Raw genomic sequence first — 69,729 nt, forward strand, 5'->3', positions numbered from 1 at the left:
CTGGCTGGAAGACAAATGGTTACAAATGAGTTAAGTAATAAAATGCACTCTATGTAGAGCTCAAATAGTATAATTCTTTAGAAAGACTAAGTCATAGCCCAACAAAGTAATTACCAGGAAATGAGAATTGAAAAAGGGGAGGGTGTACTCAAGCGGAGGGGTAAAAGAATGAAATGGGGAGGGAGTGAGGAGCGTAGAAATATCTCTATATTTTCTATAAACCCATGTTAGCCATTTGTATTTTTATACTTGTATTTTCTTAACTTGCCTTTTTGCTTCTGTATACTTGCTAAAAACTGCTGTTCTCATGACTAATCTACAACCACACACTCGCCCCCGGGCCCCAGACACTCCCCGATCTGGAGCATGAGTTACAAGGTCGGACTTAGGAGGGCCAGCGAACTAGGCACAAGCCTGTTAGCCTGTCCACCTCTGATCCCTTCTTGGGTCTTTCTCCTCTGACCCCATGTTGGGTCTTTCTCTTCACCCATTAGCCAATCAGTTCAAAGCACGACAGCTTGCTAAACCCACCAATGATTAGTCACGACCCTTTCCCCGCTTTGTATTGCGCCAATCATTTAATGGAATCGTGGTATGAATTTCCCACGTGGTGTATTGATTTGTTGCCAATGCTTGCTGGGACCTGCCCCCTACCGAAGAATGTATTAAAGGTGCTGTAATTTTGTGCTCGGGGCCTCTGGTCTGCACACAATTATCAGTGCGCAGATCGTGTTGGTCAATAAACAACTCATTGCAATTTGCATTGATCTTCGGTCTCTGGTGATCCTTCAGGGGGGCTTCAAGTTTCTGGGCATTACAGGAGAGAATGTAGGCAAGATTGCATTGTATATACCACATAATTGAGAAAGATAAGGGAAGATGTGGGTAGAAGAGGGGGTAAAGATGTTGAAGGGATGACAGAGATGAAGATCGTTGTATAAATGAACTGCTTTTGTTATGGGAATTCAAATAGTAAGATGCAGAGAAGCCAAATGTAATGTACTTCCACAGTCTTTAGAAGTGTGTGTGTGTGTGTGTGTCTGTGTGTCTGTGTGTGTGTCTGTGTCTGTGTGTGTATGCACATGCTACTACTGGGGCTTGAACTTGACCTCACACTATCCCTTGGCTTTTTCAATCAAGACTGGAACAACACCTTCACTTCTGACTTCTTGCTGGTTCATTTAAGACAAGAGTTCTGTTTACTTTTTTTTATCCCCCAAGCTGGTTTTGAACTGGGCTTCTCAAATCTCAGCCTCCAGAGTAGGTAGGATTATAGGCATGAAGCCACCAATGTTAGGCCAGAAGTTCACTGATATAAAAAAGCAAATTCTGGGCCAGGAGCATGGCCTACTGCTTGTCTGAAGTATGCATGAAGCCCTGGGTTCAATTCCTCAGTACCACATTCACAGAAAAAGTCAGAAGTGGTGGCTCAAATGATAAAGCGCTAGCCCTGAGAAAGCACAATGACAGTGCCCAGGCCCTAAGTTCAAGCAAATTAAATAAATAAATAAGAAATTCTGAAATCTCTCAGCATATAAACTTTATTTTCTACAATTGGACTCTACATTCACAGCAAGTCTTGGGATTCCACTCTGGTTACTTATTAAGAAGAGTAGTCCAGGTTGCTGGTAGCTCACACCATAACCCCAGCTACTCAGGAGGCTAAGGTCTGAGGATCACAGTTCAAAGTCAGCAGAAGCAGGAAAGTCCATGAGGCTCTTATCTCCAAATAATCACCAGAAAACTGAACTTGGCACTGTGGCTCAAAGTGGTAGAGTGCTAGCTTTGAGTGAAAGAGCTCAGGGACCCCACCTAGGCTTTGAACTCAGGGCCCCACAACTGACAAAAAGAAAAAAAGAAAAAAATTGAGCAGGGCTGGGAGAGACTCTGTTTTTTGTTGTTCTTGTTTTTGTTTATTTGTTTTGGCATGAGATCTCCTTCAAAGGAAGTAATAATAGCTTATGAATGCAGCCTCTTTCAGAGAAGGCAGAGTCCCTCCCTAACATGCTGTAGTAAATCAGGAATCTGAAATTATGCGGGTTTATTTTCCTTTTTTAGTTTTTCATTGAAATTGAAAATAACCCCTATTATCTACAGTCTTGGAATTCTTAATACTTCTTTTGAATTTAAATGCCAAGGAGAGTCTCAAATATACGAAGTGGGTGTTGTACTACTGAGCTACATTTCTGCCGGTACCTGCCAGCAGCAAACCATGACTCCTGAAATAGGGGGCAGGGACTGGAAAAAATAAAAGAGAGACAAACAGATGGGGTCCTGGAGGTCTGCAGCCCAGGAAAAAACTGCAGCCCTGTTTATTTCCAACTCAAGGCTTATATCCTTTCTTGAAACCAGGGCACTGCCAGGTGTTACGTCCAGATGGTAAATCAGGGAACTGTTGGGGATTATATTCAGATGGTAAATCTCAGATCAGTTAAACAGAACAAGGCCAAAAAACAATAAGACAATAAAGCAATTATCTGATGCAAATCAAAGTACAGTTTGATTCCACTCTGGCTCCCAACACATTTCCAGCCTCCCAATTTCCTCCTCCTCCTCCTCCTCCTCCTCCTTTTCCTCCTCCTCCTCCTTTTTTCAATTTTCAGATATTGGAGATTGACCTCAGGGCCTTGAGTTTGCTAGTGAAGTACTCTGTTCCTTGAGTGATGCCTCAGTCTTTTTTCACTTAGTTTGCTTTTTAGAAAATGTCTGTAAGCCACATACTGGTGGCTCACATCTAAATCCTAACAACTCAGAAGGCAGAGATCTGAGGATCACAGCATTACCCTCTATTTCTATTTACAGTGAGTCACTCACTCATACTCTATAGCCCAGATGTCTATAATCCAGACATCTATAGTCCAGTTAGAGGCACTGATTAAACTCTCCCAACCAAGCCCTAATCACTCCAATGTAGCTTCTGATTGGTTTTTCTAAACCAGTCTTCCATGCTCTCCCCTACCCAGTGGCCGGATATTATTCAATCAGAACTAGTTAAGGAGATGACCCACCAACTCCAGAACTACCTGGAATGCAAGAGTTAGGAACTAGCCATGTCATTCAATTTTTTCTTTTCTGCCCTGGGTAGATAGCTACCCTTCCTTCTGCCATTTGTGGCAAACTCTGCCTCCTGAGACTTGTTTCAGACTTCATCCAAAGACCCATACACACATTCACCCAGGAAGTGTTACTGCAGCCTTCCTGGATCAGGAGACATCTCTGCCTTTTACCCCTAAAACCAACATCCTTTGCCAGCAACAAGTAGCCAGATAGAATCTGCAGCCCTTTATGATTATCAAAAGGCTGGAATGTTAGCTCTGCCTGGAGAACAGCCCCTCTCCCCTTCCTCTTGATGAAGAGCAGCAGGTAGCCTTACCAGAAACCACCTGCCCCAAACAGGTAATCACCTGTACCTGTCAGTGATCTCGCTGTGAGCCAGCAAAGGACAGGGCCTCTGTCATCACTGGCGCATCCTCTGAGATCACTTCCTGAACTGCCCTGCCCAGGCCTCCTTTGCCAGTGAGAGTTTCCCCAGGCTCTGAGATCACGCTCGCATCCGCCGTGGTTACACTTCCTCCATATATAATCTCTCCACCATCTTGTGTGGGCCCACAGCTTTCTCTCCCCCAAATAAACTTTTCTGCCTGAATCATGTGGCAGTCACCTTTCAGCAAAGCTTACAAGAACATTTCAGCTACAATTTCATTCAACTCTAAGCAGCCCACATTCTTGGGCTTATCCTTTCCTCCTGCTCCCCTAATCTTGGGATCTCAAGGTCTTTTCAGTGTCCCTCCCTTCTGCTCCCTTTTTCCCGGGATAGAATGTAGCATGGACAATAGCAGAGTCACAGGAGAAAGAGAGCTCTCTGGCAGAGTGGCTGGGCTGAGAAGACTCCCTGAACTCAGGCCCACTCTGGCCTTAGAAGCCATCCCAAACCTGTTCCAGCCATGCCTTCTTAGGGCACCGCTCCCTTTGCTCCCTGTACACTTGCTCAGGCCTCTCCATTTGCTCCCCTGGAGGCACTGTGCAGATGACACCCTCAGTGTGACTTTCACTGCATTTCCACTGCAGTGCACTGCATTTCTCTGCTCCAGATGTTCCCAATTCTGTTCTCATTCCCACTGCTGAGCCTTTACTCATTCCAGATTTCCTGCCAGGAGCAGTCCAGCCAAGCCTCTTCATGGTAAATCTTCCCCAGATTTAACTCAAATTCATCCCTTAAGAGCCAGGGAAGGTCTGGACTAGGAAAAGGCCCAAGAGAGGGCTCTGGGTGGCAGGGCTCCCTCAGGCCTGAACTAGGAGCAGAGACACCCCCCACACCCAGTTCTGATGCAAAGAAGGCAAATCACTCTTCTCTTTCATTCAGCATCAACTGAAATTATGCCCCAAAGAAGATGAAGACAATGTTCCTGGTGTCAGGAAAAAGAATAAGGAGCCTGGAAAAGAATGTACACACCCAGGGGAAGGGCTTGTGGAGGTGTCTGCAGAGAGCTAGCAATAAAGTTTTGCTGCATTGAGATGAAAATCTGCAAAATGGTTGCCAGGTTTTGCCTAAGAATCTAAATGATAACTAGTCTGGGATAAAGTTTCCGTCTTTGTAGTATAGTATTTATGGCTTGATGTCTAGAAGCTTGTTCATGAGAATTTCCATTGAGCCATCCTGAGAGAAGTTTAGAATCATTTTCTGGATTCTACCACCTGAGATAAGGAGGCTATTCATGCTCTGCTTCTTCATGAGAAAATATCTGTTCAGGAGTCAGGAGTTTGGCCTAGTAGTAGAGTGCTTGCCTTAGCATGACAAAGACTCAGGTTCAATTCCTCAGTACCACATACGTAGAAAAAGCCAGAAATGGTGATGTGGCTCAAGTGGTAGAGTTCTAGTCTTGATCAAGCCCAACGACAGTGCTCAGGTCCTGACTTCAAGTCCCAGGACTGGCAAAAAAATAAGAAAGAAAACATCTGTTCAATCAGGAACATGAACACACTGCATATTTCTTCTTGAAAGGCCTGAGGTACTCAAAAGATCATAGAGAAAACCTGTCAGATAAATGTCTCCTGCAAAAACCCAAAAGGATGTAGTAACATCCACTCCTCCTCCCTCAAAAGAGAGGGAGAGAGAGAGAGGGGCACTTAGTCTTTTCCAAAGGCAAGTCTATAGCCTTCAGGAAGATGAGGGTCCTCAGAGAAAGGCATGGTTTCCAAGGTAAAAGTACCAATGAAAGGGCAGGGTCTCCAAGGAGGCAGTGCCTTTACGAAAGCATCCACAGGACCTTATCACCTCATCATAGCCTTGCTTAAAATGGCTCAGCGGCTATTTCTTAAAGATTGCCTAACTTCCCCTTGGTAAGTTCTCCCTCCCCCTCCCACAGCTCCTCGCCCATCCTCCTTCCAGCCCCACGGTCCACTCAGCACGCTGATTCCTGCCTTCTTTCTGCTGTGAAGACTGCTCTCCTCGTGCTCTCCGCATTCCAGTGTTTTCAGCTGCCAGCACTCCATGCTACCCCACTTCTCAACTCTCCTCACCACTTCCTCCTTCAAGAATCAGACCAGGTCTGGCCCAGATGTCGTCAGTGGGATTAAATACACTCACACCCAAGAAACTTCGCTTGCGTTGTACATGAAACACTTTTGGTTTGTGTGGAGTTAATTGTATTTTAAAATAGCTACAGATGATCATAACAAAGAAAGAAAATTCCCAAGTTTATATATTTTCCTATATTTTAACCCAATTCAGAAGTTGGCTTCGGTTGTACTCACTATGATAATTGTGAGATTTTGTTTTTAGCACTCTTCCTATCAATTACATTAAAAGCTTCTCAGCAGGTGAACTGTAAAATGGTTGTAGCTACAGGTCCCTCAAGCCAAAGATTTGACAGCAGTATTTCTAGCCAGGATCAGCTTCTTAAATCTGGCCAGTTGAACTACATTTGGCGTTTTCTAAGTGAACCAGGAAATAAAAGGAATTGAAGTTTGGCAGGATTCTGGGGTTAGGTGACTCATGGTGTGATGTTGCTAGCTTCAGGACATGTGCTAAATCCTATCCAGTTAGAATGAGAAAAGAAAATCCACTGAAGCTTAGTATTCTTTAGACAACAATGTAATTAAAACAAATTAATCAACTGTATCCTTGTGGTTCACATTTGTAATTCTAGCTACTCAGAAAGCTAGAATGATTCAACCTTTTTCTGGGAGGCAGAAAACTTTGGGAAACTCCATTTTCAATGAAGCATCAAGCTGCTAGACTAAAGGGATGACTACACGGTAAAGGACCAGCAGTGAGCAAGAACCCACAAAATTGAACTAAAAAGCACCCACGCAATAAACAACTACACAGAAACAGTTTGGTCTAAATGCTCTTCATTCACTATTTCAAAATACATTCTGTTGTTGTTAAGCCCAACTTAAATTCAAAAGAAGTTTCGGTCCTACAAGGTATCAATCAATATAGACAGAGAGATACATAGATAGGGAGACAGACAGACAGACAGACAACAGACATTGATATAGCCTATTCAAATGTTTAAAGAGTTGATACTATTTTTTTTTTCAGAAATCAGGATGAAGGGAAGAGGAGGAGGAGGAAGGGGAAAAAAAGGAAGGATACAAGGAGGACGATTAGGTGATTCTGCTAAAAGGTGAGATGGCCAACCATAGCCCAAGCACCCCAAAAGCTGATAGAAGAGGATCTGTCCGCTGGGGTCACTCCAAGTACATACTAATTAATAGAAGACATAGATCTAGATGGCAACACCCTGTTACAGAAAACCAAGCCACAAAAATAAATAAACCAGAGAACACATCCACACCCGGAGCCAAGGCAATGTCGCTCTTTAGAGGGAGGGTGAACCTGGAGAAGCCTGCATGGCTTGGCAGTGAGGACTACAATCACAAAGGGGGAGGGATGGGAGGGGGGAAGGGCACAGAAACCACCATGAGCTGGGGACACTCAGATGGCCACACTGTTTTCCACCAGGCTGGGCCTCGGGTATTCGTAGGGAATGTCCAGGCTGGCATTTCGTGCCTCGATTTCCTTATCCAGCTCAGCCAGCTCCTCCCTGAACTTCTTCAGCACAGCCTTGGCCTCCAGGCTTGAGAAATACTCCTCGGTGTGCTGGCCCAGGGGCACCTGGGGTGGAGAGAGCAAGGCAGCTCAGGGCCACCAGCCTGGCCAGTGTGGTTGGTGGGGCCAGCACCTCCCTTTGCCTCCATCAAGAATCCCAGACATCTGACTCTCACCACAACACACTGGGGTCTTCCCGGGTGCCAAATGATGCTGATCTGGAGACTAGCCTGATAAGGATTAGGCAGCGAATCCATCAGAGTCTCCATGGTGGCATCCTTGGTGGTTGGCGGGGGCATCCTCATGGAGCAGGGGGCATTAGGGACCCACGACAGCCAATCCAGCTACAAGGGCCGGGATTTAAAGTCAACATGGACTGAACATGACAACCCTTAGACCACCTGCTCACAGCCCCTTCCCTCACTCCAACCCCCAATTCCCAGCAGCCTCTGCTGTGAAGTACCTGGCCCAGGTGGATGGAAGAGTGCTGGCCAGTGCAGGTGAAGATGCACATGGTGATAAACTGGCAAGCCTGGGCCCGAGTCTCCAGAGAGGTGGGAAACCCTACAAGAGGAGCTCCAGTTAGGATGCCCACCCGGCCCCCACCCCAGCCAGGGAGCAGAGCCGAGACAGCAGGCACAGACAGGAGGACAGGACTGATGAATCATGCCACTAGCTCCCAGCCACTGGTGGAATTCCACCAGTGGAATGGCTGGGACAGGAAGAGGCAGAGGCCTGCTGCCACACTCCCCAGCAAGAGCCCTGGTGCTGGATCCCCACTCGAGGCTGTGAATTTCTCAGGGGCTTCACCACATCTCATCGGGAGCCACAGAGGAAATACCGACACAGTGGCAATGGGAGATGCTCCACGTGGAGGGGTCTTCTAGACCAAGACCTGAAGCTCTTATGAACAGTGCTCTCTGTCTGTGAGAGAAAGAGCCTTTGAGAGTTCTCGCAGGGGTTGGCCCAGCTTCTGGAAAGTGCCCAGGAAGTAGAGTGGGTCTCAGGAAGGAGGTTTAGAAGCCAGCGCGAGGTCACTGATCACCTCGGTCCTGGGCGCCACGCAGGCCCGTGTCAGTGATCTCCCGACACCAGTGCTGCAGCTCGTGGTCCTCCCTCACAGCCTTGTCCGACGCATAATGGAGATGGAGAATCTGCTCCACGTACCTGCCAGGCAAGGAGCAGACCACGAGAGCTGAAGCCCCGTGCGCCCTCTCGCAGGCCACTTGTGGAAGTGCAGCCTCCCATCCACAAGGGGCCCTGGTCCTCCTGGGCCTTCTTCTTCTCCTTTCCCCAGCCACACCTGCCCTGAGCTCCCTCTTGCCTCACCGGTGGATGACCTCCCACAGCCGCACTGCATCTTGGGCATAGTAGGATGACTTGACATCCAGGAGCCCCCGCTCCTTCAGGTCATCAGGGGGGCAGAAGGAGCTGTAGGTCAGCAGGGCTCCAGCTCTCCTGAGTACATCCCGGTGGCCACTCTCATTGAGATGCAGTCTTACTTCTTGTCGCAGGCATAGGCCTCAAATGTCATCTTTCCAACAAATAACCGTCTTCCACTGTCGCCAGAAGGACATGTGTGAGCCACAGTGCCTATTCCTTTAAGAGGCTGAGAGTTTTCTGTCCAGGCTGCCTTAGAATCACAGGCCTGTCAATCTCAGCCCCCTGCATGGCTAGGACGACACTGCATTCCACTGTTGGCTGCACGGGGTCTTGTGAGCTTGTCTGCCCAAACTGCTCTTGAGCAACCATCTTCCTAATTGCAGCCATCACATAGCTCTGACACACACTCATTTTTTTTTTCTAGTCCAGGAGCTTGAACTCAGGGTTTGGGTACTGCCCCAGAGCTGCTTTGGCTCAAAGAAGCTCTCCACCACTTGAGCCACCAAATCTGCCCTTTTTGGTTCATGTAGTACTGAGGAATTGAACCCAGGGCCTCGTGCATGCCAGGTAAGCACTCTAACACTACGCCACATTCCCAGCCCTGATGCACATTTTTAATAGGCATTAGTTTTGAGTTGGTAGACTATAATCTACTCAAGTGGATCTTCCGGGCCTGAGCCCCTCTCTTCAAAGGCTGTAGGAAAGAAGCTTCTGTGGTATTTTCATGACCATGGTGGATTGTGTCATTTTCTTGTGTCTTTATGTGCTGTATAAATATCTATGTTTTATAAATGAAAGGATTAGAGGTCGAGAGTGTGGCCTAGTGGTACAGTGCTTGCCTTGCATGCACAATACCCTGGGTTCTATTCCTTGGTGCCACATACACAGGAAAAAGCAAAAAATGATAATGTGGCTCAAGTAGTAGAGCACTAGTCTTGAGAAAGCCAAAGGACAGTGCTCAGGTCCTGGGGTCAAGCCTCTGGACTGGCAAAAGAAATAAATAAAAAGAAATAAAAAATGAAAGAAATAGAGTTTTTACTCTTTTCCCTTGGGATGATTCTTACCCCTGTGGGCAGTCGTGTCATCCGCTGGAACTGCAGGCCATCCCCCTCACACTGCCCTGTTCTCTAGCTTCCCCTGACAAACCTGAACCAACTCTCCTGACAGAATGTGGAGGAAGGCTGGGGGAGGCAGAGACTGGGAATAAGTTGGTACCTTGTAGACAGGATGGATGGTTGGAAGACACCTGGTGGTGGCCACTGCAAAGACTTCAGCCATCAAATGACCCCTCAGAAGATGTGACTGCAGCTCATGGAGCTGGAAGTCACAGCTGCGCACCCAGCACTTGGCCAGGAGCCACACGATTGGCGGGTCCGTGGGCAGGAAAATCGGAGGTGGGGAGCCTCCAATTTTGGGCAGCTCAAGCTGGAGCAAGGACAGGAGTGGAAAGAAAGAAGTTGGAGGAGGGCTGAGTGCCACAGGCGCAGCCCTTCCCCTCCCTTGCCCCTGGCCTCTCTCCCCTCCTCCTCCAAATTGCCTGGCTCTCTCCTTTGCACTGCAGCTCCCCAGCCAGCCCCATGTCTCCCCATGCCCTCCTCCCATTCGCTGGGGTGTGCCAGCTCTGTGCAGACCCCAGCGCCTCAGCCTTCGCAGGAAGTGTGCCTCCACCACCTCCTTCAGCCTCTGCTTCCCCTTTCAGTCCCCTCAGTGTGGGCAAAATAACCCTCTGCTTCCTTCATCCCACTCTGCTGTGAAGAAATCTCAGGCTTTCCCTGAGCTTCATCTGACTTCTGCATAAAGAATTGGGTCTCAGGTGATTCCTAGCTTATGAAAAGACTTGAATCCTTCCTCTTACCTGAAAATTGACAGGACAAAACCACATTTTGGCAATCTTGTATCCTGTCTGTTGCATTTGTGGAGTATCGTCTCCACACTCGCCCTTTACCTCTGTTTCAATCCGGGCCACTTAAATCTCCCTCTTTCCTCCCATCCACCTTCTCCATCCTCGTGGTCAGTCCCTAATGGGGCCTGTCTCCTCGACAGCCATCGCATGAGACCCTAGTTCCTGCAGACAGAACTTCAATCCATTCTAAATAGAACTGTGGTCCACAAGAGGTTTTCCAGAGCCTTCCCCACCATTCTGAGCTTGAACCCTTTAGCTAGGCTTTGGCCAGCTCAACTCCCCTCCCATTATTTCTTCCACCCCGTGCATTTAGTCACTGACACTCTCACAACTTCATCTACGTTGTTTTGCCAAACCCATCTTGACCCGCAGAGACTGCCCTGTTTCCCACCTGCCAGACTCAGTTTCAGTGCTCTTTCAAGACCCCTACCATAAAGTGTCTCTTGGAACAATATGCAAGAAATAGACTGATGGACATTGAACAATATAGAGACAGATGATAGATGGATAGATAGATAGACAGACAGACAGACAGATGGATGTGTGTAACTGACACAGCTTAGATCACATAGTGTTCCTCTCCAAAGTGTCTGCACACCCGAGACCCACACTTTCCCCTGTCCCCGTCAACGCCTCCTCCAGTGCCTCAGCCCCACCTGTGCTCACTGAACTGGGATGGGGCACGCTGGCTGAGAAGCCAACCATGGTAGAAGAGAACTCCCGGCCTCTCACCTGGATGGCCATGGGCAAGAGCAGCCCATCAGGCTGCAGTCTCAGCAGGACCAGAGGGGCAGCCAGGTACTGACGCCTAAAATGGATGACATTGGCCTTGATGCCATCCAGCAGGGAGAAGTCCGCTTGGAACAGTGTTCCTCCCTGGACAAGACAGAGGACGAGGGCTGCTGTCAGCATCAGGCACCCCCTTCCCACGCTGATTCCCCACGTGCCTAGGGAGAGGAAGCGCCTGGCTTGTCCCGGACATCTCGTTCCATGGTGGTGTGGACTGGGAGCCTAGCGTCACCTGGCTCTGAACCTATCACCTGAACCAGGCCCCGTTCACACATGATCAGAGAGCTCAGCTACCTCGCCTAAGACACAGAGCTTAGCCCAGCAGAGGCAGGATTCTGATCCAAGGCTGCTCAACCCTCCCTGGCTCTAGCTGTGTCCCAAAATGCCCATGTTCACACCTGGAGCTCCTTCTCCAGCTGGGCCTGCAGCTCCTCCATCCCGGGAGGAAACACCAGGCGAGCAGGAAGGCTGGCACAGCGCCTCAGCAGCATGGGGTTGGCGCCATTGAGAAACTGGTACCCAAAGAATGCGTCCTCCTTCCAGGAGTCTCGAACCCGTCCTGGAGAGGACAAGGACAAGAAAAATACCAAAAAGCCAGAAGTGCTGCTGTGGTTCAAATGATATTGTGCTAGCCTTAAGCGAAAAGAAGCTCAGGGAGAGTGCCCAGGCCCTTAGTTTAAGCTTCAGTACTGGCACTACTGGTGAAGACAAAAGAAGAAAGGAGGGGAAAAAAGAAAAAGAAAAAAAAAAGGAGGAGGAGAGGGAGGGTGAAAGAAGAAAACTAATTCCAGTTACAATTGTTCATCAAAATTTAATGCACTTTCGTCATTGTTCAAATAGTAAAGAACATTTATGTCTCCAAGTTCCATTTACACATTTAATAAATGGAGTATTAAAATATGAATACAGATGGTCTCTTCACGGACAAAAATGAGAATTAAAAACTGGAGGCATGGCTCAAGTAGTAGAGTACCTAACAAGTGTGAGGTCCTGATTTCAACCATGAGGATTCTCCAAAGACTCCACTTCGCTCAGGACTAAGCCTTCCATAAGCCAGTGGGGAACTGAGGCCTCCAGCCAACTGTCTTGTGAGGATGCCATCTTGGAAGCAGACCACCAGTCCTAGCTGTGCCCACGTCTTCATTAAACCTTCCTGGCAGACCTGAAATACCAGCACTTGGCCCTCTAAGCTGTGTGACTGGATACTGCTTATTTTACAACCTTGAGTGTGGTCATGGTAATGTGACAATAGATGATGAATATTGTCCAGGTATTGATTTTTGGGGTCCCGAAATTCATAAGTACACAAAAAATATTGGTGATTAACTGATCACTTACAAAGTTAGTTCTTGTTGGGCCGGGAGTTTGGCCTAGTGGTAGAGTGCTTGCCTAGCAGGCACAAAGACCTGAGTTCAATTCCTCAGTACCACATACGTAGGAAAGCTGGAAGGTGGTGCGTGGCTCAAGTGGAAAAGCACTAGCTTTGAGGAAAGCCCAAGGACAGTGCTCAGGCCCTTAGTTCAGTCCCCAGGACTGGCAAAATAAATAAATAATAAAAACTGAAAGTTAGTTCTTGCTCACAAGTGCTTCTCTATGACCTATCTTGCCTGTTGGATTGGATGTAGTGCAAAATATTGAGTTTTGAAAACGAATACTTCTTCCGGCTCTGATGTACCTCAGTGGCCAGATACACGCATAGGGCTCCATTCCTAACCCCAGAAAAACTAAAGTAAAAGCAAGGAGCTCATGGAAGTGCTATTAAGAGTGATCAGCCTGGTGCTGGTGACGCATGCCTATAACCCTAGCTACTCAGGAGGCTGAGGTCTGAGGATCATGGATCACAGCCAGCCTGAGTGAGAAAGTCTATGCGACTCTTATACCCAATTTTAAAAAGAGCTGGAAATTGTACTGTGGCTCAAATGGTAGAGTGACCTCCTTGAGCAAAAGCAGCTCAGGGACAGAGTCCAGTGTTAAAACCCCAGGACTAGCGAGAGAGAGAGAGAGAGAGAGAGAGAGAGAGAGAGAGAGAGAGAGAGAGAGAGAGAGAGAGAGAGAGAGAGAGAGCACAAGAGTGAGCAGATCAACATCACTGACAGCTTAGATGTGAAAGAAGGACTGACCACTAATTCAGAATGACTGAGAAAATTTTCCGGCAGACACAACAATGAGTGACATACTGGCTTAGACAAACAGGAGAGCTTGTCCACGTCTGCTGGTATCCATTAGCCACTCCTGTTTGCCTTCCTCTCTCCCTGTGTTTCTTGGGCACTGAAAAGATATAGTCAAATGCACATCAGAGGGAACCCTGAACACAAACTCTATTTTTCTCTGAGGCTTCTAATATCCTTGCTGTTTTCACTATAGTCCAGAAGTCAAGGTGAGGATTGAGACTGTGGTCAAAATATTTCACTCAAAGTGAGACCTACATGGAGAAGAAAATCAAGGAGTGAAATTTTACAAGGACCACTGTCAGAAAGTATGAGTGACCTCCGAATTGCCAATGCTGTGGATTCTGCTAATGCCCAACAATTCTCAACATGGCATCCAATAACATCTCTGCAGGAGTTGGATATCAGAGTTGGAATAAGCATATAAACCACAGGAGGAGAAAAGATCCTGCTATCCTTTGCCTCAGCATAAACTGAACCACCAGCTGCTGTGAAGTGTCATGTGGGAAGCTAGTATCAGCTACGGAAAAAAAAAAGTAATTTAGGGAATACCTCCAGTGAGAAAACTCAAGCTCCAGAATAACTTGAAGTCAGTAAGATTCCATCTCGACTAACGCACTCGGTTGTGGTTAAGATGGGGTGTTGTTGACTTTTTCCTGGAATGGCCCTCAAACATGATCGCCTAATCTCTGCCTCCCATGTCGCCTGGATTGTAGGTGTGCCCCCCACACCCAGCCCTTAATGCAGCAATTAATATACTTGGAATCTGGACTACCATTTTACTGTTTTCTGTATGTTTCCTCAGGTTTATGCTCTGTTTTCCCTTTTATTGCCTTGGGTTTTTTTGTTTTTGTTTTTGTTTTTGCTTTTGTTTTTGCCAGTCCTCGGCTTGAGTCCAGGGCCTAAGCACTGTCCTTGGGCTTTCTCAAGGTTCTACCACTTGAACTACAGCACCACTTCTGGCTTTTTTCTATGTATGTGGTACCGAGAAATCGAACCTGGGCCTTCTTGCATGCTAGGCAAGCACTCTACCCATTAGATCAAACTTTTGGCCCTTCTTTTATTATTATTTTTTTTAAACCTTAAAACATTTTTTTTTACTGAAGAGCAGGCAGGGGGCTACAGTTACATAAGTAAGGTAATGAGCACATTTGTTCTTAAACATTGTTACCCCATCCCTCATTTTCTCCAGCTTACCCCTTCCTATTCTCCTTTCCTCCCAGTTGTAAGGTTCATATCCAACATAGTTTCAATTGAGTATCACTGTTGCATTGCTTCATCCTTTGTCCTGCTGTTTCTGTGATTTCCTTTCCCTTTTACATGTCCAATAGTCTCATATTCAAGACACAAGGTACAGAAAACAAAGAGAAACAAGCAAACCCTACATACAAGATATAATAAGAACTTCTTGTTTCCATATCCTGGAGTCCATGCTTCATTATAGGGTCCTATGTACTGAGCAATTAGGTACTGAGATCCCCTGTTAAGAATATCATAGGCGTGGAAGCATGGTCTAGTGGTAGAATGCTTGCCTAGCATCCACAAAGCCCTGGGTTCGAGTCCTCAGAACTACATAAACGAAAAATCCTGAAGTGGCACTGTAGCTCGAATGGTAGTGTGCTAGCCTTGAGCAAAAGAAACTCAGGGACAGTGCTCAGGCCCTGAGTTCAAGCTTCATGACTGACAAGCTTCATGACTGAGCTAGATAGAAAGCCCCCTCCACCTAGCAAGGCACCAGAATGGCTTTGAGAACAAGTCATATTACTTTGACCTAGTATCCTGATTTCACTATTTAAAGATAATAAAAATATTTTTAAACCCTTCAAGAAAAATAAAATAACAATGAAAAATAAGACAACAATAAAAACAAAATAGCTGGGCACGGTGGCTCATGCCTGTAATTGTAGCTACTCAGGAGGCTGAGATCTGAGGATAGCGGTTCAAAGCTACCCTAGGCATTAAAGACTGAGAGACTCTAGTGGTAGAGTGCTAGCCTTGAGAAAGCCCAAGCCCAAGCCTTGAGTTCAAGCCTCAGGACTGGCAGAGAGAAAGAGAGAAATTCTTGCTGAGACCTTGTTTTGTGGGAGACAGTATTTGCAAATCATATATCTTACAGAGGACTTATATCTGAAATAATGTCTGTAAAGTATAAACTCAAGAAGGAGAAAAAAATCTGAATTAAAATGGTAAACCTCCAGGTATTTATTGGTGGCTCATACCTGTAATATTAGCTACTCAGGAGACTGAGTTCTGAACATTATGATTCTAAGCTAGCTCAGGCAGATAAAGTTATGAGACTCTGATATCCAATTGATAAGTGAAAACCTAGAAGTGGAAGACTGTCAATTATGAGTGAAAAAGACAAACAAGAGTAAAAGACCCTGAGTCCAAGCCCCATAAAGAGTATGTACACACATATACTCATACACACGCACACACACACACACACACACACACACACACACACCCCTCCAAAACAGAACTCTGTCTGGCGATTTGTGTAGCAACAAGCCATAGAAGTCCAATTAACTTCTGCAGCACTCAGATGAGCCAGCCAGATTCGGGTTGTTTTTGTTATAGAGGAATTCCATCAGTGAGATACAGAGAAGCCACTTTTTTTTCTTTTTCTTTTCTTTTCTTTTCTTTTCCCGCCAGTCCTGGGACTTGAATTAAGGACCTGGGCTCTGTCCTTGAGCTTTCTCAAGGCTAGTGCTCTACCACTTGAGCCACAGCACCACTTCTGGCTTTTTCTGTGTATGCAGTAAGCAAAGACTTGAACCCAGGGCTTCATGCATGCTAGGTAAGCACTCTACTGTTAGGCCAAACTCCTGGCCAAGAAGCCACGTTTTTGAGAAGCTGAATAAAGTCTTTAATAGAAAGCTGGCGACTTGGAGCAGACTCATGTTCCAAAGAACCTGCAGCCCCGAATACAGTTATTGCAAAGCTTCAAAAGGCAAAATCCACATGATGGGTGTGAAGAGCTAAACGTAACAAAAGCATTCTGAACATAAGCAAAGCAGCTAGGAGGAGCAATAGGGCCAGTTATCTCAGGGGGGAAATCAGGACAAGTATTCTCTGAAGCAAGACTTTCTTGGAGCTTAACGACTCACAACACAGCTGGGTAAAAAGTCCTTATAATCTATTAAGATGTCTGGATGGTGCTGAGGACAAAATGGCAGTACTTAGACTCAGGATCCACATTTCCTTCTGAAGTCTACATTTACCCATTCAAACTTCTCTATAGATTACTATCTTGCTATTTCTGCAAAGGCTGTCTAACAATTGAATTCCTTCTAAGGCACAAGGCAGAATGCCTTTTCTCCTGCCTGTGATGGTATCCTTATCTGATGTCCAGTTCTTAAAGCATTGTGAGCCGGGAGTTTGGCCTAGTGGTAGAGTACTTGCCTAGTATGCACAAAGGCCAGGGTTTTGATTCCTTGGTATCACATACATAGAATAAAAAAAGCTGCAAGTGGTGCCGTGGCTCAAGTGGTCGCATGCTAGTCTTGGGGAAAACGCCCAAGGACAGTGCTCAGGCTCTGAATTCAAGCCCCAGGACTGGCAAAAAAAAAAAAAAAAAAAAAAAAAAAAGCATTGTGATTGGCTGGAAATCCCTTCTTCCTCTTCCTCCTGTTCTTTGTGTACTGGGTATGTGCTTGCTGAGCCAGTGTTCTATCCCTTGAGTCACGCTTGCAGTCCATTGAATGGTCTTTTGAGACTTGTCAGGCAGATGGAAACAGGAGACTCTTTGTGACAGTTGTCCTCATAAAACTCCAGCTCTTGTTGACTGCATGCCATGGCAGAACCAGATTTTATTTCATTCTTTCCTTATTCTTCTTCGCCGGTATGACCTAGGCTGCTAGCTTACCCTGTGTCTGCAGGAGGAATTCTTTGTTGATATTTGGGTTCATTTTTCACAACAGTGGAGTTCAGCAAACATTCCTTGATACCCACAGACCTTGGCACTGACAAAACCTAACTGAATGAGCCCTGAGACAAATGTGGCCACGCCCACAGGAGGACAGAGGCATACAAAGGGGCCAGGTGCCATTTCTGGCAAGGAGGAGTAAAAGTAAGGGCAAAGGAAAGTACTAGGGAGGGAGCTGGATTTTTGATGTGATAGGAGAATTCTCTAGAATTCTACTATCATTGATATTAATGTGAAACAGGAGTGTAATCGGAGATTAGAAGGATGATTAGAATTTTCCATAAAAAAAAAAATTTAAAAGTTCTCTCTTCCAGTGAACATCGTGGTGAGCTTGGAAGAACGGCTGAAACCCCGAAGGGATTTTTTTTTTTTAAATGTCCATCATGGGGCTTGAACTCTGGACCTGGGCGCTGTCCCTGAGCTCTTCAGCTCAAAGCTAATGCTCCACCACATTGAGCCCCAGCGCCTGTTTCTGCTTTTTTTTTTTCTTTTTTTCTGAACTCTTCATCTGCTTCCTCTTCCCAGGGGCTCCCATCAAGATCGGGGCCCGCGGCTCCGCCTGGCCCCGGGCCCGGCCTGTGGGGCTGGGCGGCGTCGGGGCTGGCGGGAGCGGAGGCCCCCCTGCACTGAGGGGTGGGGTTGAGGGACACCTGACACCCACACCCCAGCCCCAGAGAGGTTTCCCGGGGGGCGGGGATTCGGGCCAGGATATTTAGCCGGGCCCCTTTCCTCCGCCATCCACGGCATCTGCACCTCCAAAACATCCGCGAGGACGATGGTTGTCTACCGCATCCGCGTCTCCACCGGCGGCTCCCTGTACGCGGGCTCCAGCAACCCCGTGCAGCTGTGGCTGGTGGGTCAGCACGGGGAGTCTGCGCTCGGGGTCTCGCTACGACCCTGCTCGGCCAAGGTGAGCCCAGGGAGCCGGAGGGGTGGGCTGCGCCCCGGGAGGGGGGACCCCGGGCGCTGGCTGCGGCTCCGCGTCCCGGCAGAGGGCGCACGCGCCCCGCGCCCCGCGCCCTCGCCCGGCGCCCCGCGCCCGGCGCCCCGCGCCCCGCGCCCCGCGCCCTCGCCCGGCGCCCCGCGCCCCGCGCCCCGCTGCCCGCGCCCCGCGCTCCGCGCCCCGCGCGCAGGCACCCAGGCTGAGACCACGCTGCAGTTGGAAGCGCGCTGGGGCTCCCCGTGGCTTTTCTCGCCTGGCATCCCGGGGAATTTAGGGGATACTTCACTGCACCCCTCATTCCTCCCAGCTCTCCTGTCCTGCTCCCTCGCTATTTCCACTTCTGTCTGACAGTGGCTGGAGTGGGTGGTGGGATGGGGACGAAGGAGGAGGGAGAAGACCTGAGGACGTCCATTGCTGGACACCTCTCTCTGCTCCCCTCCACCTGCTCTTCCAATCCACTCCCCACTTCTTCTTTTTCCCTTCCACAGACCCCAAATTCCCAGGCCCTGCCCAGCCTTTCCCCAGACCCACAGATCCGGATGCTTGTGCCATAAACACTTCAGAGGAGCCCTGGAAAAGGAGCTTTTCCCCTTTCCTTCCCATGCCTCTCCTCCTGTCTCCCTCCCTCAGCCCCCCAGACGGTAAGAAGGGAGCAAGCACAGTCGATTTTCATCTCCTGCACAACTGGCCTCTAGGATGCCCTTGACTCTCCTAACTGGCCTGGTGGCCTCGGTTCCAGAGCCTTCTAAAGCCAGAAACATCTTTCCCCAGTACATTCCCACCATTAAAACAGTGCTGCTTAAAGCATTTGAAGCCCGGCGCCGTGGCTCACGCCCGTCCTCCTTACTACCCGAGAGGCTGAGATCTGAGGATCAGAGCCAGCACGAAAGTCCGTGAGACTCTATCTCCAGGGAACCCCTAGAAAACCGGGAGTGGCTCTGGCCCAAAGTCGGAGAGCGCTAGCCTTGAGTGACAAAGCTCAGAGACAGAGCCCAGGCCCCGAATTGAAGCCCCTCCACGGACATAAATATAATGAAATGGCTCTTGCTCCAAATCCTTGGTTTAACCTTAGGGATGCTTCGTCCTGTGATCTCCCCACACATGGGGAGCTCTAGATGCCCCCCTCCCTGGACCCCTGAGGTTGCTCCCCTCGCCTAAGTCCTTGAGGCAGTTCCTCTGTCCTCTCCACAGCTCCATCTTACAGTCTTTCTCTTGTTCTCCATGCTGTCACTGACCCGGGCCAGGCCTTTCTCTACCTTCAGATCTCCGCCGGGAGAGGACATCGTTCTAGAAGCATACACAGGCGAGAGGGGTTTACTTGGCCCTCATTCTTGGTAGGGTCTCAGCAGTGACGGGTCATCACTGCTTCCCAGCACCAATGTGTGCTGGCTGGGGCTCTGTGCCAGGTGCCCAGGGCCTGGCCCAGCCCCTGGTCGAATGAGTGTAGGGAGGAAGAGGAGGAATGGGCTGCATCTGTCCATCTTGTCTCTACCCTTAAGTCTGGACTCGGCCCTGATAACAGGGCCTCATGCGCCATGCGCACTGGATTCTTTCTTGCCACGTTTGCTGTGGCTCCGCTTTTTCTGGAGCGCCCCCACCCACACTGTGCTTTACTGCCACCTTCAGGAGGATGAATTCAAGGTGGAGGTGTCAGAGTACCTTGGGCCACTTCTGTTTGTGAAACTGCAAAAATGGCATCTTGTCCAGGATGATGCTTGGTTCTGCAACTGGGTCTCTGTGAAGGGCCCTGGAGATGGAGGAGCCGAGTACAGGTTTCCTTGTTACCGCTGGCTGGAAGGCAGAGGCACCCTAACCCTTCCAGAGGGCACTGGTGAGTAGAGATGGATGGGCTCCGGACACAGGAAAGCCTTTCCACACCCAGAAGGTTGCCTCATCTGGGGCTGGGAGATGGAGATCAGTTGTCAAAGATGAAGATTGTTCCAGTGAATTTCAGAAATGCAAAACTTATCAGTGCCTTTCCAAGGCCTTTCATATAGGAAAAAGCTGCCTCTTGGGGCTGGGAGCATGGCCTAGTGGTAGAGTGCTTGCCTAGCATGCACAAAGACCCAGGTTCCATTCCTTGCCACCACATACACAGAAAAAACCAGAAGTGGTGCTGTGATTCAAGTGGTAGAGCATTAGCCCTGAAGAATACCCAAGGACAGCGCTAACACTCTGAGTCCAAGCACCAGGATTAGCCAAAAAAAATTAAAAAGAAACAAAAGAAAAGAAAAAGCTGCATCTCATTATTTACAAAAGAGTTTTTAGCCACTCTGTCACTCTGTGACAACTGCCTTGGACGTCTCTCTAAAGATAATGAATAGTAACCTTTCCTTCTTTTCCCCCTCTTGGTCTGAACTGCTTTTCAGTATGAAATTCCTTCAAGGAAAGTTCAGATCAAGGAGACTGTATTTCTACCCTGGACAGAGTAGGAACTGCACAAGATTCAAAGGCGGTTGATTTGGATTATGGTAGTTTTGTCCTTGATCATTACTGAAAATAAAAGAGAAATGCAGACTAGTATCAGTACCATTAATCACCACAAAAAAACAACCAATAACAAAAATAAATAAACCAAGAAGCCCACCAGGGGACTGGCAAAATTGGCACCTGAGTCACAGAGGCCAGGGGAGGGGCAAGAACCTGCAGGCAGGAGGAAGAAGCCTTCAGTGGATTCCCACAATGCTCTCCTCTTCCTCCTATCCAGCCTATACTGTGGTTGAGGACACTCAGGGCCTGTTCAAGAAACAAAGAGAAGAAGAGCTGAAGGAGAAAGCGAAGGTGTACAGGTTAGTCTTTCTCCCTGATTCCAGGTCACCTTGGAGGTACGAAGCTTCTGCAGGACCCATGCATTGTTTTATGTCTTCCCCAGGTGGGGAAACTGGAAGGATGATTTGATCCTGAATGTGGCTGGGAAACGCTTAAGTGACCTTCCTGCTGATGAGCGATTTCTGGAGGACAAGCTACTAGACTTTGAAACTTCCCTGGCTGTGGGGTGAGAGCCAGGGCAGCAGGTGTAAGAGGGAAGTAGCCTGTCCGGTGGAGGTCAGGGGGCTTGTGGACTACACAAACCTGTAATGGAAAAGGACTTAACTTAAAGCACTCCCCTTCCACCTAACAGCCATAACTGAGAGCTATCCTTGCTGCAGACCCCTGAACCATGTCTCCCTCCCTTTCCCCTAAATAATGGCACCCAAATCTTGGGGGGAAAAAGCCTGAGACCGAAGTCCGCTGGTGAAAGCAGAGGCTGTTGAAATCTACAAACTCCTCTGTCAAAATGACATTGCTCACACATCCCTGCCTCCCTCTCACCCACATTTCATCAGTTTCTTCCCCAACATTATTCTTTCTGGCTAATACTTTAAAAGCTCTAGTTGTAAGTGGGGGTGGCAGGGAAACACCATTTCCCCTACAGCCAGACTGAAGGAGGCTAGGTCACCTTCCAAGGATTCACTCCCAAATTAAGTCTATTGAGTTGGCTTTCTGGTCTTCCTCTGTTCTGGTAAGCTAATGACTCAGTTTCCTTATAGGCTGGACCGTTCCATAACAGGTGCCTGTGGTTATGATGTTGGGTTCTAAAAGTAATACTCCAATGTACCCCATTGTCCATACAGGCTAACAAACTTTGTGGTGAAACTACCCATAAAGGCTGTGATTCGTTGGAATGATCCTGATGACTTTGACTCTGTCTTCAAGCGAAGCTATGGCAAGCTGGCTGGTCAGTTCCTCCACCCCAGTACTTCCCCTGGTCCCCAAATCCATCTTGAATCAGAGAACTTGAAAGGGCTGGGTATGGAGAGCAGAGGCTGAGGTGCCTCTGTCAGGACTGGCTCACGTGGGGATGGTTGGGAAGGGGTTGGAAGGGTCAGGAGCTTGGATGCCACAGCACAGTCAACTGCCCCCTCCAGGACGGGTTCGAGACTCCTGGAAGGAGGACGCATTCTTTGGGTACCAGTTTCTCAATGGCGCCAACCCCATGCTGCTGAGGCGCTGTGCCAGCCTTCCTGCTCGCCTGGTGTTTCCTCCCGGGATGGAGGAGCTGCAGGCCCAGCTGGAGAAGGAGCTCCAGGTGTGAACATGGGCATTTTGGGACACAGCTAGAGCCAGGGAGGGTTGAGCAGCCTTGGATCAGAATCCTGCCTCTGCTGGGCTAAGCTCTGTGTCTTAGGCGAGGTAGCTGAGCTCTCTGATCATGTGTGAACGGGGCCTGGTTCAGGTGATAGGTTCAGAGCCAGGTGACGCTAGGCTCCCAGTCCACACCACCATGGAACGAGATGTCCGGGACAAGCCAGGCGCTTCCTCTCCCTAGGCACGTGGGGAATCAGCGTGGGAAGGGGGTGCCTGATGCTGACAGCAGCCCTCGTCCTCTGTCTTGTCCAGGGAGGAACACTGTTCCAAGCGGACTTCTCCCTGCTGGATGGCATCAAGGCCAATGTCATCCATTTTAGGCGTCAGTACCTGGCTGCCCCTCTGGTCCTGCTGAGACTGCAGCCTGATGGGCTGCTCTTGCCCATGGCCATCCAGGTGAGAGGCCGGGAGTTCTCTTCTACCATGGTTGGCTTCTCAGCCAGCGTGCCCCATCCCAGTTCAGTGAGCACAGGTGGGGCTGAGGCACTGGAGGAGGCGTTGACGGGGACAGGGGAAAGTGTGGGTCTCGGGTGTGCAGCCACTGTGGAGAGAAACACTATGTGATCTAAGCTGTGTCAGCCACACACATCCATCTATCTGTCTGTCTGTCTGTCTATCTATCTATCCATCTATCATCTGTCTCTATATTGTTCAATGTCCATCAGTCTATTTCTTGCATATTGTTCCAAGAGACACTTTATGGTAGGGGTCTTGAAAGAGCACTGAAACTGAGTCTGGCAGGTGGGAAACAGGGCAGTCTCTGCGGGTCAAGATGGGTTTGGCAAAACAACGTAGATGAAGTTGTGAGAGTGTCAGTGACTAAATGCACAGGGTGGAAGAAATAATGGGAGGGCAGTTGGGCTGGCCAAAGCCTAGCTGAAGGGTTCAAGCTCAGAATGGTGGGGAAGGCTCTGGAAAACCTCTTGTGGACCACAGTTCTATTTAGAATGGATTGAAGTTCTGTCTGCAGGAACTAGGGTCTCATGCGATGGCTGTCGAGGAGACAGGCCCCATTAGGGACTGACCACGAGGATGGAGAAGGTGGATGGGAGGAAAGAGGGAGATTTAAGTGGCCCAGATTGAAACAGAAGTAAAGGGCGAGTGTGGAGACGATACTCCACAAATGGAACAGACAGGATACAAGATTGCCAAAATGTGGTTTTGTCCTGTCAATTTTCAGGTAAGAGGGGAGGAAGGATTCAAGTCTTTTCATAAGCTAGGAATCACCTGAGACCCAATTCTTTATGCAGAAGTCAGATGAAGCTCAGGGAAAGCCTGAGATTTCTTCACAGCAGAGTGGGATGAAGGAAGCAGAGGGTTATTTTGCCCACACTGAGGGGACTGAAAGGGGAAGCAGAGGCTGAAGGAGGTGGTGGAGGCACACTTCCTGCGAAGGCTGAAGGCGCTGGGGTCTGCACAGAGCTGGCACACCCCAGCGAATGGGAGGAGGGCATGGGGAGACATGGGGCTGGCTGGGGAGCTGCAGTGCAAAGGAGAGAGCCAGGCAATTTGGAGGAGGAGGGGAGAGAGGCCAGGGGCAAGGGAGGGGAAGGGCTGGGCCTGTGGCACTCAGCCCTCCTCCAGCTTCTTTCTTTCCACTCATGTCCTTGCTCCAGCTTGAGCTGCCCAAAATTGGAGGCATCCCACCTCCGATTTTCCTGCCCACGGACCCCCCAATCGTGTGGCTCCTGGCCAAGTGCTGGGTGCGCAGCTGTGACTTCCAGCTCCATGAGCTGCAGTCACATCTTCTGCGGGGTCATTTGATGGCTGAAGTCTTTGCGGTGGCTACCATGAGGTGTCTTCCAACCATCCATCCTGTCTACAAGGTACCAACTTATTCCCAGTCTCTGCCTATCTGTCTCCTCTCAGCTTCACAGCAGTCTTCCTCTGCCTCCTGTCAGGAGAGCTGGTTCAGGGACAGTGTCGCAGAAGAAAGCTAGAGATCAAGGCAGTGTGAGGGGGCCTGACCTGCAGTGTCTGGGGGTGATGCGACTTCACATTGGGGTGAAGATGATTCCAAGAGAAAGGAGTCAATTCTCTTATTCCTTTCATTTTAAAAACACAGATATTTGAAACAGTTCACAATTATTCATAGTTTCTGTTAAGAGGCCTCGGGCCAACAAGAGCCTCTGGGTTGATTGAAGTCTCTTTCTTTAGTACCCATGGCTATAATCCTAGCTACTCAAGAGGTCGAAATCTGAGAATTAGAATTCAGAGCCGGAGCCTTTTTTTATCTATTAATTTACTTATATTATAAAGTGATGTACAGAGGGGTTATAGTTACATATGTCAGGTGATGAGTACATTTCTTTTGGGGCAGTGTCACCCTTTCTTTCTCTTTCTCCCATTTGCCCCCATCCCTCCCCACAAGTCTAGGAGTCTCTTATCTCCAGTTAACCACCAGGGAAAAAAAAAGACAGAAGTGGAGCTATGGCTGAAGTGTAGAGCCTTAGCCTTGAACAGAAAACCTCAAGAAAAATAGCCAGGCCTTGAGTTCAAGCCCAAGACCAGCACACACACACACACACACACACACACACACACACACACACAATTGAGTATAGTCACTCCCCCAGCAGAAACGTCCTAGATGCTAGAGCTACATTTGCATCAGGCAAGATCTAGATCTCTGGGAAATTCCTGTCCAGTAAGGCTAACACAGCAACGAATACATGGCAAGATATGGAACATGATAGAAAGCCAGATGCAGAGACAGAGAACGGGGTGATGTGTCGGTGAATTTAGTTTGGAAAGTCTCCTTTGAGTGATGACCAATAGAAGCAGATGAGAAGTAGCAAGCCAATCAGATGATCTGGGGCCTGAATGCTCCAGGATGGCAGACCAATTAGTGCACAGAAGACGGTGCATGTGAAACACAGCAAGAAGCTCCACATAAAGGGTTGGAACAGGAGGGAAGACAGGTTGCTCTGCAATCGCCTCATGTGGAACATTCTCCATGGCGCTATGATATCCTGCTTCATGGCTGAGAATCAATGAGGATGTAAATGAAATCATTCCTTATTTTTTTGAGCCAATGTCTCACTGCATAGCCCAACACGACTTTAGTATTTGATCTTCCTACCTCAGCCTCCCCAATTCTGGTATTAATATGCATGTGCAAAAAGGTCAAGCCCCTCACCCAAATAGGATACATAAACAGATACACAGCCATAGGAGAGAAGAGCAAGGGGCACTGATAACATGGGAGGAGTAAAGACAAGAAAAGTGTCCCACGAAGGCCTTAGAGAGAGCCGTGACCAGTGCAGCAATGCAGATCCGAGGGGAACTTGGTGTTGTATCCTGGTGCTCAGGGCTGTGTTTCTCTTAGAGACCTGTGCTCTTCCTCCTCTCCATCTTATTCGCAGTGTCCTGTGTCGTCTCCTCTCACTTTGCCCTTCCCTGTTCTTTCCTCTCCAGCTTCTGCTTCCTCACCTGCGATACACCATGGAAATCAACCTCCGGGCCAGAAATGGTTTAGTCTCTGAGAGTGGAGTATTTGACCAGGTATGGAGGCAGAAAAGGGGATTCTGCATTCTGTCTCCCTTCTGGCTCTGCTTCAGAGAAGCCAGTTTGCCTGACTCTTCTCCCTTTTCCTTAGATAATGAGCATCGGCGGGGGAGGCCACCTGGAAGTACTCAGGAGAGCTGGAGCCCTGCTGACCTACAGCTCCTTCTGCCCCCCTGATGACCTGAAGGAGCGGGGGCTCCTGGATGTCAAGTCATCCTACTATGCCCAAGATGCAGTGCGGCTGTGGGAGGTCATCCACCGGTGAGGCAAGAGGGAGCTCAGGGCAGGTGTGGCTGGGGAAAGGAGAAGAAGAAGGCCCAGGAGGACCAGGGCCCCTTGTGGATGGGAGGCTGCACTTCCACAAGTGGCCTGCGAGAGGGCGCACGGGGCTTCAGCTCTCGTGGTCTGCTCCTTGCCTGGCAGGTACGTGGAGCAGATTCTCCATCTCCATTATGCGTCGGACAAGGCTGTGAGGGAGGACCACGAGCTGCAGCACTGGTGTCGGGAGATCACTGACACGGGCCTGCGTGGCGCCCAGGACCGAGGTGATCAGTGACCTCGCGCTGGCTTCTAAACCTCCTTCCTGAGACCCACTCTACTTCCTGGGCACTTTCCAGAAGCTGGGCCAACCCCTGGGAGAACTCTCAAAGGCTCTTTCTCTCACAGACAGAGAGCACTGTTCATAAGAGCTTCAGGTCTGGCTCTAGAAGACCCCTCCACGTGGAGCATCTCCCATTGCCACTGTGTCGGTATTTCCTCTGTGGCTCCCGATGAGATGTAGTGAAGCCCCTGAGAAATTCACAGCCTCGAGTGGGGATCCAGCACCAGGGCTCTTGCTGGGGAGTGTGGCAGCAGGCCTCTGCCTCTTCCTGTCCCAGCCATTCCACTGGTGGAATTCCACCAGTGGCTGGGAGCTAGTGGCATGATTCATCAGTCCTGTCCTCCTGTCTGTGCCTGCTGTCTCGGCTCTGCTCCCTGGCTGGGGTGGGGGCCGGGTGGGCATCCTAACTGGAGCTCCTCTTGTAGGGTTTCCCACCTCTCTGGAGACTCGGGCCCAGGCTTGCCAGTTTATCACCATGTGCATCTTCACCTGCACTGGCCAGCACTCTTCCATCCACCTGGGCCAGGTACTTCACAGCAGAGGCTGCTGGGAATTGGGGGTTGGAGTGAGGGAAGGGGCTGTGAGCAGGTGGTCTAAGGGTTGTCATGTTCAGTCCATGTGGACTCTAAATCCCGGCCCTTGTAGCTGGATTGGCTGTCGTGGGTCCCTAATGCCCCCTGCTCCATGAGGATGCCTCCGCCAACCACCAAGGATGCCACCATGGAGACTCTGATGGATTCGCTGCCTAATCCTTATCAGGCTAGTCTCCAGATCAGCATCATTTGGCACCTGGGAAGACCCCAGTGTGTTGTGGTGAGAGTCAGATGTCTGGGATTCTTGATGGAGGCAAAGGGAGGTGCTGGCCCCACCCGCACACTGGCCAGGCTGGTGGCCCTGAGCTGCCTTGCTCTCTCCACCCCAGGTGCCCCTGGGCCAGCACACCGAGGAGTATTTTTCAAGCCTGGAGGCCAAGGCTGTGCTGAAGAAGTTCAGGGAGGAGCTGGCTGAGCTGGATAAGGAAATCGAGGCACGAAATGCCAGCCTGGACATTCCCTACGAATACCTGAAGCCCAGCCTGGTGGAAAACAGTGTGGCCATCTGAGTGTCCCCAGCTCATGGTGGTTTCTGTGCCCTTCCCCACTCCCATCCCTTCCCCTTTGTGATTGTAGTCCTCACTGCCAAGCCATGTTGGGGGGGGGGGGGTCTTCCAGCTCACCAGCCCGACAAAGAGTCACCTTGACCATGTCTGGGCCCTTGGTGTACTTGTGGTCTTTCAGCACATTTCCTAAAATCTGCTTCTCCACACTCCCTTCATCCTGACCTCTCTCCTCTTTCTTTCATTGCTCAGTCCTCTCCCTTAGAGCTTATGGTAGCCACATTTAGAATACCTTTACAAAAGTATAATCAAACTCCGGGTGCAGTGGCTCACGCCTGTAATCCTAGCTACTCAGGTGGCTGAGATCTGAGGATCAAGGTTCAAAGTCAGCCGAAGCACAAAAGGACCTGAGACTCTTATCTCCAATTAACCTCTAGAAAATGGGAAGTGGGGCTTGGCTCAAGGGTAGGGTGGTAGCCTTGGGCTGAAGAGCTCAGGGACACAGCCCAGGCCCAGGAGTAGGGTGGTAGCTTTGATCTGAAGGGCTCAAGAACAGCGTTCAGGCCAAGTTCAAGCCCCAAGACCCTCAAAAAAAAAATATAATCAAGCATACTGATTTCACATTTTACAAAGCCAAATTAAAATTTGAATTTAAATTGAGATTAAGAATTAAAAATAGATATTTTGGGTTAATTAAAAGAACCATTAAAAATAATAACATGCATTGATGTGTTTTATTTTCTCCTTCCAACTGGATGTGATTTTGCAAGCATCCTGAAGTCAGAACCATTGACCCTGAAATTCCCAAGAATTCTCAACTCCTATGATTTTTCATTTCCTGGTTCACCTAGAAAATGACAAGTTAAAATTTACCAGTCAAGCTTAAGAAGGTGATTCTGAGCCAGGCATGGTGGCTCGTGACGCCTGTAATCCTAACTATTGAAGAGGCTGAGATATGAGGATCACATCACAGTTCAAAGCCATCCTGGGCACTAAAATTGGTGAGACTTTTATCTCCAATTAACCATGAGAAAACCAGAAATGGTGCTGTGGCTCAAGGGGTAGGGCAGTAGCCTTGAGCTGAAAAGCTCAGAGACAGCACCCAAGGCCCTGAGTTCAAGCCCCACAGCTGAAAAATTTAAAAAAAAAAATGATTCTCATTGGAGATATTTAATGTCAAATCTTCAGCTTGAGGGACCTATATCTATAGCCTATTTTTTACATTCCACCAATTGAGAAATTCCTATTTAATGCAATCAATGGCCAGGGGGGTGGGCCTAGTGGTAGAGTGCTTGCCTAGCATGCATGAAGACCCAGGTTCAATTCCTCAGTACCACATGCATATTTAAAGCCAGAAGTGAAGTGGTGCTGTGGCTCAAGTGGCAGAGTGCTAGCTTTGAGAAAAAAGCCCAAGGACAGTACTCAGGTCCTGAGTTCAAGCCCCAGGACTGGCAAAAAATAAATAAAATAAATTTGAGTTTCACTTAGAAAATAAACAAAATTCCTTGTTGGCTCTAAATGTATGTAACCACAGAAGACATCTGGGTGATCAGCTCTAATTGTTTTGGAGAAACTGGAAAGAGAGTTGAGTGGTGCGGTAGCTTTGAACGTTGGAAGCTGGGCAAACAAGTCAGGAGAGCTGTCTCAAGCCATCTTTACAGCAGAACTAAAGCAAAAACTCAGCCTGGTAAGTAGACAGTGGAGATGGGACACAATTTTATTCCGCGCCTAGCATGAAGAATCATACTGACTAGTCAGGGCCGTCTCTAAGATGTGAGTGAGAGAGAGCGGCCCCGTCTGCTCTCACAGGCTACATTTATAGACCCCAGCCACGTGGTTGAGCTGGCCATACACAGGTGGCCAATGGAATTCAACATGGTTGAGTGATGGCTGGGGCAACCTTTGCTGTTTGAACTGACCTATCATCTCAGTGGGTTTCTGGCGCACTGCTCTGACGACAAAGAAAAGGGAGGGAGTTTCCTGGCAGGTGAAGGGGGGTAAGGTGGGGAGGAATAGATGGGAGGGGGAAGTTCCTTCCAACCACATTGCTTCTTCAACTCCAAGTGAGAAGCTTCAGAGTCTTCTCATTGGACATTGCGTACAAGTGGGTGGGTAGGACTCAGGATGGAACCTTTCCAGAGTTCCCTGTACTGGTGCCTCTGAAGTCCTTTTTCTGCCGGGTGTCCAGGGTTTTATAGCAGTTGAGCTGCACTGGTGCTGTGTGGAATTGCATCTGGCTTGGTGTTGGCGAATGCAGCCCTACGTGAGAATCACATTCAGGCGTGCCTGTGGAGAATCCTACACGAACAGTCCACGTCTGAACACAGAGCCTCTGTCATTTGGTCCACTTCAACAAATCCAACCTAATTAGCATTCTCACCTTTGTTGAGCACATTCCTAAATGAAATGTGTGTATGTATGTGTGTGTGTGTATACTTGTGCACACATTAGTACTGTGACCTTGTGTAGTTCAGAGTTCTTGAGAAACAAAGCAATGACAATAAGAGAGGGCAGGGAAAGGAGCCCAGGCTTAGCTGGGCTGACAGAAAACCAGGAAATGCACTCAGAAAGGCAGGGCTTAGTGCTTGTCTGAAACATTTTTAAATGTAGACATGTTTCTTAGACCAGAGTAATATTTGGGCATTTACTAGTTTTTCTTGTTGTTTCTGGGGCTTGACCCAGTTTGAGGACATGTTGCTCTACTTCTAGTTTTCTGGTGGATAATTAGAGAGAAGAGCCTCACACACTTTCCTGCTCTTACTGGCTTTAAACCCAAATCCTCAGATCTCAGGCTCCCGAGTAGCTAAGATTACAGACATGAGCACCCAGTGAATGTGTCTGTTTTGATTTCTTTCCCTCCTGAATGTGTAATAGTTTTTTAATGAAAACTCTTCCAGATCATGTGGTTGGCTGACCTTACGAAAAATAAGTAAATCAATGCCTTCAAGGTGAAAATGGTTAGAGATATTTGAGCACAATAATAGTGAGAGGCTACTTTTAAAGCCCCCTCCCAAAAGATTCATATTTCCCCCTTAGAACCAATATGGCAAGCTTCATGCCATCAGAATCCTGGTATTATTTTCGGTCATGGAAATGAGTCCTAATATTGTCCTTGTTTTAAACATGTGAAGCCTGAGGCTGAGAAAAGCAAAACTGGGGAGCGATTCAAAGTCAGAGATTTAGAAGTTTGAGGAGATTTAGAAGTTGGAGGTCTTGAGTGCGTCCACTCCCCTAACCCAACAGTTCCAGATGGACTGATCCCCAGAAAACAGAGAACAACATACTCTGAACGCCTCCTGAGTGATTAAAAAAAAAAAAATAGCCTCTCAGGCTGGGAGTCTTCATTAGAAAACCAGCGACTGCAAGAGGAAGGACTCCTGTCCCAAAGATCTGCAGCCCAGAAAGTAGCTTGTACAGGGCTTTTAAAGGCAAAAATCACATGCTTGGGTAGGGACCCAAGCCCAACAAAAACAAACCACATAGGGGAATACTCAGGAGAGAGCAAATCAAACTGCCCAGGAGAGTAATCAAGAGCCAGCCTTCTCTTTAGCAAAGCTTTCCTGGCCTTCACAGCATGATGGAGCTGCAATTCAAAGAATGGCCTATCTCACCTCTAGGCTTTTCAGAGCTGGTTGAAAAGCCCCCACCACCCAGCAAGACACCAGGATCACAATAAGATATTGTTACTTACATCCACTATCCTAATTTCACCCCTTGAGATACACCTCCATGTTTTGCTTTTTTGCTAGTTAATTGAAGCTCTACCACTTGAGCCACAACACTACTTCTGGCTTTTTCTATATATGTGGTAACTGAGAAATCAAACCCAGGTCTTCGTGCAGGCTAGGCAGGCACTCACTCTCCCACTAGGCCAAACTCCCAGCCACCAGAACTGGTTTTAAACCATGACCCTCAGATCTCAGTCTTCTCAGTGGCTGGGATTACAGGCAAGAGCCACCAGTGCCCAGTTTCCTGCTCTTTAAATAAACACACTAAGTGCATTCTTTGGCAATAGAGGAGAAGAATTTCTCAGAGAATAAAAATAAAGCCAAAGCCAGACACCAGTGGCTCACACCTGTAATCCTAGCTACTCATAAGGCAGAAATCATAAGGATCATGGTTCAAAGCCAGACCAGTCAGGAAAGTCTGTGAAACTCCTGTCTCCAACTAATCACCATAAACTGGAAGTGATACCAAGGTTCAAAGTGGTAGAGCACATAAGCAAAAAAAAAAGCTCAGGGACAGCATTTAGGTCCTGAGTTTAAGCCCCATGCCTGGGCGGGCGGGGGAGCCAAAGAAGGAACCTGGCTACTCATTCCAATGCCCTGAACTGTGTTAACATCCATCCAATGGTCAGAGCACTGTAAAGTATCTGCTCACAAGAAGGAGCTGTCATCTAATGTGAATACTATTAAGAGGATGCTTTGATAACCATTTCTTGTTTTAGGCCCACAGCTCTAAATTCGGATATTAGAACTAAAGGTGTGAATCAGATGATAGAGTTATACTCCTTGAGCAGAAAAGCTGAGTGGAAGGCCCTAGGTCAGGCCCAGGACTAACAAAAATCACTTGGCTAATTAATTAATTATGTTAATCTAAAAAAGGCCAAGTGCTAATAGTTCACATCTGTAATCCTCGCTACTCAAGAGGCTGACATCTGAGGATTGAGATTCTAACCTAGCCTGGGCATAAAAGCTTGTCTCCAGTTGGCCAGCAACAAAAAAGGTGGAGGGGCTGGGACTTCGGCCTAGTGGTAGAGTCCTTACCTAGCATGCACGGAGACCCGGGTTCGATTCCTCCCTTACCACATACATAGAAAAAGCCAGGAGTGGTGCTATGGCTCAAGGTGTAGGATTCTAGCCTTGAGGGAAAAAAAGCCCAAGAACAGTGCTTAGGCCCTGAGCCCAAGCCCCGGGACTGGCAGGAAAAAAAAAAAAAAAGAAAAAGAATAGTCTATAGTCTAACAAAGCTGGGCGTGGTAGCTCACACCTGCAATCCTAGCTAATCATGAGGCTGAGATCTGAGGATCACAGTTCAAAGCCAGCCCAGGCACTAAAACACATGAGACTCTAATCTCTAATTAATCATTAGAAAACAGGTAGTGGGTTGTGGCTCCAGGGTAGGGTGATAATCTTGATCTGAAGAGCTCAGGGACAACACCCAGGCCCAGAGTTCAAACCCCACAACTGACCAAAAAAAGAAAAAGAAAAGCCAGAAGTGGTGCTGTGGCTCAAGTGGTAGAGCTCTAGCCTTGAAAAAGCCCAAGGACAGTGCTCAGGCCCTGAGCTCAATCCCAGGACTGGCAAAAAAAAAGGTGGAGCAACTGCTCTGAGTGAATAAGCAAAGGGACCGTATCCAGTCCCTGAGTTCAAGTTCTGGTATTGGCACACAGACACACACACACACACACACACACACACACACACACACACAAATTGATGCTTACTCAATCCAAGCTGTATGAACGTAATGATGACACAGGCCAAAGTATCCTGGGTACCACGCTCTGAGCATCTCATTTTCCATTCTGCAATCTAGAGACTGATGGGATGACTGTGGGCACGGCCTGGTTCAGGCAAGGAGATACCTGAACAAAATGTGGCCTGGGATGAGTCATTCTGGACAAGAGCTAAAAAACGGAGTTAGTTCCCCGTAAGGCCGATAGTATACACACTCCTGTCATCACGTGCATCTGTACAGATGAGCGTCCTTTAAATGTCTTCTTTGATTTACTTGGTATGTATGCCTTACTCACTTTCTTAGTAATCACAGCTGGTATTTTCTACAACATGAGCTTATCATTTATGTTCATCAACATTGGTCATGTGATTTGGTAGAAGGAGATTGGCCAGGCTCCGCTGGCTCACGCCTGTAATCCTAGCTAGCTGCTCAGGAGGCTGAGATCTGAGGATCACAGTTCAAAGCCAGTCCAGGCAAGACAGTCTGTGAGACTCTTATCTCCAATTAAACACCAGAAAACTGGAAGTGGCACTGTGGGCCAAAGTGGTAAAATGTTAGCCTTGAGAAAGAGAGCTTAGGAACAGCGCCCAAGCCCTGAGTTCAACACCCATGACTGATCTTTCAAAAGTGGGGGGAGATTAATGCAAAATTGCAAGAAGGACTATGAAGAACTTAACTCAGCAAGTTTTCAGAGATTGGAGAAAAAGAAACCTCTGAATGTGACACTGTCAGTTCTCTGTAATGGGAGATACACAGTATCTTTTGAAACATAATACTACAATGGACATGGGAATTGTACCCTTAACTCCTGACTGTCCAGAAACTGAATGTAAGTGCGGAATGGAAAGTGAGGAAGTCCCTGATGCAGAGACTGTTGCTGGGAAGAACAAAGCCAGCAGAGGGAGCCAAAGGCACTGCAGATTAGATCCAGAGGCCAGTAGCCTTGAAATGTCAGGAGGACAAAGGATAAAGTCTAGGCAAAACCCAATAAAGTCTTTACAGTAGGAGAGGTGTGTGTGTCTTTACAGCCTTCAGTGATCACTATAGGATTCAAGTGGGAAGAGGGAAAATGGCTTTTCCATTGAGAAAAACTGTCTTTTCTGTCAAAGTGTGTTGCTTGGAAGTTCCTGCTTTGGCCTGAAAATGAAAAAGGAACTGCTCTGGGATAAAGAAGGATTTTTAAAATGTAAGACTTTGTCCTCACAGATTTTTCCAATATGGAATTCAGACACACCTCAAATTGTTCAACAAAAAGCCGGGAAAGTGCTTTTCTGATTTTGTCTGGGTGTTCTAAAAGCTTTCTGTACCTAAATGGATTTCTCTTTTTCAATTTGGTAAGTTTTTCTGCTATTGCTTATTTCTCATGCTTTTATCTCCTCTCTCCTATTAATACATATAATTCATAAATTCGATGTTTAATCGTCCTGAAATTCTTTTCTTTTTCTTTTTCTTCTTTTTTGCCAGTCCTAGGGCTTGAACTGAACTCAGGGCCTGGGCACTGTCCTTGGACACTTTTGCTCAAGGCTAGTGCTCTGCCATTTGAGCCACAGTGCCACTTGCAGCTTTTTCTGTGTATGTGGTACCAAGGAACCCAGAGCTTTGTGCATGCTAGGCAAGCACTCTACCACAAGGCCACCCACCCGACTCCCTGAAATTCTTTTGTTTATTATTATTATTATTAGATTCTGTAGTTTCTACTATGTCTACGTCTAGACCTTCTTCAAGTCCTTAGCTCCTGTCTTTCGTATTGTCTACTGTGCTACACTTCCCACTTTATATCTCATTGCAGGGCTTCAATTCAATTTTGTTCTGATGCCTCTGTTGTAGTCTTTCAGCTCATTTTGTTTTCTTTTAGCTGTTTGGGTTTGCTTGCTATTTAGCTTTTAACTATATCCTTGTTGGATTCCTTTATTTGTATTCATTTATGTTTGTATAGTTGTTGGGAGCCAGAGTGGAATCAAACTGTACCTTGACTTGCATCAGACCATGGCTTTATTGTCTTATTGCTTTCTGGCCCTATTCTATGTAAATGACCTGAGAATTACCATATGAATGTAACACCTGGAGGTTCCCGGGGTCTGGAGGAGGGGAGAAGGAGAGTGAAAAATAAACGCGGCAGTCTTTGCCTGGACTGCGGACATCCCGGACCCGGTGTGTCTGTCTCTCTTCTTTTTCTTCCTAGTCCTTGTCCCCTATTTCAGGAACCCCAATCTGCGAACCCTGGAGGCTTAAAACCAAATGCCCTATGGCAAATGGATGTTACTCATTTAGCGGAATTTGGAAAATTAAAATATTTACATGTCTCAGTGGATACCTATTCTGGCATAGTACATGCCACGCCCTTGGCAGGAGAAAAGGTTTCCCATGTAAAAGTACATTGTTTAGAAGCCTGGGCGGCCTGGGGAAAACCCCTTCACTTAAAAACTGATAATGGCCCTGCCTATACTTCTCATGGTTTCCGCGCCTTTTGTGCGCAAATGCAGGTAGCCCATACAACAGGGTTACCATACAATCCGCAAGGACAAGGAATTGTGGAAAGAACCAACAAAAAATTAAAAGAAATACTTCAAAAACAAAAGGGGGGAATTGCGGAAGGAGCATCTCCCAGGGAAAGACTTTCCCTTGCACTTTTTACTTTAAATTTTTTAATTTTAAATAGTGATGATAAGTCAGCAGCAGATAGACATGCTGCCCAAAACCCTAAAATTATAACTGAGATGGTTAAATGGAAGGATGTTATTACAAATAATTGGTGCGGACCGGATCCCGTAGTAAGGAGATCCAGGGGAGCTGTTTGTGTTTTTCCACAGGAGCAGGAAACACCGCTTTGGGTCCCATTGCGATTGACGCGAAAGGTGGAAGGAGAACCCGAGAAAGGCCCTGACGATGAAGATTATTCTCATGTTGGTGGCAATACTAGCAGATCCAGTGATGGCCCAGGAGAGGATTTTGTGGGCGCTGATGAAGACCTTTCCATTACCAATGCCCGTGACTAATGCTTCTAGGACAATGGACTGATTAGTTTGAAAATCTAACCACTATCAGAAATTATGTTAGTTGATAGGACCAGGATCACAATAACAGCAGAACAAGTTTTGGACTGGGTAAAAAAATTCCCTGTTGTTTGTAAAGGAGTGGGCTGGGCTGGGAGTGTTTGTTGCAGCCTGTTGTGGGCTCTGTATTTTTGCCTCTGGTTGCTCTGTCGCATGAGATCTCGCAATAGAATTGCTCATGCACTCACTGCCTTGTAGCAAGGACACTCTCCCCAAAATTTGGCTTGCAGCTTTAAAAACCAACTAAAAGGTGTCCTGTACTGCCTTTGCACCCTCGAGACCTTAGTCTATTGCACGAGGAATAGGAGTACAGGCAGCCAAGAGTTGTGAAATGTTGGACAAAGTACCACTCCTGACCCTAACAGGTTAGGGAGAGCATGTGCGTCAGCATATGGGTCTGCGCCCCTAGCCCATCTCCACAAAGGGGATAGAGGGCCTGGAGGGGAGGGATCCAGGGTTGGCCGCCTGGGTCACTCCTCTAGAATGGGACCTCAAGTTTTACTTTGGAGGACAGCACCTCTACTCTCTTCACAACAGGTATGTTGACTTGCTGCAACAAAACAAGAAAGGGGGAGATGTGGGGAGCCGGATGGCACCTGTTTCCTGCCTCGCTCCTTGTAACTTATTTGGTATGTGAGTGCGAGGCCTTTACTCGTTACTAAGTATCAAGTTGCTCTTCAGTCTGCGCATGACGAAATAGGGCGTGACCAATCCCGAGTCTCAAAACGGCCTTAGCAACAGAGTAGCCAATGGTAGAGAGCCCCTTGTTCCTTGAATGTATATAAGCAGCTGCATTTCCCTGCCCAGTCCTTTTTTCGCTTCCTGCTCTCCCTTCAACCAAAAGGCTCTCCATTAAAGTATGATTTGAGAAGAATCCTCGAGTGGTGGTCGTTCTTCCTCGCTGGTCGAGGAGCTCACCACACTGACTATACTCTCTTAATAGTCCTACGATGTGTTACTCACCACAGGGAGGGGTCCTTCACCTTCGTCCCAGATTTTCAGGGTCCCTGTTCGGGCGCCAGATGCCGGGGCCAACCGGCAGCAAACCAGGGTTCGCAGATTGGGGTTCCTGAAATAGGGGACAAGGACTAGGAAGAAAAAGAAGAGAGACAGACACACCGGGTCCGGGATGTCCGCAGTCCAGGCAAAGACTGCCGAGACTGCCGCGTTTATTTTCCACTCCCCCTTCTTCCCTCCTCCTCTCCCAGGGAACCTCCAGGTGTTACATTCATATGGTAATTCTCAGGTCATTTACATAGAATAGGGCCAGAAAGCAATAAGACAATATAGCCATCATCTGATGCAAGTCAAGGTACAGTTTGATTCCACTCTGGCTCCCAACAATGTATATGGCCCCGAAGAGGCTATTGATGTATGGAATATAGTAAGTGAATGCATAGATCCTCTACATGAGAATGCTGAACTTAATCTTGAATTAAGGGAAATTTATGAGTTAAAGGACCCTTCTGAAGAACCTGAGGCTGAGCCATATGCCGCAGCCCAAGAGAGTCTAAGTGAGATCTTGAAAAGGGAACAACAACCAGTAGATATTGAGTATCAGAATTCAGGTTTGAATATCAAGGAGGAAAGTTATGATGAGTCAATGGAGGGCCGGGTGGCTACGATAGAGAAGAAGTTAGAAGAAATGCTACATTTTCTATCGAAAATGGGGATGGAGCAGAGAGCCCCCCCCAGAAGTAGGAAAGAAATATGACCCTCAGGCCACTATGGTGTCTGATTCTAAACCTTACCCCTCACACCCACCGCCTCCGGCTGCAGCCTTACGGCCTCAATCCCTTTTTCAACCTTTAGGCAAGCCTAAAGGCCCTAGCAACAAGTCCCTTTTAACAGGCACTACAACCAGGCACAGTGCATCGCAATTAAACCTGACTCAGGCTGCTAGAGAGAGGGAAGATATTTCAGGGCCTCGATGCTTCCCTAGTTTAGTTGATCATGATGAACAAGTATACCATCAACCTGTTCCTGTTAAACTATTACAGGATTTAAAAAGTGCCTGCTCCCAATATGGGCCAACTGCCCCTTTTACTCAAGTAATATTGGAGGCCGCGTGTGCTGGTATTGCATGCCCAAATGACTGAAAACGGCTTGCCAGAGCATGCCTTAGTGCAGGAGAGTACTTATTATGGGAGACAGAGTTCACTGCACAGTGTCAGGCTAAAATTGAAACAAATAGGTCTAAGAACCTGCCTTACACTGTTGATCAGTTGTTAGGAGAGGGAACCTATAAAAACACCGAAGATCAATTGGGTTATGCAAAGGAGGCCTATTTACAAATAAATGCTGCGGCGAGAGAGGCTTGGAAAAGGTTATGCAATTCCAATCGTACAAATAATCTAGTAGAAGTTAAACAGGGACCAAATGAACCTTATCTAGAATTTTTGTCTCGATTAATGGAGACTGCAGACTGCCTAGTACAAGATGAGAACGCAAGGAAGATTATAGTTAGACACATAGCCTATGAAAATGCCAACGCCGCCTGTCAGGCGGCTATCAGACCCCATAGGAATAAGGGAGGAATCACGGACTTTTTTTCACTGTGTGCTGATATTGGACCCTCCCATGTACAAGGCCTTACTTTAGCCGCCGCTCCTCAAGGAAAGACTGTTACTGAGTTTCTAAAATATAGAGGTCAGCGGCATTCTCGGGATGCTAGACCCCCAGGGCATTGCTTTTCTTGTGGACAAATAGGACATTGGATGACGCAATGCCCACGCCAGGCCAGGCAAAAGAGGGAAAAATCACCTGGCACATGTCCACGATGTGGTAAAGGGAAGCACTGGGCTAAAGATTGCAAGTCAGCAACAAATCGCAATGGCCGCCCGTATTTGGGAAACTGGAGAAGGGGCCAGCCCCTGGCCCCGCAAAACCATGGGGCAGTCCCTCCCTCTTCTCGGCCACAAGTGCATCTTCTAACAACCCCCCAAGATCAGTCTCCAGCCTCCTCCGTGCCACCCCAGGCAGTGCAGGATTGGACCTCTGTTCCTCCACCTGCTCAGTATTGACCCCAGAGATGGGGACACAAGCTCTCCCCACGGGGGTCTTTGGCCCCCTTCCCCCGGGAGTGGCTGGATTGCTGTTAGGGCGAAGTAGCTCAGCCCTTAAAGGGATACAGATTACACCTGGCAAAATTGACCAGGATTTTACTGGAGAAATCAAAGTTATGGCCTCTGCCCCGAAACACGTGGTATCGATCCCAGCCGGTCAAAAATTAGCACAATTAATACTTGTGCCTTTACCTCCCGGGGAGACTGCTAATTCCCCGTGTGGACAGAGAGGATTTAGATCTTCTGATATCTATTGGGTACAAAGCATAAAACAAGAGAGGCCTGAGATGACTATATTTATACAAGAAAAGCCCTTTAAAGGAATATTAGACACTGGAGCAGATGTGTCTGTGATATCTAAAAAGCATTGGCCAGCCCAATGGCCCCTGACAACCTCTATGACTTCCCTACAGGGGGTTGGGCAAGCAACTGACCCACAGCAGAGCAGTGCGATCCTTGTTTGGAGAGATGAGGAAGGGCACTCTGGTCATTTTCAGCCATTTGTCTTGGATCATCTGCCAATTAATTTATGGGGTCGTGATATCATGGAAAAAGTGGGAGTGTATATGTTTAGTCCTAGTGCTGCGGTCACTAAGCACTCCTCCCCTTTAGGGGACTAGGCCGAGCAGCACAGGGGGAGCTAGAGCCACTCCAACCCCAGTCTCACCCTACGAGACAAGGATTAGGGTATTCTTTAACGGGGGCTGTAGTTTGTCCTGCCCCTCATGCTGATCCCATAAATTGGCTCTCTGAACAACCGGTATGGGTCGAACAGTGGCCTCTTTCTCTAGAAAAGATCATTGCAGTTCAGCAGCTGGTACAGGAACAGCTGGACTTGGGACATGTGGCCCCTTCTAACTCTCCATGGAATTCTCCAATTTTTGTTATAAAGAAAAAGTCAGGTAAATGGAGGCTGTTACAGGATTTGAGAAGAGTGAACTCCACCATGGAACTGATGGGGGCCCTACAGCCTGGCTTGCCTTCACCCATGGCAATCCCAAAGGATACTTATAAGATTATTATAGATTTGAAGGATTGTTTCTATACTATACCCCTGGCGCCTCAAGACTGTAAGCGCTTTGCCTTCAGCGTCCCCTCTGTTAATTTTAAAGAACCCATGAAGCGATATCACTGGCTTGTGCTTCCACAGGGCATGGCAAATAGCCCAACTTTATGTCAAAGTTTTGTAGCTAGAGCCATTTCTTCCACTCGTGAAAAATTTTCTTCTGTTTATATTGTTCATTATATGGATGACATCTTGTTGGCTTGTTCTGACCCTATCGTCGTACGACAAGCCTTTGGACAACTAAAGCAAGATCTGAGCCTCTTTGGCCTTATAATAGCAGCTGAAAAGGTTCAGGAACACCCCCCTTTTACATATCTAGGCCATATATTAGGCCCACACTATTTTAAAAGCCAAAAAATACAATTAAAAACTTCACACTTAAGAACTCTTCATGATTTTCAGCAATTCTTAGGAGATATAAATTGGCTTCGGCCTTATCTAAAGCTGTCCACAGGAGAGTTAAAACCCCTCTTTGATCTCTTAAAAGGAGATACCAACCCTACATCCTTGCGCGAATTAAATCCTGACGCCAGGAGGGCCATCCAAATTGTAGAAAAGGTAATTTCCCAGCAACAAGTGACCTATTGTGACTACTCTAAACCATGGGGAGTTTACATTTTAGCTACTTCTCACTCCCCAACTGCTGTATTGTGGCAGGATGGCCCACTTTTATGGCTTTATCTACCATCAACACCCGGCAAAGTGCTGACCCCCTACTACGAATTGGTAGCTAATCTGATACATATGTGCCGAATGGATTCCCGTAAATATTTAGGTCAGGAACCTCATTTTATATGTGTCCCATATAATCTACAACAACAAGATTGGCTATTCGCCAATTGCGATCCTTGGGCCATTGCTTGGGCCAATTATACGGGAAAAATTTTGCATCACTACCCGTCTAACAAACTTCTCCAATTTGCTGCGTGTCATACGTTTCTATTTCCTTCCATAGTACAGGCCTCGCCTTTATCTTCTGCCGCTTTGGTATTTACAGATGGATCCTCTAATGGAAAGGCTGCTTTGACCATTAATGGGAAAACTCAATCTTGGGTTACGGGTTTTTCCTCCGCCCAAGAGGTGGAATTAGAGGCTGTTTTACAAGCACTCGTCCTATTACAAGACGAGCCCTTTAACTTATACTCAGACAGTCAATATGTAATTCGTGCTCTTCAAGTCATAGAAACTGTTCCCTTTATTGGAACTACTAACTCCAATATTCAGACCCAATTTCGCCAAGTACAAACTTTGCTTTGTTCTCGCAACCACCCCTGTTTTTTTGGCTTTGTTCGAGCTCACACTAATCTTCCTGGCCCTTTAAGTGAGGGCAATGCAGTTACTGACTCTGCCACCAGAGTTTACTTAACTCAGGTTGAACTTGCTAAGCAGTCACATGCCATCCACCATCAAAACAGTCGAGCCTTGCGCCGACAGTTTAAATTATCTAGAGAAGCAGCACGACAAATAGTTAAGACTTGCTCCAACTGTGTCCCTTTTTCACCAGCCCCCCATTTAGGTATAAATCCACGAGGACTGCTTTCTAATCACATTTGGCAGATGGATGTCACACATGTTCCATCATTTGGCCGATTAAAATATGTGCATGTTACTGTAGATACTTATTCTAATTTTATCTTGGCCACCCCCCTTGCTGGGGAAGCCACTAAACATTGTATTTCTCACTGCATTCGATGCTTTGCTATGATGGGGATTCCCTCGCAAATAAAAACAGATAATGGCCCTGGCTATGCAGGCCGAGCATTTCAATCCTTCTGCCATTCCTATAATATCACTCATATTACAGGCATTCCTTACAATCCTCAAGGTCAAGGCATCGTGGAGAGAGCTAATGGATTATTAAAACATCAAATTGCTAAAATACAGAAAGGAGAGTCGTATCCCGCTACCCCTGTGAATATACTTAATCATGCTTTATTTGTTTTAAATTTTTTGAATTTGGATTCAAATAATTTATCTGCTGCTCAGCGATTCTGGGGAAAAAAGAGAGCAGCGTGCTTTTACCTTAGTAAAGTGGAAGGATCCCCTAACTGGTGCTTGGCATGGACCCGATCCTGTTCTAACCTGGGGTCGAGGGCATGTATGTGTTTTTTCACAAGGAGAAAATGACGCCCACTGGCTGCCTGAACGCTGCGTTCGGATCGTGGAGAGTGACAGTGGCCATCCAAGCAGCGACTCACTGGGCCTACACCCCCAACCCTCCAGTGGTGCATCCTGCGACGTGGGAAGGACCTGAGTTATTTGTGCATGTCAATTGGGACTGCTACTGATCCACTTGTTCCACACATTCATATGAGCTGTGTTTCTCCTCCTTTTACTATTATGTAGGGACCTTTTAACATATTCATTGACTCTACACAATTTAATATGTGACATTATTTTGTCTTTACCATCCCTCTTCTTAATAACCTTTTTTGTAAAAGATGCCCAGGTGAAAAGCAAAGGCCTCCAGAGGTAAGTAGAAGTCGGCCGACCCCCCTGTATGTCTGCGTTTTATTTTATTTTATTTTATTTTATTTTTGTTTGTTTGTTTGAAAAGGTGCACTGTGGGCCTAAAACAGAGGCCTGGGTGGTCAAGGGACGCCTTGACCCCCCCTCCCCTTCTGAGTTTCTTGTCGATAACAAGGCATGTCTAAATCTAAAAATAACTGTTTGGTGAAAACATTCATTTGAGCTCATGTTTTTTTTGTGTTAAGTGTATCTGATTGAGTCCAATTTTCTTGTTATATGTCAATGTCTGATTATTTAAAAGTCTCCGTTTCTCTGTCTTGTTCGTGTTACATATTTTTCCTTGTCCAGTTTTGTCTTTAAAATTGGTACCATTTCTAAGTATGGATCCTTATGGTTTTTCTGTGCGTACTCAAGCACACATCCTTGTTATTTATTTGAACATTTCTGGGCCTAGCATGGCCGCTCCCCCATGTCTGCAGTTGTAACAAGCCCTGGAAAAATAAATTCCAGCTAAGTTGCCTTGCAAAAAGTTTTGTTTTGAACCTGGTTCTCACCTGTAAGAGTAAAATTGGCAAAACTCTCTTGACGCAAACTTCCGGAAATTGAACGGCCGATATTAATTTTGCGCGCTTTATGATCTTTGAGTATGAATGTGTGTGAATGAGTGAGTGAACATGTTCAAGGTTAAATTGTCAGCATGCTGTATAAAACAATGGATAAATTTATACTTAAACACAAAGACAATTGGGTAAATCTAAGCTTAAAACTTCAACAAAAATATTAGGTTTGAATGTTTTACAATGTCTCAAAGAATTATTGTGTTGTCTTAAAGAAAAACTGGTAAATATTTTTCTAGATCCTGAAATCTGCATTTTATTGCAGGGCATACAGCTGTTTACATTGTAAACATTGTATCCTGTTCAGCACAGAGGTGTTAGGGAATTTGGGATTTATTACTTTAAGTTAAAGTTTGGAAACATGTATTAGAGATTTAAATGTAAAATTGTTCATTAACGTCAGAAACTTTGCCTGTCCTTTCTTGCAAACTGACACTAGAAATCTGATGGTAAAATGTGGATAATGTGATTAGTATTTTAAAGGAATGTTTAAAGGTTTATCTCCATGTTATTGGGTGTATTTTAAAAAGGAGAGGAAACTAAGTCCAGACTTAGACTTTTGGTGCACTGATGTCTATAGTTCTTGAATTAGGGAAAAACTGTTATTTGAGTTTAAACTGTTGTGGGAGTTCTAGACAGTAATCTAAACTGCAAAAGAGCCCTTTTTTCTAAAAGGCAAGAGGAGTGCCTTGGGCCTTAGGGGGCCTGAAGGCAGAAGGAGTTCTTTGTGCCCTTAAAGGTCTTTCAATTGCAAATAAAGGCTAAGGTGTTAATTGTTTAAGCCAGTATCAGTAAAAGTTATTAAGAACATTGGAAATGGGTTTCTAAACAATATTTGAAAGTGAAGTTGTCTTAAATGTTTAAAGAAAGAGAAAAAAGGAAAATTAGGACTACCAAAGTAATTGCTTAATTGCTATTTCAGCTTGCTCTTGTAAGTTACATTATAGCAACTTCCAGCTAGCCCATGGAGAAGGACAGCAATCCTTATTCAGATGTAACTTTGGCTTTTACCAGGTTCTAGGTAAGCTCATGCTTAGAGACTATTTCTGTGTTGACCACCTTGTTGCTTTAATTGGAGTAACGTGGCCTTTTGTAGGACTCATTGATCTGAAAGCCGCAGCTTTGAGCCTGCCCAGGCAAAGCAAAGTCCCTGTGAGACTATGGTGTCTAATCTGCCAGCAGGATGCTGGGACAGAGTTGCTTTGGAGCTTGAAGTGGCAGAGTGCTAGCTCTGAGCTAAAAAGCTGGGGGGAAGCACTCAAGTACCAAGCTCGGGACTCATAGTGGTAGGGTGCTAGCCTTGAGCTGGAGAGCTGAGAGACAGTACCCAGGCCCCGAGTTCAAGTACAGCAACCAACAAAGTGAAATGCCAATGGCATGTTTATCCCTGTGTGGAGAGACACTACTGGGACACGAAAGCCTCTGCTTGGATGGCAGAGATGGTGTCAGATGTTAGTCACTTGTGCTTGGCCAATCAAATTAATCAGAGCCGGGAGGTCATAGAATAGTTTGTAAGCATGCCTTACTAATGCCCGTGCCTTTCATAACTGGGCAGGAACTTGTCAATCTTCTGTGATAGCGGGTAGTTTAAAGTCCTAATTGAGCGAAATTTTTATTTTTTATTTTTGACACCAGCCACAAATTCAGGAAAAGTTTGTTGAGGCTTGTGTCTCTATTAATCTGTTTAGATCTGACAACTGAAGCATTGTTAAGGTTGCAGAAATTTAGTTCCCCAGACAATCAAGAAAAAGCCTTTGCAAATGGGTGCTATGTAAGCTACACTATTGTAGCCAAAGATGGTTTGTGCAGTTGTTAAATGTCAAATATGATCTCTAGTTTGGAGTAAATTATTGTTCCTAATATCTAATCCTTGCAACCCCTTGATAAAACAGGCTAGGCTCCTTAAGGTCCCTGGTCAAGCACAGAGACAACACCCCTGAGTCAGCTTGAAGAAGTCACAGAAGTTGAATCTCCGCCCATCAATCCCCGTTAGACCAAGGGACCAAAGTCATTTTTGGAAAATGTGACAGGATAAATTAGGGGTATAGAAAAGAGTAAAAATTGCACTTGTGTTTCTTTTAAAATAAAAAACGGGGGATATGTTGGGAGCCAGAGTGGAATCAAACTGTACCTTGACTTGCATCAGACCATGGCTTTATTGTCTTATTGCTTTCTGGCCCTATTCTATGTAAATGACCTGAGAATTACCATATGAATGTAACACCTGGAGGTTCCCGGGGTCTGGAGGAGGGGAGAAGCGGGAGTGAAAAATAAACGCGGCAGTCTTTGCCTGGACTGCGGACATCCCGGACCCGGTGTGTCTGTCTCTCTTCTTTTTCTTCCTAGTCCTTGTCCCCTATTTCAGGAACCCCAATCTGCGAACCCTGGTTTGCTGCCGGTTGGCCCCGGCATATAGTTACTTATAAATATCTTCTTTCAATTGATCCAACATTCTAATTCATTATTTTGTGCTCTACATATTCTGACCCCTTGTTGTGTGACCCCTTGTATTTCTATGTTAGAATTTACTTATTTGAAGACACCTTGTGGTTTGGGTTCTAGTCCCCTGGGGGGTGAATCTCACAGGACTGGGTTTTAGCTGGGTTGATGGGCAATTTCTCGCCTTTGCTATCACTTTTCTGACTTGCCTGGAAGCTTCTTTGGGAGAGGACCAAGGAAAGCATACAAGCTAGGCAAAGTACACACAACCACAACAAAAGTATCAGTCTCTTTTTTTGAAGAACAAGGTATCCATCGCTTTTGCTTGCTTACTTAAGAGGGATAAACAGTCATCACTGCACTGTCGTACCTATGAGGTCATGATGATCAAGTGCTGGGAGCCATGAGATCAAAATTATTAGGCAAGAGTTCCCTGAAAACTGAAAGTGATTGAGGGGAGGGGATGGGTCCCTCAGTACCACATACACAGAAAGAGCCAGAAGTGGCACTGTGGCTCAAGTGACAGAGCACTAGTCTTGAGCAAAAAGTGTCCAACAACAGTGCCCAGGCCTTGAGTTCAACCCCCAAGATTGGCAAAAAAAAAAAAAAAGAGGGAATGATGTCAGATCTGAAGTAGAGTCATGTTCAAACCTAACCAAATGGGCCTGGAGTTTGGCCTAGTGGTAGAGTACTTACCTAGCATGCACAAAGACCTGTGTTCAATTCCTCAGTACCACATATATAGAAAAAGCCAGAAGTGGTGTTGTGGCTCCAGTGGTAGAGCTCTAGCCCTGAGAAAGTCCAAAGACAGTACTCAAGCCCTGAGTTCAAGCCCTGTGAAGTCAAAAGAAAATAATAATAATCATACCTATCTAATGTTCATAGCTGCCTTACTTCTAAGTGGACTTCCACATATTACCTACGATTTCTGTTTATAGTAGGTCTCTCATCCATGTTCTATAGTTCAGACATTGATAATCTAGATGCCTATAGTCCAGCGACAGGCAATGATCAAAGCCTCTCACTAAGCCCTTGATCACTCCAATGCAGCCCCAGCTTCTGATTGGTTTTTCTAAACCAATCTTCCATGCTCTCCCCTTCTCAGTTAGCCAGATATTATTCAATCAGAACTAGTTAAGGAGATGACCCACCAACTCCAGAACTACCTGGAATGCAAGAGTTAAGAACTAGCCATGTCATTCAATTTTTTCTTTTCTGCCCTGGGCAGATAGCTACCCTTCCTTCTGCCATTTGTGGCAAACTCTGCCTCCTGAGACTTGTTTCAGACTTCATCCAAAGACCCATACACACATTCACCCAGGAAGTGTTACTGCTGCCTTCCTGGATCAGGAGACATCTCTGCCTTTTACCCCTAAAACCAACATCCTTTGCCAGCAACAAGTAGCCAGATAGAATCTGCAGCCCTTTATGATTATCAAAAGGCTGGAATGTTAGCTCTGCCTGAGAGAACAGCCCCTCTCCCCTTCCTCTTGATGAAGAGCAGCAGGTAGCCTTACCAGAAACCACCTGCCCCAAACAGGTAATCACCTGTACCTGTCAGTGATCTCGCTGTGAGCCAGCAAAGGACAGGGCCTCTGTCATCACTGGCGCATCCTCTGAGATCACTTCCTGAACTACCCTGCCCAGGCCTCCTTTGCCAGTGAGAGTTTCCCCAGGCTCTGAGATCACGTTCGCATCCGCCGTGGTTACACTTCCTCCATATATAATCTCTCCACCATTCTGAATACTTCCATCTTGTGTGGGCCCACAGCTTTCTCTCCCCCAAATAAACTTTTCTGCCTGAATCATGTGGCAGTCACCTTTCAGCAAAGCTTACAAGAACGTTTCAGCTAAAATTTCATTCAACTCTAAGCAGCCCACAATCTTGTCTAGAAGCTTGTTTGTGAGAATTTCCATTGAGCCATTCTGAGAGAAGTCTATTATCGTTTCCTATATTCTACCACTTGAAATCAGGAGGCTATTCATGCTCTGCTTCTTCAAGGATCCTCACGAGAAAATATCTGTTCAATCAGAAGCATGAACACACTGCATATTTGTTCTTAAAATCCTGAGATACTCAAAGATTCATTCCCAGGGCACAGTGAGATTTAGTGTTAGTAGTGAAGAGAAAACCTATCAGAATAAATGCTACCAGCAAAAAAATAAATAAACAAAATTTAAAAATTAAATTAAAAAATACTATGTGGTGGCATCCACTGAGGCAGGGGGAGGAGAATAAGAAACAGAAGGGGGAGGAGGGCACATGGTCTCTCAGGATCAGGGTACAGCTCCCAAGAACATGAGTATGGCTACCAGATAGATAAAGGTCTTCACAGAAAGGGCGTGGTTTTCAAGGAAAAGCGACCAGTGAGAGGGACCTCCAAGGAGGCAGTGCCTTTAGAAAAGTAACTTCCAGCCCGGAGTTTGGCCTAGTGGCAGAGTGCTTGCCTAGCATGCACAGAGACCCGGGTTCGATTCCTCAGTACCACATACACAGAAAAAGCTGAAAATGGTGGTGTGACTCAAGGGGTAGAGCTCTAGCCTTGAGAAAGCCCAAGAACTGTGCTCAGGTCCTGAGTTAAAGCTTCAGGGCTGTCACAAAAAATGCGTAGAAAAAGTAACTTCCAAAGACTTACCATGCCTTTACTTGAAATGGTTCAGTAGCTGCTTCCTAAACTTTGCCTAACTTCCCCTTCTCTTCTCCCATTCTTCTGCCATCCTCACTGTCCACTCAGCAGGCTGATTCTCCCCTTATTTCTGTTGTGAAGACTGCACTCCTCGTGCTCTCCCCATTTCAGTTTTTTCAGCTGTCAGCACTCCATGCTACCCCACTTCTCAACTCCTCCTTTCCAATTCCTCCTTCAAGAATCAGTCCAGGGGGCAAGGAGTTTGGCCAAGTGGTAGAGTGATTCCTTAGCATGCATGAAGCCCTGGGTTCAATTCTTCAGTACCATATACACAGAAAAAGCAGAAAGTTGGGCTATGGCTTATCTGGTAGAGTATTAGCCTTGAGAAAGTCCAAGAACAGTGCCCAGGCCCTGAGTTCAAGCCCCAGGACTAGCAAAAAAAAAATCAGACCAGGTATTGTCCAGATGTACCGATGTTTTCTGTAAAATTAATTACACTCATATCCACAAGAAGCAACTTTGGTTACATTGTACATGAAACACTTTTACTTCGTGTAGAATTAATTGTGCTTTTATATAGCTATAGATTATCATCACAAACAAAGAAAACTGCCTGGCACCCGTGGATCATGCTTGTAATCCTAGCTACTCAGGAGGCTGAGATCTGAGGATCACTGTTCAAAGCTAGCCTGGACACTAAAGTCTATGAGACTTTTCTCTCCAATGAATTACTAGAAAACCGGAAGTGGTGCTGTGGTTGAAGGGGTAGGTTAGTAGCTTTGAGTTGAACAGCTCAGGGACAGTGCCCAGTCCCAGAGTTCAAGTCCCACAACCAAGAGAAAGAAAAAAGAAAGAAAACTTCCAATTTTATATTTTTCCTTAAAAACATTTTTTTTCCAGTCTTGGGACTTCAACTCAGGGCCTGACCACTGTCCTTGGACACTTTATGGTCAAGGCTAGCATTCTGCCACTTGAGCCACAGTGCCACTTGGGCTTTTTCTGTGTTTGATGTACTGAGGAATCAAACCCAGGACTCTGTGCATGCTAAGCAAGCACTCTACCACTAGGCTAAGGTCCCAACCCATATTCTTCCTATATTTTAACCAGATCCATAAGTTAGCTTTTGTCAAATCCTTGTTGTACTCCCTATGATTTTGTTTTTAGCACTCTTCCTATTGATTATATTACTTAAAAGCTTTTCAGCCGGTGAACTGAAAAAGGATTGTAGATACAGGTCCTTCAAGCCAAAGACGTGACAGCAGTAATTCCATCCAGGATCAGCTTCTTAAATCTGCCCAGCTGAACTACATTTGGCATATTCTAGTTGAAACAAGAAATGAAAAATGGAAGTGAAGTTTTGGGGGATTCTGGGGTTAAGGACTCCAGTATGATGGTGAGATGTTGCTGGCTTCAGGAACATCCTTTCCAGTTAGAATGAGAAAAAAATCCACCGAAGCTTAATATTCTTTTGACAACAATGCAATAAAACAGATTGATCAACTGTATTCCTGTGGTTCATACCTGTAATTGTAGCTACTTAGAAAGAAAGAATGATTCAAACTTTTTCTGCAGGGCAGAAAATCCTCAAAGACTCCATCTCCAGTGAAGCAGTATGGTGCTGGACTGAAGGTATGGCTCAATGGTAAAAATATCAGCCATGAGCAAGAAAACTGAGCAGGAGCTCAATGCATTGAACTACAACTCTGATACCCACACAATAAAAAACTAAAAAATAAACAGTTTGGTCCAAATTATCTTTCTTCATTACTTCAAAATACATTTTGTTGTTAAGATCAACTTCAATTCAAAACGCAGTTTGAATCATAAGTGATGGTGAGTAATATGTGTATGTGTGTGTGTATGCCTATTTTAATCTTCAAAAATTATTAGTACTTTTTTTCCTGAGCTTAGGATAAAGGAAAGAAAAAGAGGAAGAAAAAAAGGAAAGGATGCTAGAAAAAAAGGTTGGATGCTGCTGCTAAAGTGAAATGCTATCTGGCCTTGTCATGTACAACTGGTATCCTAGCACTCGGAGGCTGATAGAAGACAATCAATCCACTGGGGTCAGCCACGATACATGCCCGGTTAGAGAAAACACTGGGCTACAACATGGCAACACCCTGCCACAGAACCAAACCACAAAAACAAATAAATCAGAACACATCCACACCTGGAGCCAAGGCAAAGTCACTCTTTAGAGGGAGGGTGAGCCTGGAGAAGCCTGCAGGGCTTGGCAGTGAGGACTACAATCACAAAGGGGAAGGGATGGGAGTGGGGAAGGGCACAGAAACCACCATGAGCTGGGGACACTCAGATGGCCACACTGTTTTCCACCAGGCTGGGCTTCAGGTATTCGTAGGGAATGTCCAGGCTGGCATTTCGTGCCTCGATTTCCTTATCCAGCTCAGCCAGCTCCTCCCTGAACTTCTTCAGCACAGCCTTGGCCTCCAGGCTTGAGAAATACTCCTCGGTGTGCTGGCCCAGGGGCACCTGGGGTGGAGAGAGCAAGGCAGCTCAGGGCCACTAGCCTGGCCAGTGTGGTTGGTGGGGCCAGCACCTCCCTTTGCCTCCATCAAGAATCCCAGACATCTGACTCTCACCACAACACACTGGGGTCTTCCCAGGTGCCAAATGAAGCTGATCTGGAGACTAGCCAGATAAGGATTAGGCAGTGAATCCATCAGAGTCTCCATGGTGGCATCCTTGGTGGTTGGCGGGGGCATCCTCATGGAGCAGGGGGCATTAGGGACCCACGACAGCCAATCCAGCTACAAGGGCCGGGATTTAAAGTCAACATGGACTGAACATGACAACCCTTAGACCACGTGCTCACAGCCCCTTCCCTCACTCCAACCCCCAATTCCCAGCAGCCTCTGCTGTGAAGTACCTGGCCCAGGTGGATGGAAGAGTGCTGGCCAGTGCAGGTGAAGATGCACATGGTGATAAACTGGCAAGCCTGGGCCCGAGTCTCCAGAGAGGTGGGAAACCCTACAAGAGGAGCTCCAGTTAGGATGCCCACCTGGCTCCTACCCCAGCCAGGGAGCAGAGCCGAGACAGCAAGCACAGACAGGAGGACAGGACTGATGAATCATGCCACTAGCTCCCAGCCACTGGTGGAATTCCACCAGTGGAATGGCTGGGACAGGAAGAGGCAGAGGCCTGCTGCCACACTCCCCAGCAAGAGCCCTGGTGCTGGATCCCCACTCGAGGCTGTGAATTTCTCAGGGGCTTCACTACATCTCATCGGGAGCCACAGAGGAAATACCGACAGAGTGGCAATGGGAGATGCTCCACGTGGAGGGGTCTTCTAGAGCCAGACCTGAAGCTCTTATGAACAGTGCTCTCTGTCTGTGAGAGAAAGAGCCTTTGAGAGTTCTCCCAGGGGTTGGCCCAGCTTCTGGAAAGTGCCCAGGAAGTAGAGTGGGTCTCAGGAAGGAGGTTTAGAAGCCAGCTCGAGGTCACTGATCACCTCGGTCCTGGGCGCCACGCAGGCCCGTGTCAGTGATCTCCCGACACCAGTGCTGCAGCTCGTGGTCCTCCCTCACAGCCTTGTCCGACGCATAATGGAGATGGAGAATCTGCTCCACGTACCTGCCAGGCAAGGAGCAGACCACGAGAGCTGAAGCCCCGTGCGCCCTCTCGCAGGCCACTTGTGGAAGTGCAGCCTCCCATCCACACGGGGCCCTGGTCCTCCTGGGCCTTCTTCTTCTCCTTTCCCCAGCCACACCTGCCCTGAGCTCCCTCTTGCCTCACCGGTGGATGACCTCCCACAGCCGCACTGCATCTTGGGCATAGTAGGATGACTTGACATCCAGGAGCCCCCGCTCCTTCAGGTCATCAGGGGGGCAGAAGGAGCTGTAGGTCAGCAGGGCTCCAGCTTGCTTGAGTACATCCAGGTGGCCTCCCCCGCCTGTGCTCATCACCTGGAGTAAGGAGAAGAGTCAGGCAAACTGGCTTCTCTGAAGCAGAGCCAGAAGGGCAACAGAATTCAGAATCCCCTTTTCTGCCTCCATACCTGGTCAAATACTCCACTCTCAGAGACCAAACCATTTCTGGCCCGGAGGTTGATTTCCATGGTGTATCGCAGGTGAGGAAGCAGAAGCTGGAGAGGAAAGAACAGGGAAAGGAAAAATGAGAGGAGACTTGAGACAGGATGCTGCGGAATAAGGTGGAGAGAAGGAAGAGCTTCTAGAAGAGAAGGGTTGCCCTGAGAGTCAGGGGAACCTCAACTCCAAGCTGACCACTGATGTGAATTTTTTCAACAAAAAGCATTGTGCATTAGGTTTATTGAATGATGCCATTGTTCTTTTCTTTCCATCTACTTCTCAGAACCTTTCATCCACATTCCCCTACCTTGGCCCAGCCCCTGAAGAGACTGGGATAGACTTTTCCTGATCTCCCCAATTCCGGATAAAGAGAATGTGCTATGCACACTTTCCATCTCCTTACAGATAGTATCTTTGTCCCCCACAACAGGTACAGTTGAGACTGGGCTAAGAGGCATAGGCCTGTAGTACCAGCATTCAGGAAGCAGAAGTAGGAAGCTCAGACAGTACTGGCCAGCCTGCGCTACACGGTTGAAACCTGTCTCAAGAAACATTATGGTTGCCTTCCTGCACGTGGCCCCATGAGATTGAGCATCCCAGGAGCATCAGTGCCCCATGAGAGGCGATGGTCTTACCCCGCCTGCCCCCACACCATCTTGTCCTCACAAGACTTGCTTAGGTTGCAAACAAGCCTAGCTCATTCCAGCATCCCACTTTTGCTTTAACTGTTCCTCTACCCTGGAGCGAGGCCCCTTCATCACCGCATTGGCTGACTCCTCATCATTTGGTTCTCACATTCAACTCTTCCAAGTACTCTTCACTACAGTGCACTTAAACACAGCATCGCATCTCCTCCCTGCTTGGATTCTCAGCACTTTACTCACCAAGGCCAATACCTTGTAACTCACTCCTTATTTTCTTTTTGCCTTTATTGGAGATGAAAAACCCGAGAAATACCAGGCCTCCTTGATAGATGCAGATGTCACCACTGGCAGCTAGGCTTCCTGCTGTGTGGAGGCGCCCAGGACACATTTTCTTTTAGTGATTCTGGGCTTCCGAAATGCAGATCTTGTGATTGCCTGCAGGTGCTTCCTCTCCAAACACCACTCCAGCCCTTTTCAGCACTATGTGCGTTTGTGTTTTTATGTGTGCCAGTATTAGGGCTGGAACAAAGGGCCTGGGCTCAGTCCCTCAACTTCTTCCACTCAACGCCTGTGCTCTACCACTTGAACCAAGCTCAAGTCACCGGCCTTTTGGTGGTTGAGATAAGAATCTCAGGGACTTTCCTGCTTAGGCTGGATTCAAACTTCAGTCCTCACATCTCATCCTCCTGATAGCCTAGGACTATAGGCATAAACCACCAGCTCCTGACTTCTCTGGTTATTTCTTACTTCTTGTCCCAGGTATAGGCCTCAAATGTAACCTTTCCTACCACTAACCATGTTCCACTGTCACCAGAAGGACATGGTAAGCCACAGTGCCTATTCCTTTAAGAGGCTGAGTTTTCTACCTTAGAAATCACACACACGTAAATCTCAACCTCCTGCATTGCTAGGATGACACTGCCTTCAACTGTTGGCTGGAAAAGGAGTCTTGTGAGCTTCTCTGCCCAAGCTGCTCTTGAGCAGCCATGATTCCAATCACAGTCTCCCAAGGAACTATAATTACAACACTTGGCTCTGATGCACATTTTTAACAGGCATTTGCTTTGAGTTGATAGACTATCATCTACCCAAGATGCTCTTCTTCGCCTGAGCACCTCTAACTAGAACGTGTAATGATTCTCGACCTCTTCAAAAACTTCTGGAAAGAAGCTTCTGTCTTATTTTGGGGAGACTGCATCTTTATGTGCTGTATGAACATCTGTGTTTTATAAATGAAAGGAATAACAGTTTGACTCCTTTCCCTTGGAATAATTTTTGCCCCTGTGGGGAGTCATGTCACCCACTGGAGCTGCAGGTCAGGCCCCCTCACACTGCCCTGATCTCTAGCCTTCCTCTGCTAGACTGTCCCTGAACCAGCTTTCCTGACAGGAGGCAGAGGAAGACTGGTGTGAAGCTGAGAGGAGACAGATAGGCAGAGACTGGGAATAAGTTGGTACCTTGTAGACAGGATGGATGGTTGGAAGACGCCTCTTGGTGGCCACTGCAAAGACTTCAGCCATCATATGACCCCTCAGAAGATGTGACTGCAGCTCATGGAGCTGGAAGTCACAGCTGCGCACCCAGCACTTGGCCAGGAGCCACACGACTGGGGGGTCCGTGGGCAGGAAAATCGGAGGTGGGATGCCTCCAATTTTGGGTAGCTCAAGCTGGAGCAAGGACATGAGTGGAAAGAAAGAAGCTGGAGGAGGGCTGAGTGCCACAGGCCCAGCCCTTCCCCTCCCTTGCCCCTGGCCTCTCTCCCCTCCTCCTCCAAATTGCCTGGCTCTCTCCTTTGCACTGCAGCTCCCCAGCCAGCCACATGCCTCCCCATGCCCTCCTCCCATTCGCTGGGGTGTGCCAGCTCTGTGCAGACCCCAGCGCCTTCAGCCTTCGCAGGAAGTGTGCCTCCACCACCTCCTTCAGCCTCTGCTTCCCCTTTCAGTCCCCTCAGTGTGGGCAAAATAACCCTCTGCTTCCTTCATCCCACTCTGCTGTGAAGAAATCTCAGGCTTTCCCTGAGCTTCAGTCTGAGCTCTGGGCAGAGCACTGGGCTCCAGTTTTTTTTGTTGTTGTTTTTTTTTTTGCCAGTCCTGGGCTTGAGCTCAGGGCCTGAGCACTGTCCTTGGATTTCCTCAAGGCTAGAGCTCTACCACTTGAGCATCAACACCACTTCTAGATTTTTTTTTCTATGTATATGGTACCAAAGAATTGAACCCGAGTCTTAGGGCATGGTAGGCAAGCATTCCATCACTAGGCTAAACTCCCAGCCCTGGGCTCCAGTTTTAAGCAGGTCATGGCTCACACATGCACAACTCCTATTCCTAAAGCTCCTATGTCATTGGATCCCAGCACCTCCCATAGCCTCAGCATGAGACCCCAGTCCCCAAGGTGGGACTATTGCAATTCACTGTAAATACAACTCCCACCTAAGGTGTCACAACTTCTGCAACAACCTTCCCCAGGTCCCCATGTTTCTACACACTTTAGTTTTATTAACACCAAGCTAAAGCTCACAACCTTCCAACTAACTGTTCACAGACCAACTGACTTTTATACATACATAGCCTCTTTGCCCAACCCTTCTTGTCCTTCAGATTAGGTCCTGAATCCCCATGCTTGTCTTCATCCTGACATTCATCCTAGGATGCTTCCCACACTGTCTGTCCTTGGAATAATACACAAAATACATATACAAGGTATGTCTGTATATAATTTGCATACACATACTTATATTTATATACATATGTACCATATGTCTGCTTGAACATATATATATATGTATGTGTGCATGTACATATAATCTCATGTGTATACATATATGTGTGTGTTGTGTGTGTACATATAGACATAAATAATTATACAGACAGATGTATTGCAATTACTTTTACAGACAGGATTCTTTCTCTCCACAGTGGCTGCACACCCCGAGACCCACACTTTCCCCTGTCCCCGTCAACGCCTCCTCCAGTGCCTCAGCCCCCACCTGTGCTCACTGAACTGGGATGGGGCACGCTGGCTGAGAAGCCAACCATGGTAGAAGAGAACTCCCGGCCTCTCACCTGGATGGCCATGGGCAAGAGCTGCCCATCAGGCTGCAGTCTCAGCAGGACCAGAGGGGCAGCCAGGTACTGACGCCTAAAATGGATGACATTGGCCTTGATGCCATCCAGCAGGGAGAAGTCCGCTTGGAACAGTGTTCCTCCCTGGACAAGACAGAGGACGAGGGCTGCTGTCAGCATCAGGCACCCCCTTCCCACGCTGATTCCCCACGTGCCTAGGGAGAGGAAGCGCCTGGCTTGTCCCGGACATCTCGTTCCATGGTGGTGTGGACTGGGAGCCTAGCGTCACCTGGCTCTGAACCCATCACCTGAACCAGGCCCCGTTCACACATGATCAGAGAGCTCAGCTACCTCGCCTAAGACACAGAGCTTAGCCCAGCAGAGGCAGGATTCTGATCCAAGGCTGCTCAACCCTCCCTGGCTCTAGCTGTGTCCCAGAACGCCCATGTTCACACCTGGAGCTCCTTCTCCAGCTGGGCCTGCAGCTCCTCCATCCCAGGAGGAAACACCAGGCGAGCAGGAAGGCTGGCACAGCGCCTCAGCAGCATGGGGTTGGCGCCATTGAGAAACTGGTACCCAAAGAATGCGTCCTCCTTCCAGGAGTCTCGAACCCGTCCTGGAGGGGGCAGTTGACTGTGCTGTGGCATCCAAGCTCCTGACCCTTCCAACCCCTTCCCCACCATCCCCACGTGAGCCGGTCCTGACAGAGGCACCTCAGCCTCTGCTCTCCATACCCAGCCCTTTCAAGTCCTCTGATTCAAGATGGATTTGGGGACCAGGGGAAGTACTGGGGTGGAGGAACTGACCAGCCAGCTTGCCATAGCTTTGCTTGAAGACAGAGTCAAAGTCATCAGGATCACTCCAGGAAGTCATAACATTTTTAGGTAGCTTGAAAATGAAGCGTCCCAGCCTGCCAGAAGAATGGGAGACATTAGAACCCGATTTCTCAGCCACAGCCACCTGTTGTGGAATAGACCAGCCCTGTGCAGTCCACCAGCCCAATGGCCTCCACCAGGCAGGACTCCTCCCTCTCACACCAGCTACCCTGGCTCTCACCCCACAGCCAAGGACGTTTCAAATTCCATTAGCTTGTCCTCCAGAAATCGCTCGTCAGTAGGGAGGTCAGATAATTTTTTCCCAGCTACAGTCAGGATAATACCATCCTTCCAGTTTCCCCACCTGGGCAAGACAGAAAGCAATGCATTGGCCATCCAGAGGTCAGCACTGACTATGGGCTCACTTAGCTGGGCTCAGAGAGAAGGACTGACTGGTATAGCTTCATTCTTTCCTTCAGTTCCTCTTCCCTGTGCTTCTGGAACAGACATTGGGGATCTTCAAGCACTGTGTGGCCTGGAATGGGAAAAAGAACATGATGGAAACTCTGCTGAAAGCTTCTCCTAGCTCCTGCCAGTTGTGTCTCCTCAGCCAGTCATTCTTTTTCTCCATTTTTTTTCTTCTTTTTTGCCAATCCTGAGGCTTGAACTGAGGGCCTGAACACTGTCCTTGGGCACTCTCAAAGCTAGAATTCTACCACTTAACTCACAGCACCACTTCTAGCTTTTTCTACACATGTGCTACTAAGCACTCTACCACTACCTCTACCACTAGGCCAAACTCCCAACCCTCAGCTAGTCTTTCTAACCAGCACCTGACCTGAAAGGTTCATTCTAGGATCCATGCCTGAAGCAAGGACAGATCAACAAGAATATATATGTGTGTGTGTGTATCCAGTCCTGGAGCTTGAACTCAGGGCCTGAGCACTGTCCTTGGGTTTTCTCAAGGCTAGAGCTCTACCACTTGAGCCACATCATCAATCTGACTTTTTTCTATGTATGTGGTACCAAGGAATTAAACCTGGGTCTTCATGCATGCTAGGTAAGCACTCTACCACTAGGCCAAACTTCTGGCTCTCAACAACCCCTGGTGACCTCTGCCTTTTGGGTGCTAGCTGTATCCCCTGTACCTGCGACTTCACACAAACACCCACTCTTCACATGCACACCCCACCCACTCACCCATGCCCTCTGGAAGGATCAGGATGTCTTTGCCTTGCACCCAGCGGTAACAAGGAAACTTGTACTCAGCTCCTTCATCCCCAGAGCCCTGCACAGAGATCCAGTTGCAGAACCAGGCGTCATCTTGGAGAAGGTGTTGCTTTCGCAGTTTCACAAACAGCAGTGGCCCAAGGTACTCTGACACCTCCACCTGGAACTCTTCCTCCTGGGGATGATATTAGCTCTGCATGACAGCACTCTGTGGCTGTGGAGCTAGACATGAATGCTGCTTCCACTGAACCACAGGAAAACTGACAAGAAGAAAGACAGAAAGAGACAGCAAGTCCACAGGCAGCATATGGCCCCATGATCAGGCCCCAGTATCATGCATCTCAGCCCAGACCAAAGACTGAAGGTGGACAGGTACACCCTTCCTCCATCTCCTTCCTCATGGTCACTCTGCCAAGTGCTGGGCCAGGCACTAGGAACCCTGCACAGAGTGCCAGGCAGTGTTGAGCAGCTACAGCTGAGACCCTGCCAAGCCTGAGGCCTGACAAGGACACCTCTCCTCTGTGGACGCCTTCTGGAAGGATATTCCACTCAGGCAGGAACCTAGAGGTAAACAATGACCTGACCAGGAAGAGAAAAATTAAAGAAAGTGAGGAGAGGGGCGGGGGGGTGCTGCCCGATAGGGTCTGTAGAGCTCAGTGGTGAAGCCTCCTCCTAGAGCAGGAATGAGAGCAAGAAGGCCCAAGGTTAAGCCAAGGGCATTGAAGCAGGAGCCATTCAAATGTTTGAAGGAGCACCAGGTTTTAAGCATGGGAATGCACTAGGGAAAGACGATTATGGCTTCAGAAGACTCTGAAACAGAGGCTGAGAGAATATTAAGACAATGGGGCCAATTGTGTAGGAGATAAAATTTTCAAGGGGAGGGAGACAGGAGGAGAGGCATGGGATGAGTGGAGGGAAAAGCTTTTTCCAATACTCCACTGAAATGTTCATGGCACAAGCATCTGGATCTACTGATCTGGAAAAAAGTTGGACAGGTGATGTGTTTTGGTGTCTGTGGAAAGGAAAAAGAAAGAAGTCCAGGACTGGATTAGAACAGCAGGTAGATATGAAAAAAGAATGCCCTGAATTGGGGGTGGGAGGGTGAGGGGCAGGGGAGTCAGATTTTGGCTTCTTTCGCCCATCCTTTCCTCTTCCTATCCGCTTCACCCCAAGTATAAAGGTCAGAGGTCCTGCACCTTAGAATTGAAAATAGCATTCTTAAAATAGGTAAGAAGAGACCCATGACTTTGGAGACAAGAGAACTGTGGGGAGTGAGGGGTGCAGCAGAGTCCCCCTAAATTCCCAGGAGGTCAGGTGGCAGAAACAGTGAGCAGTTACTTCTTGCCCCCATCTGCCCTAGAGCGCTTCACCCAGCATCTGGAGTGCGCTCCTTAAGGCAAGCGCATGCGAGAGGGCCCCTCGCCAGTGTGACACCTCCCCCAAATTTGATCCATTTTTGGTCCAGGGGCACAACTTACCTTGGCCCTGGATGGTCGTAGCAGGCCTCCGAGCTCAGCCTCGCCATGCTGACCCACCAGCCACAGATGCACCTTGTTTTTGGAGCCCGCGGACAAGGAGTCACCCGTGGAGATACGGACGCGGTAGAGAACCATCTTGCTCAAAGACGTCTCTACGTCTGGAAGTGAAGGAGAGTGGACCTGCTAAATAGCATAGCCAAGTCTCCGCCCTTTCTGAAGATTTTCTTGGGGTCGGGTGTGGGTGGCATGCATCCAACCAACCCCGCCCAGCAATGTACAGAGGCCCCAGCTCCACCAGCCTGCGTTCTGCCCCAGCCCCAAAGGCGGGGTCCTAGCAGAGGCAGAACTTGCCAACTGCTATCTTCATGAGGTGGGAAGGAAAGGACAAGTATTTGAGAATATGTGAGAAGGTGTCCACATCTGTAAGCAAGAACTATTGAAAATGATTCACACTGGGACTGACTGAAATATGGGGGTACCTGGGGGCCCCCTCCATTTAAATACACACCAAATTCCCAAACTGTTTCATCAACAACAAAGGACAAGTTTAAAGTTTTAGCAGAGGGGGTGAAGTGGCTACATATTAATATCTAATATATACCTCCCTGTTAATATCACCACTCCTCCCAGTGTTTTAATTTCATTTCCCTGGATTTAGCACAGCAGGTGTCGATAGGTGTTTGCTGAAACTCCACTGAGATTAAAAAAAATCAGTTATCAATAATAGTTTCTTGGAATCCATGAGTAAGCAAACAAGTATCACAGAATACAAACAAAATAAACTCTGGTGCCACTGTGGCATACAGTCTACAATAAACCAGAAAGAAAGTCAATCAAAATGTGTTTGTAACATATATGTTCCAGTTTATTTATCTTAGAGAGAAGTATCCTCACAATTCAAAATTCATTAGATATAAATTAGTACTCACTTAACTTTACTCTTGGCCCTAACCCATAAGTTATTCTACTCCCAGCAATGGTTATTACCAGACATTTCTGGGAACATTCTAAAGAAAATATATGCCTAGCATTTTTTTCCTTTTCCTATACATGGTAGTATAATTTATATACTCCTTGTTCTGTATCTTGTTTATTTTTTTTTTTCATTCCTGAGCCAGGCCTGGGCACTGTCACTGAGCTCTTTTTGTTCAAGGCTAGCACTCTACCACTTGAAGATATTGCACCACTTCTGGTTTTCTAGGATAAGAGTCCATGGCCTTTGTTGCCTGGGTTGACTTTGAACCACGATCCTCAGATCTCAACCTTCTGAGTAGCTAGGATTACAGGTGAAGACACCAGTGCCCAGTTTTCTGTGTTCTTTTAATATTTATTTCATTTTATTTTTTTTCTGTGTGTGTTTAGAGGGTACAGGGTGGTGGGGGGTGGGGAGGTTCTGGGGCTTGAATTCAGGACCTGGGCACTGTCTCTATGCATTTTTTGTTCAAGATTAGCTTCTCTACCATTTAAACTACATCTCCTCTTCTTTTTTCTTGCCAGTCCTGGGGCTTGAACTCAGGGCCCAGGCACTGTCCTTGGGCTTTCTTCAAGCTAACACTCTACCACTTAAGCCACAACACCACTTCCAGCTTTTTCTTTGTATGTGGTACCAAGGAATCCAATCCAGGCCTTTGTGTGTGCTAGGCAAGTACTCTACTACTAGGCCACACTCCCAGCACCATTGTCAATCTCCTCCTCCTCCTCCTCCTCTTCCTCCTCCTCCTCCTCCTCCTTCTTCTTCTTCTTCTACTTCTGTTTGTCTGTTTTTTTGATCATGGGACTTTAACTCTGGGCCTGGGCACTGTCCCTGAGCTCTTCAGCTCAAGGATACTGACCTAACCCCTAGAAAACAGGAAGTGGAGCTTGGCTCAAGGGTAGGGCAGTAGTCTTGAGCTCTTTGAAGAGCTCAGAGACAGTGCCCAGATCCAGGGGTAGGGCAGTAGCTTTGAGCTGGAGAGCTCAGGGACAGCACCCAGGCAGAGCTCAAGCCCCATGACCCACAAAACAAAAAAAGAAAGAAAGAAAGGAAGAAATAAATAAGTAAATTATTTAAAAAAAAAACTTGTAGTAGTAAAAGGGCCATTTCATTGGGATAGGGTAAGGGGAGGGAAAGGGGGACAAAAACAGGAGAAGAGGTATCAAGGTTCAAGAAATAATGTATCCATACCTGACAAAAGTAACTGTAACCCCTCTATACATTATCCTGACAATAAAATACAATTTAAAAAAAAAAAGGAAAAGAAAAAGGGTCATTTCTTCCTATGTCTCCTTTACTGAGAGCAAGGAAAGATTTCTCAGAAACAAACCAGTAACTTCCAGTCAACCTAAAATAAGCCAAAGAGAAACTACTTCAGTTTATTCATGAACAGCAAAGGATTGTAACTAAAGATAGACAAGTTGTGGTAAACCATAGGTAGAGCCAGGGAGACAAAGGAAGACAAAGACATTTAAAGACCACATGAGAAAGGTCACTTCTATCCCTGGCTGCAAAGATTTATAACGAAGGTGGAATCCGTCCAAGATTGAACAACACAGCTGCTGAGCAGACATCTTGGTCACGTGACCTGCCACAGTCATGACAGTACTGCTATCAGGCAAACTGTGCCTGAGGAATCTCCTTCCACCATTAAATGGAAAAGGAAATAGCCTCACTGGGAACTGGACTTGAGTTAACTGAGCAAAGAAGGCCCCCTCCCATAAACAAGAAGATTTGGTTAATGAATTGAGAGGTAGGTACCCAAAGGTGTCAGCTGCAATTCATTTATGTTATGAAAGACTTAAATTCATTTAAAAATGTTTTAAAGTAAAACAGTGCTAGCCAGGCATTGGTGGCACATGCCTGTGATCCTAGCTACTTAGGACGCTGAGATCTAGAAGTTTGAATCCAACCCAGGCAGAAAAGTCCCCTCTTCCTTCTAATTAACCACAAAAAACCAAAAGTGAAGTAGTAGAGGGCTAGCCTTGAGAGCTCAGAGATAGCACCCAGGCCTTGAGTTTAAGCCTCACAACCAACAAAAAGGCAGGCAGGCAGGCAGGCAGGCAGGCAGGCAGGCAGGCAGGCAGGAAGGAAGGAAGGAAGGAAGGAAGGAAGGAAGGAAGGAAGGAGAAAGGAAGGGAAGAAGGTAGGGAAGGAAGGAAAAGAAAGAAAGAAAGTAAGTAAGTTGCTGTAAACTTATAAAAGATATTATAACACAGAGAATAATCAGGACATTTGATGTTTCATAGGAATTTTTTTTAAATAAGAAAACGAATGTTATCATATAGGAGTACATGTATTTCTTCAAAATGCATATCTGTTTATAATGCATGAATATATGCTTACTTACATTAGTAAATAGATAAAAGCAGGGAGCTGTGTGTGAGCCAACTAGATCTGAACAAATTGGAACTCTTCCAAAGTAGGAAGGAGTGATCAGCACATGTGTTTAGACATGATAGTAACGTAGAAAAAGGCTCAGACACTTAACCAACACAGGTGCTTATACTTCACAACCAGGGAGAAAGGGGTCCTGGGTTAGTCAAATGTGCTCAAAGAGAATGTCAATGTGAAAACACAATCCTTCTCTCCTAGAGACTGATTCTAATAGATGCCCCATTAGCCCTGAGAGGAAAAGAACAGTGCATGCGTGATTTTCAATAAGGCTAACAAGGCAAGACGACATGTCACAAGCCAGTATGACAGACCATATCCATATCTTTGGCCAAGTCAATGGAAAGGAGTGCTTCATTTCTGGGAAGAGACAGGTTGTAGAAACACAGACTTATGTGGAAGACACGAACATTGGAAGACTGAGGCAGATGGAGATATGATACTGGGTACATAGCTCCATGGGACAAACTTCACAGCCTCAAAGAATCGAGGCTCTATCTGCTAGGAGATTAATTCTATAGCCTCAGAAGATCTGAAGATTGGGGACATTAAGAAGTATTATTTTGGATGAACAGGAAAGATCTAGTGCATTTTCTGTGACACCAAGGATATATTAAAAGTCGCATGCTGATGACCTTAGGAAATTACCTTAGCCAGGCCCAGTGGCCCATGCTACTGGTTCCAGCTAGACAGGAGGTTGGATCAGGAGAATCACGTAAGTCCAATGAGGCCAGCCTGGCCACGATGCATAAAGTTGACTTTTTAAAAGAAAGCAAGAGGGGCCGGGAGTTTGGCCTAGTGGTAGAGTGCTTGCCTAGCATGCACGAAGACCGGGGTTCGATCCCTTGGTACCATATACATAGAAAAAAGCCAGAAATGGTACTGAGGCTCAAGTGGTAGAGCTCTAGCCTTGAGAAAGTCCAAGGACAGTGCTCAGGCCCTGAGCTCAAGCCCATGACTGGCAAAAAAAAAAAAAAAGAAAGCAAGAGCCAGGGAACAGTGGCTCACACCTCCAATTCTAGCTACTTAGAAGGCTGAGATCTGAAGGATCAAGATTTAAAGCCAGGCTGTACAAAAACGTCTAATAGACTCCATCTCTAATTACTCAGCAAAAAGCCAGGCTGGATGTATGGCTTAAGTGGCCACACATAGAGTGCCAGGGGCTAGGAAAGTAGCTTAGTGGTAGAGAGCTTGCCTAGCATGCATGAAGCCCTGGGCTGGATTCCTCAGTACTACATAAGCACAAAAAGGCCAGAAGTGGCATTATGGCTCAAGTAGTAGAGTGCTAGCCTTGAGCAAAAGAAGCTCAGGGACAGTGCCTAGGCCCTAAGTTCAAGCCCCAGGACTGGAAAAAAAAAATGATAGAGTGTGAGAAAAGCAAATAAATCAAGTGAGTGAAAAGCCCTCAGTCCCAGTGCCCATAAAAGAGAGAAAGAAAGAAAAAGAGAGAAAGAAAGAAAGAAAGAAAGAAAGAAAGAAAGAAGGAAAGAAAGCAAGAAAGAAAGAGGGAGAGAAGAAAGAGAGAGAAAGGAAGGGAGGGAAGGAGGAAGGAAGAAAAGGAAAGAAAGAAAGAAAGGAGGGAGGGAGGGAAGGAGGGAGAATGGGGAGAGGGAGGAAGAAGAGGAGGAGAAAGGGGAGGAGAGGAAGAAAAACCTATAATTCCATTTTCAATTGTTTAATGAAATTTAATGCAATTTGGTCGTCTTCAAATATTAAAGAAAATTTATCCCTCCAAGTTCCATTTATGCATGTTTAATAAATGAAGTATTAAAATAGGAAAATGAATCGCCTCTTCATGGCCAAAAGTATCTAAGTATCTAAAAAAAAAAAAAAACTTCTACCATTACCTATACACAATGTAATTCTACATAGTCACCAGAAAAAATAAAATGCTGACATTCTCTGGGAAATAGATGGAGCTAGAACAAATCGTGTTGAATGAGATAAGCCACCCAAGACCAAAGAGTCAAAAGGTACATGAGCTCCCTGGTATTTGGGTATTAGACCAAAATGTGATAAGACAAGACAAAGTAAACAGGACCTAAGATGCTCTCACCAAATGAAAATAAGAGACAGTCTTAGGAGAAAAGCACCCAAGCACCTTTTCATAAGTACACAAAATAATATACAGAACGTAAAGAACTCCAGAAATAACGAAACAAAAGACGCCACTTTAATCTGTCTTATTGAATGTATTTTTGGGTACCTCATAAACAGGGTATATACAAACACAGCTGAGGGAAGGCTCAGAATCTGTGGAAAGCCGGTGACAAAATGCAGCAGCCAGGCCCTTCAGCTGCACTAGACACTGATGAAACAACTAAGCAAAGTTAGGGTGGGGATGGGAGGGAGAGAAAGTGAAGACTATCCATACCCTAGCAAAAGGGAAGAAATGTACATAACACCCTATCTGGAAGAAATGGTTTTACTGTCAATGTTCAAAGAGTTAAATTTTTTTTTGTCTATATAAGACTAGAGGTTTCTGTATTTTTCAACAATTATAAACTTTGTAGATTAGAATGATGATGCTTAGTATTATGAAAGTAAAGAAGACATTGTGTTGGGCCCGGGAGTTTGGCCTAGCGGTTAAAGTGCTTGCCTAGCATGCACAAAGACCCGGGTTCGATTCCTCGGTATCCCACATACACAACCAAACCGGAAAGTGGCAGAAGTGAACAGAGCCCAACCGAGTGGTGGCCGGAGCGAGCGGGGCCAGAGCGAGCAGGACCGGAGCGTGCGGGAGCGAGCGAGCAGAGCCAGCGAGGCCGGAGCGAGCGGGGCCGGAGCGAGCGGGGCCGGAGCGAGCCGGAGCGGGGCCTGAGCTGGATGGGGGAGCCTAGCCGGGCCGGAGCGAGCGGGGCCAGAGCGAGCAGGACCGGAGCGTGCGGGAGCTAGCCGAGCCAGAGCCAGCGAGGCCGGAGCGAGCGGGGCCGGAGCGAGCAGGACCGGAGCGAGCAGAGCCAGGAGCAAGCGAGAGCTAGCCGGGCCGGAGCGAGCGGGGCCAGAAAGAGAAAGGGGCCAAAAAAAAAAAAAAAAAAGACATTGTGACTTTAAATATTACTATACCACAGTAATATGAAATATATGTAACTATTTAGTAAATAAAAAATGAGTATATTAAAAAAAAAACAACAGGGCCGGGAATTTGGCCTAGTGGTAAAGTGCTTGCCTAGCATGCACGAAGACCCGGGTTCGATTCCTCGGTACCACAAACATAGAAAAAAGCCGGAAGTGGTGCTGAGTTTCAAGTGGTAGAGCTCTAGCCTTGAGAAAGTCCAAGGACAGTGCTCAGGCCCTGAGCTCAAGCCCATGGCTGGCCAAAAAAAACCTAAAAAAACCCTCTACCATGGGCTGGAGGCCTACCTAGAGTGCCTACCTAGCAAGTGTGAGGTCCTGAGTACAACAATGAGGATTCTCCAAAGACTCCACATCGCTCAGGACTAAGCCTTCCATGAGCCAGTGGGGAACTGAGGCCTCCAGCCAACTGTCTTGCGAGGATGCCATCTTGGAAGCAGACCACCAGTCCTGGCTGTGCCCACATCTTCACTAAACCTTCCTGACAGACCTGAAATCCTGGCAATTGGCCCTCCAAGCTGTGTGACTGGATACTGCTTATTTTACAACCTTGAGTGTGGTCATGGTAATGTGACAATAGATGATGAATATTGTCCAGGTATGATTTTTGGAGATCCCAAAATTCATAAGTACACAAAAATATTGATGATTAACTGATCACTTACAAAGTTGATCTTTGTTCATATATTCCTTCCTACTATCTACCTTGGCTGTACAGTAAAATGTTGAGTTTTGAAAAAACAATATTTCTGCAGGCTGTGGATGTACTTCAGTGGCAGAATAAATACATAGGGCTCCATCCCTAGCACCAGAAAAACTAAAATAAAAGCAAGGAGCTCATGGAAGTGCTATTAAGAAAGTGACCAGCCGGGCTCTGCTGACGCATGCCTATAACCCAAGCTACTCAGGAGGCTGAGGTCTGAGGCTCATGGATCACAGCCAGCCTTGGTGGGAAAGTCTGTGAGACTCTTATCTCCAATAAACTATGCAGAAAAACTGGAAATCGTGTTATGACTGAAATGATAGAGTGTTAGCCTTGAGCAAATGAAACAGATCCCAGGTCCAGAGTTAAAGCCCTAGAACCAGCAAAAAATGAGAGAGAGAGAGAGAGAGAGAGAGAGAGAGAGAGAGAGAGAGAGAGAGAGAGAGAGACAGAGACCATCAAATCAACATTATTGGCACTTTTGATGTTGAAAAAGGACTAGCCACTAATTCAAAATGGTTGAGAAAGCTTTTAGGCAGACAAAGCACAATGACTGGCAACAAACGGGATAAATAAGCTGGGACAAACAGGAGAGCTTGTCCACGTCTGCTGGTATCCATTAGCCACTCCTCTTTGCCTTCCTCTCTTCCTGTGTTTCTTGGGCACTGAAAAGAGATAGTCAAATGCACATCAGAGGGATCCCTGAACACAAACTCTATTTTTCTCTGAGGCTTCTAATATCCTTGCTGTTTTCACTATAGTCCAGAAGTCAAGGTGAGGATTGAGACTGTGGTCAAAATATTTCACTCAAAGTGAGACCTACATGGAGAAGAAAATCAAGGAGTGAAATTTTGCAAGGGCCACTGTCAGAAAGTATGAGTGACCTCCGAATTGCCAATGCTGTGGATTCTGCTAATGCCCAACAACTCTCAACACGGCATCCAATCTCTGCAGGAGTTGGATATCAGAGTTGGAATAAGCATATAAGCCACAGGAGGAGAAAAGATCCTGCTATCCTTTGCCTCAGCATAAACTGAACCACCAGCTGCTGTGAAGTGTCATGTAGGAAGCTAGTATCAGCTACGGAAAAAAAAGTAATTTAGGGAATACCTCCAGTGAGAAAACTCAAGCTCCAGGATAACTTGAAGTCAGTAAGATTCCATCTTGACTAACGCACTCGGTTGTGGTTAAGATAGGGTGTTGTTGACTTTTTCCTGGAATGGCCCTCAAACATGATCGCCTAATCTCTGCCTCCCATGTCGCCTGGATTGTAGGTGTGCCCCCCCCCACACCCAGCCCTTAATGCAGCAATTAATATACTTGGAATCTGAACTACCATTTTACTGTTTTCTGTATGTTTCCTCAAGTTTATGCTCTGTTTTCTCTTTTCTGTCTTTTAAATAATTAAAATTTGAGGAAATGGAGCTGTGGCTCAGATGTAGGACGGTAGCCTTGAGCTGAAGAGCTCAGGTACAGCATCCAGGCCCAGAGTTCAAACCCCATCACCCACAAAAATAAATAAATAAATAAATATTTTAAAAATTAACTGTTACATTTTAATTTCTCTGTTAGATTTGGGGATAGATTTCCTTATTTTTTTAAAGGATATATATATATACACACACACACACACATATATATATATATATATATATATATATATCTGTTTAAAGTCTATTTGGGGGCTGGGATGTAGCTTAATGGCAAAGTACTTGCCTAGCAAGTACAAGGTCCTAGGTTTGATCCCCAGTATCAAAAAATAAAAGGTTTTTTTTAAAATACAGTTAAAGTTTACTTGGAATCACTACTATTAATCATATAAAGTAAAAACATGAAAGCCCTCCATTTAGTGCCTTTGTCCTTTTTCTATGTTGTAGATGCTATACATATTACATCTAAATGCACCAGAAATTCTAATTTTGATTCTTTTTTTTCTGCCATTCCTGGGCCTTGAACTCAGGGCCTGAGCACTGTCCCTGGGCTTTCTCAGGGCTAGAGTTCTACCACTTGAGCCTCAGTACCACTTCCAGCTTTTTTCTGTGTATGTGGTACTGAGGAATTGAACCTGGGTCTTCTTGCATGCTAGGCAAGCACTCTACCATTATGTCAAACTCCCAGCCCTAATTTTTATTCTAAAACTTTTTTTTTTTTTGCCAGTCCTGGGCCTTGAGCTCAGGGCCTGAGCACTGTCCTTGGACTTTCTCAAGGCTAGAGTTCTACCACTTGAGCCACAGCACCACTTCTAACTTTTTTCTATGTATGTATTTCTGAGGAATCAAACCTGGGTCTTTGTGCATGCTAGGCAAGCACTCTACCACTAGGCCAAACTCCCTGCCCTTCTAATACTTATTTTTGCCTTCAATAAAAAAGACTCAAGAAGATACCAAGAATTACAGACTCCATCAAAAGTTCAAACCTATGAACCAGAAAAAGAGAGAGAGAGAGAGAGAGAGAGAGAGAGAGAGAGAGAGAGAGAGAGAGAGAGAGAGAGAGAGAGAGAGAAAGAACTAAAACCAAAAAGCACTGACAATCTATTCAAAAACTATAATGGCGGGGCCAGGAGTTCGGTGCTGTGGCTCAAGTAGTAGACCTCTATCTAGCCTTGAGAAAGTTCAAGGACAGTGCCCAGCCCCTGAGTTCAAGCCTCAGGACTGGCACAAAAAAAAGGGGGGGAATTTATTTATTACCTGACTCATGTAACTGTTACCCTCTGAACATTAAAATGTATTTTAAAAATAGAAATAAAAATGACAAATAAAAAAAATACAACTGGCATACAAAAAAGACAAAATAGGGTTCAGGAGTTTGGCCTGGTGGTAAGTGCTTACTTAGCATGTACAAAGATCCAGTTCGATTTGTAATGTGGAAAATGGGGGACCGGGAGTTTAGCCTAGTAGCCTAGTAGCAGAGTGTTTGCCTAGCATGCATGAAGACCCGGGTTGGATTCCTCAGTACCACATACATAGAAAATGCCGGAAGTGGTGCTGTGGCTCAAGTGGTAGAGCTCTAGCCT

General features: G+C 46.9%; 3 protein-coding genes across 4 annotated transcripts; 1 reads left to right on the forward strand and 2 right to left on the reverse strand.

Annotated features, from left to right (window-relative positions):
- Positions 1-6,397: 6,397 nt before the first annotated feature.
- On the reverse strand, positions 6,398-13,976 carry LOC150051075 (polyunsaturated fatty acid lipoxygenase ALOX15-like). The gene is made up of 10 exons (XM_090351486.1): positions 13,916-13,976; positions 11,531-11,691; positions 11,076-11,219; positions 9,583-9,865; positions 8,935-8,953; positions 8,387-8,554; positions 8,103-8,224; positions 7,521-7,621; positions 7,234-7,401; positions 6,398-7,123 (listed from the first exon to the last, which is right to left on the reverse strand). The coding sequence occupies exons 1-10, from the start codon at positions 13,974-13,976 to the stop codon at positions 6,944-6,946; spliced, it is 1,407 nt and encodes a 468-aa protein (XP_090207612.1). The 3' UTR covers positions 6,398-6,943.
- A 4,022-nt stretch (positions 13,977-17,998) lies between these two features.
- On the forward strand, positions 17,999-28,201 carry LOC150051076 (polyunsaturated fatty acid lipoxygenase ALOX15-like). Its single transcript, XM_090349773.1, has 14 exons — positions 17,999-18,138; positions 19,798-20,002; positions 20,879-20,960; positions 21,044-21,166; positions 21,786-21,889; positions 22,080-22,240; positions 22,552-22,695; positions 23,916-24,125; positions 25,717-25,803; positions 25,898-26,067; positions 26,230-26,351; positions 26,833-26,933; positions 27,053-27,220; positions 27,330-28,201. The coding sequence occupies exons 1-14, from the start codon at positions 18,004-18,006 to the stop codon at positions 27,507-27,509; spliced, it is 1,992 nt and encodes a 663-aa protein (XP_090205899.1). The 5' UTR covers positions 17,999-18,003; the 3' UTR covers positions 27,510-28,201.
- A 22,294-nt stretch (positions 28,202-50,495) lies between these two features.
- Positions 50,496-59,706, reverse strand: LOC150051077 (polyunsaturated fatty acid lipoxygenase ALOX15-like). 2 transcript variants are annotated; one of them, XM_090351603.1, is made up of 14 exons: positions 59,572-59,706; positions 58,064-58,268; positions 57,317-57,398; positions 57,105-57,227; positions 56,855-56,958; positions 56,504-56,664; positions 56,049-56,192; positions 54,447-54,656; positions 52,315-52,401; positions 52,053-52,222; positions 51,769-51,890; positions 51,187-51,287; positions 50,900-51,067; positions 50,496-50,789 (listed from the first exon to the last, which is right to left on the reverse strand). In XM_090351603.1, exons 1-14 carry the CDS (start codon positions 59,704-59,706, stop codon positions 50,610-50,612), a joined length of 1,992 nt encoding a protein of 663 aa, XP_090207729.1. In that variant the 3' UTR covers positions 50,496-50,609. The 2 variants fall into 2 exon arrangements, with proteins under 2 accessions (XP_090207729.1, XP_090207730.1); XM_090351604.1 differs by lacking the exon at positions 56,855-56,958 and adding an exon at positions 57,547-57,560 and having other exon boundaries at positions 56,504-56,573; positions 57,120-57,227; positions 57,317-57,380; positions 58,060-58,268.
- Between the last annotated feature and the right edge of the window lie 10,023 nt (positions 59,707-69,729).

This window comes from Megascapheus bottae, chromosome 17 (genome assembly GCF_031878675.1).
Source record: "Megascapheus bottae isolate mThoBot1 chromosome 17, mThoBot2.hap1, whole genome shotgun sequence".
Classification (NCBI taxonomy): Eukaryota; Metazoa; Chordata; class Mammalia; order Rodentia; family Geomyidae; genus Megascapheus; species Megascapheus bottae.

Bases quoted from the DNA above. Each gene is read 5' to 3' on its own strand.
- LOC150051077 (XM_090351603.1), bottom strand. From the start codon at position 59,706: ATGGTTCTCTACCGCGTCCGTATCTCCACGGGTGACTCCTTGTCCGCG. The intron at 56,193-56,503 runs GTGTGAACATGG...TGTCTTGTCCAG, and splicing joins AGCTGGAGAAGGAGCTCCAG to GGAGGAACACTGTTCCAAGC. The intron at 51,068-51,186 runs GTACTTCACAGC...CGGCCCTTGTAG, and splicing joins CTTCCATCCACCTGGGCCAG to CTGGATTGGCTGTCGTGGGT.
- LOC150051076 (XM_090349773.1), top strand. From the start codon at position 18,004: ATGGTTGTCTACCGCATCCGCGTCTCCACCGGCGGCTCCCTGTACGCG. The intron at 24,126-25,716 runs GTACCAACTTAT...TTTCCTCTCCAG, and splicing joins CCATCCATCCTGTCTACAAG to CTTCTGCTTCCTCACCTGCG. The intron at 25,804-25,897 runs GTATGGAGGCAG...CCTTTTCCTTAG, and splicing joins AGAGTGGAGTATTTGACCAG to ATAATGAGCATCGGCGGGGG.
- LOC150051075 (XM_090351486.1), bottom strand. From the start codon at position 13,976: ATGTTTGAGGGCCATTCCAGGAAAAAGTCAACAACACCCCATCTTAAC. The intron at 7,622-8,102 runs GTGATCAGTGAC...CTCCTCTTGTAG, and splicing joins GCGTGGCGCCCAGGACCGAG to GGTTTCCCACCTCTCTGGAG. The intron at 7,124-7,233 runs GTGAGAGTCAGA...TCTCCACCCCAG, and splicing joins GAAGACCCCAGTGTGTTGTG to GTGCCCCTGGGCCAGCACAC.